The sequence below is a fragment of the Meriones unguiculatus genome, chromosome 10 (genome assembly GCF_030254825.1).
Source record: "Meriones unguiculatus strain TT.TT164.6M chromosome 10, Bangor_MerUng_6.1, whole genome shotgun sequence".
NCBI classification, from domain to species: domain Eukaryota; kingdom Metazoa; phylum Chordata; class Mammalia; order Rodentia; family Muridae; genus Meriones; species Meriones unguiculatus.
Window position 1 is genome coordinate 112,725,933 of NC_083358.1, and position 71,599 is coordinate 112,797,531.

Here is a 71,599-nt window from a genome sequence, read left to right on the forward strand (position 1 = left end):
GGGTCAGAGGTCCTGATTCGGCCGGGGCAGTGTTGATGTCTATGGCCCCTGTACCGAAGCCCATGAGGATGCCTGTGGTCTGGGCTGCCTCCTGAGGCCATGTTGCTGTTCATGGGAGGAGAGCTGGCCCCCATCGCTCTCTGGCTACCTCAGCTGATGCCAGCTCTCCTCAGTTGGTGGCTTCTGGTGGGAGTGCAGGTGGAGAAAGACTCATCCCTCCACTGAGGGGATGGCCACTAGGAATTTGACCATGCTCCAGTTCCAGTGAGTATATGGACAACATAAAATGGACTTTTCTTCTCCCCCCCCCCTTTTTTTGAGGGGGGGAATGTGGGTAGGTCATGAGAGGGGAGAGAGGTAGGAGGACTGGTGAGCACAATCAGGGTGCATGATGTGAGATCTGCAAATAATCAATCGATCAATCAATAAAAGATTGTGTGCTGCTGTTGCAGGGGCCCCAAGTTCTGTCCCCAAGCTCCTATTCGGCAGCTCACTGCTGCCTGTGAGGCTGCCTCCGGGGGACCTGACACCCTGCTTTGGCCTCCAGGGCAGTGAGCACACACATGTGCATTCCCGCACACAAGCACACACAAGCACGTTAATAAACATAACCTAAGTAAATCTTCTTTAAAAATATCTGTCCAGTAGGCAAAAAGGCTCAGCAAATTAAAGAACTGATGACCTGAGTTTGATTCCTAGACCACACAGGGTGGCAGGAGACTCCTAAGAGTTGTCCTCAGGCCTCCTCAGGCACATCATGGCACACCCACACCAACCAAACAAACAAATAACCCGTAGCACCACCGTTGTCCCAGAATCCTGTAATTTATTTTTGCAATTTACAAACACAGAATTATGTATGCCATAGAAAATAAACTCACCCGTTTGTGAAAGTGGTTGTGGGTAAATTTCAAGCGAATAAAAACTAATGTAACTGTTTACTTTCTTGTTGTTTGATTTATTTTGTGTGGCATGCTAAGGGGAGGGTGGTGCATGCGCCGCCCTCCGAAGGCAGAGGGCGGACTTCAGGGGTCCATGTGTGTCCCAAGAACCAAACTCAGGTGGCCAGGCACCTTTACTGGCTGAGCCATCTCATCAGCTCAAAAATGGATGAAAATGTTTAAAGGAAAACATAGCCTCTGGCCCCAGTAGCCAGAGGAAATGATAGTTTAGGATTTCGACACATTCTCCGCTGACTAAGCGTGGCCTCACTGTTTAGCCTGGGCTGAGCTTAACTTGGCCTCACTCCTGCCATGGTGGACAGCAAGTGTGTAGCATACTGCCGGCTCCATTCAAGGGGTTCAACCATGTTTTCCCTTTACTAAGGCCACTTATTTCTTCATATTTCTTTACTTTGGTGAAGCGTTTTTATTTCAAAGATTTCAGGCACTTCAAATATGTTTTTAGAATGATAGCAACTGGTGTCACTGGTAGCCAAAATTTGGTGTGAGGCCTTCTACTCTCCCACTTGGTGTTATACACTTGAAAGTTACTCCTTTTACAAAAATAGCATTTTATACATATTTCTCAGTAGATGCATTTTATGTAATTTCTCCATATCGATTATTTTTAAACTATAAAATATTTCATAGAATTAAGGTGTGTTGAATAATTTTTCTTTTAAAAGTTGTTTTACTAGCCACACAGCTAGGCAAGAAAAAGAAGCAAAGGACACCGATAGCCACGTGTGAAGGCACTCCCTTGTAATCTCAGCATTTGGGAGGCGGAGGCAGGAGGACCAGCCGTTTGAGGTCAGCCTCAGCCATGTAGTACATTTTAGGCCAGTCTAGACCACATGAGACAGTGTCAGAAAATAAAGGTGTTTTTAAATAACTTAAAAAGATAGGAAATCAATCTGGTTGCCTACTGAGGTAAATTAACAAAATAGAGTATTATTTTATTATTATATTATGAACCATTACTTAACCATTTCAGGAGAACGAAGTCCTGTCATTTGCTACAACATGGATGAGCTCAGAGAAAGAATACTATGCCAGGCACAAAAGACAAATATCATATGTTCTCACTCCTGTATAGAAACAAAAAGGTTGATGTTGTAGAAATAGAGAAATGACCAGAAGCTGGGAAGTGAGTGACAAGGACAGGTTGGCCAATGGGTACAAAATTACAGGGGAACAGAATCTAGGGTTATATAATAATGTATTACAAATTTCAATACAGGAACAAGACAGTACTTTGTGTGTTCTCTGTACAGGGAAAAGCTAAATGTTTGAGTGGCTGGGCTTGCTGGTTGCCCCATCTTGCGCTCACACAACAATGGCGGCAGATATCAACATTTCACACGGGGCTGGAAGTATGCCATGTTAAAGGATTCACCTTGCCCATGCAGGGCACTGGGTTCCACTCTCAGTACTAACGGTGGGGCGCCACAGCACCCCATAGACTGTACAGTCGCTACGTGCCAACTAACATTTTTGAGATGTTGGATGTTCTTGCACTGTAAGGATAAATTCTGTAGCGTTTATGGCTCTGTAGTGATGTTTCTCCACTCTCAGAGGCTGGATTTCCTGAACACGAAATTTCCATGCCAAAAGATAGTTTGCTGTTTTTTTGTTTGTGGTGTTGCTCGCTCTCGTTTGCCTTTTGTTGCTGCGTCAAGCTCACAGCTGAAGCTACCTGCAATGCCAACCAAACACTAGGGATCCCTAGATCTTCATCATCCAAGCGGAGAACCTGGGATTCCTTAGTTAAACCCATTCCTTCTTCTGGCCACTCCCTGATAACTGCTCTTTCCTCTGAATTTGTCCATTTAGGTATCTCATCTAAGTGGATTCATGGAATACTTGTCCTTTTTTACACTTTAAAATTTTGTATGTGCGTGTGCATATTGGGGAATGGAGAGGAAAGGGAGAGGGGATTGGGAAACAAAGTAAAAGGTGCTAACAAATAAAATATTAAGCCTGGTGGGTGTTCACCTGTGATTCCAGCACTTGGGGAGGCAGAGGCAGGCAGAGGGCTGTGAGTTTGAGGCCAGCCTGCTCTACAAAATGAGTCCAGGACAGCCAACACTACACAGAGAAACCCTGTCTCAAAAAAACCCACAAATGTATATGTATATGCATATGTCTATGATATATGCATATATATATTAAAAATATTGAAAAGGAGTGACAGAGGGGGCTGGTGAGATAGCTCTGCAAGTAAGAAATAGCTTCCAAGGCATTAATGACTTGAACTCAGGCCCTGGAACCCACATGGTGAAGGGAGAGAACTGGGCTATGGTGGTGGTAACACACACACCTTTAATCCCAGCGCTTGTGCGTTAGAGGCAGGTGAATCTCTCAGTTGGAGCCAGCCTGGTCTACAGAGTGAGTTCCAGGACAGTTCGGGCTACACAGAAATCCCTGTGGGGAGAGAGAGAGAGAGAGAGAGAGAGAGAGAGAGAGAGAGAGAGAGAACTGGTTTCCACAAGTAGTAATCTCCACATGTGCACATGGCACAGATGCGCACACATAGACGCATGAGCAACCACAGTAAATGAATAAATGTACAACTATTAAAAAGACTGACAGTGAGCCAAGACGCTCAGTGAGCCAAGGAGTGAAGACGCTCATGCTTGAAGCTTCCTTTTATGGAGGCCAAGCGAAGGGAGAGTTCGGGTGCCGGGGGGCACAGCACAGGTGGTTAATTTTATTTTACTTTAGATTTATTTATTTTATGGGAATTTTGCCTGGATATATGCATGTGCACGCCTGGTGCCCTTGGGAGTCAGAAAGACCCTCTGGAACTAGAGTTACAGGTGGTCATGAGCCACCATGTAGGTGCTGGGAACTGAACCTGTGAACCTGGGTCCTCTCTCAAGCCCCAGGCATAGGTGTTTTGATTGGCAGGCTTTGCTCACTGTGCATGATAAATCTGAGTTTAGATAATTAGTCATGGGGTAAGATAAATAAAGATTTTCCCCTAAAAGTTCATTCAGTGAACCATTTGCCTTACTGTACACATACTCTGTAGTGTCTGACTGAGGAATGTCTCCCATAGGCTCACATACTTGAACACTTGCTCCCCAGTTTGTGGCACTGTTTGGGGAGGGTCTAGAACCCTTGCAGGTGCAGCCTTGCTGGAGAAGTACATCACTCAGGAAGGGCACTGAGAGTTTTAGCCTCATTCTACGTTCAGGTTTCTCTCTTCCTCTGCTTTCTGCACGTGGTTGGAAATATGACCTCTCAGTTTCTTGATCCAGGGACTACTGCCCTGCCTCTTCTGTCATTATGAACTCTCCCTCTAGAACAATAACCTAAAATAAATGCTTTCTTCCATAAGTTGCATTAAGCATGGTGGGTTATTTGTTTGCTTGCTTTTTTTTGGTGAGTTTTTTTTTCCCCCTGTTTGTTTGCTTACTTTTGAGACAGGGATTTTCTATATAACAACCGTGGCTATTCTGAAACTCTTTCTGTGGACCAGGCTGGCCTCAAACTCACAGAGATCTGCCTGCCTGCCTTGCCTCCTAAATGCTGGGATCAAAGGTGTGCTCGGCCACCACCCAGCTACAGGAGTGGCATTTTAGCAAAGACAAAAAGTATTTAATATATATCCTAAACCAGTCTTGGCCCAATGCCCACCCTTGAACTCAGACATAACTAGAATAAAGTTAAATAGACTCTGGGAAAGAAGAACTTTTCCCTTGTTCAGAGGGGCTGTGTATGCAGCTCAGTGTAGGTGAGGGTTCAGGTTGCTAACAGGTTGCTTGTTGCATTGTTTGGCGAGGGTGTGTGTGCACGGTACCTACAGGTAAAGTTCCTAGACTTCCGGGGTATTGTTAGCCTAAGCCATGTGGAGCTCCAGGCTGCAAAGCTATTCCTATGCTCACCTGCATCACCAGGTGGCACTCATCTGGGATCCCAGCACCAGCAGGTGGAAGCAGGACGATCAGAAATTCAAAGCCAGGTGCAGTTACTAGTGAGCTTGAGGCCAGACTTAGCTACAGGAAACCCTGTCTTAAAATTAAGCAAACAGGAAAAAAGAAAAGAAAAGAGGAAGGAGGAAGGAAGGAAGGAAGGAAGGAAGGAAGGAAGGAAGGAAGGAAGGAAGGAAGCCACAAAGTATAGGGCTGAGTGTGGTGACATTTGCCTTCAGTCCAAGCATTTGGAGAGACAGAAGAAGGTAGATCTCTGGTCAGTGTAAAGAATTCCAGGTCACCCAGAGCTACACAGTGAGGCCCTGTCTAGAGAGAGAGAGAGAGAGAGAGACAGAGAGACAGGAGGGGATTTTTCCTCTCAGGTGTGTATAACTCAGAAGGTAGGCACTAGGGTGCTGCCCAGGCTCGCATGGTCACACAAAAGTTTCGCAGAGTCAGCCCTTCACAGGCTCAGACCTGGAGCCTTGTCTGCCCAACTCAAGAATGAATTTCCCAGACAAGAAGAATGAGTTTAATAAGGAACTGTTCCCTCCAGGTCTTTCTATCTCCCCCTTCTTTCATAAGATTCCCTGTACACTTTGACTATGAATCTCAGCATATGTTTTGATACCCTGCTGGGTAGAGTATTTCAGAGGCCCTCTGTGATAGGCTCCTGTCCCTGTTCCCCTGTTCCCTGTTTTCTTCCTCTTCTGATATCCGTTTCATTTGCCTTTCTGAATGAAGGTTGAGCATCTTACCCAGGGTCCTCCTTGATTAGCTTTCTTAGGTGTACAGATTTTAGTATGATTATCCTATATTATATGTCTAATATCCACTGATCAGTGAGTATATACCATGTGTGTCTTTCTGCTTCTGGGATATGTCACTCAGGATGATCTTTTTTCGATCCCACCATTTGCCTGCAAATTTCATAATTTCTTTGTTTTTAATCACTGAGTAGTATTCCATTGTGTAAAGGTACCACAATTTCTGTATCCATTCCTCAACTGAGGGACAAAACAGAAGCTTCACAAAGAGAGAAAGAGAACCAAAAAATCTGGGCACAGGGGTCTTTTCATGGTCCAAACAAGGACCATGCATGGAGATAACTTAGAACCCCTGCACAGAAGTAGCCCATGGCAGCTCAGTGTCCAAGAGGGTTTCCAAGTAATAGGAACAGGGACTGTCTCTGACATGAACTTATTGGCTGGCTCTTTGATCACCTCCACCTGAGGGGGGAGCCTTACCAGTATACAGAGGAAGACAAAGAAGCCTCATCAGACCTGATAGATGAAGGGGAGGAGGACCTCCCTTATCACTGAACTAGGGAAGGGGCATAGGAGAAGAAGAGGGAGGGTGGGATTGGGAGGAGATGGGGGATGGGGCTACAGCTAGGATATAAAGTGAATAAACTGTAATTAATAAAATAAAATTAAATTAAATTAAATAAGGAACTGTTATCATAGAGAAAGCTTAAAGATTGATAGCAGAGAGCAGGGCTATGAAAAGTAACGCTCTGGAGGGGAGCTTGAGAGGGGGAAACCACAACGCTGCAAGGTTGGTTAATTCTCCAACCATCTTAGAACTTGAGCCAGTGGCTAGCCAACACACTGTGTGCCCAGCATGGGGATAATCAAACACTGTTCACATGCTCTTTGCTCAACTAAGGGACTGGGTTGGGTGGTTGAAGCCTCATTCTGTCCTGACTTCTCTTTTGTTAGCTCTTGATGTGATAGCCGACTGGTGCTGCTGACAGTGCTGGCTACTTCTTGTGTCAACTTGACACAGGTGGAGTCTTTGGGACAAAGGAACCTCAACTGAAAGTGCCCTCCTGAGACTGGCCTGTGGGCAAAGCTACGGTGCATGGACCGATGGTTGATGTGGGATGGCCCATCTCACTACAGTGGGTGCCATCCCTGGGCTGGCCGTCCTGGCTGCTAAGAGAAAGCAGGCCGAGCAAGCTATGGAGAGTAAGCCAGTAAGAGCACTTCTCCATGGCCATCAGTTCCTGCCTCCAGGTTCCTGCCCTGTTAAAGTTCCCGCTCTGCCTTCCCTTTGAAACTGAGTCTGACCTAAGTTGCTTTGGTCTAGGTGTCTTATCACGGCAACAGAAATGAAACTAGGGAAGGATGTCTGGAGTGGTCCCTACCCAGGATTAGGTGGAAACCTGCTGTTAGAAGCTGTTCTGTTCCTGCCTACAGGTCAGACTGTGACAATTAGCCGCATTAGAAGCAAGTCCACGTGAAAGGGCGACAATGCTTCGCGTAAGCACTTTAAGGAGGAGACTCCCGGAAGTCCCCACCCACCTCAGCTGGTCAGCCTGGTTAGCTCACTCTCAGCTGCAGCCCTTTCAGTTTTCATCCCCAGTGTTCATGATTTCACCATCTTAGCCTGCACAGTCTTTATAATGTCTGTCCTCAATACATGAAGCCCCTGGTGTTTGGGGAGGGCTCTGTTTTTTGAGTCAGATCCTCACTAGGTCTCACTGTGTAGCCCAGGTTTGTCTTGAACTCATGGTGATCCTCCTGCCTTAGTGCCAGAATAACAAAAGGGAGACACCACAGCTAGCTTCAAAACCATGGGTTGTTTCTTAATTAGTTTATGTATGTCTGCATGTTTGCACATGTGCATTGAGGTAACCATGGAGGCGGGAGGTGGGTAATGGAGAGCTAGAGTTACAGACGACTGTGACCTGGCCGATCTGAGTGCCGGGGATCAAATTCTGGGCCTCTGGAAGAGCAGCAAAGCAGCAAGCACACTTATCTGTCCCAAAGCCATGTTAGCAGAGTTTTAATAGGTGCAGATAAGTGCAGACTTAAGGGCTTTATATGCCTTCCTCTGCCTGACAGATTTTTTTTTTTTAATTTGGTACATTGTCTCAGAGGAATGTCAAGCCTCATCCTGCAAATGGTCTTTGATCTGATGCTGAGTCTTAATTTTGGCATCCTGTGCCATCTGCAGAGAAGGAAAGATTGGCTTCGTAGGAAACAGGCAGAGGATGTGTGGACTTCTTCAGGGAAGAAGTTTAAGCTTCACTGGAAGAAGGCCCAAAGGGGACATGCTGGTTCTAGCCACTCCTGAGAGGCAGTGTCACAAAAACGGGGTCTCACTGCCAGGGACAGGTGGAGTGGAGTGAAACTAGAATTGATAGGGAAGCAGATGCGGGACGTTGCCCATAGCATCCCAGGAGAAGTCCTTGGGTAGAAAGACTGCTTGCCAAGTGTTCAGGAAAGAACTGCTCAGGGGAATACTGCTGTCTGCCAGGGCCAGGAACACAGAGCAGCCAGGTCTCCAGCCTGAGGGGAAAAGTAAGGATGGTGCTATCAGAACTGACATTCTATATTATGGTTTTTTATGCATTTGCATGGGGCAGGAGAGATGCTCAGTGGTTAAGAGAACCGGCTGCTCTTTCAGAGGATCTGGGTTTGATTCCCAGAATCTACGTAGCAGCTCACAACTGTCTTCTCCAGTTCCTGGGGCTCTGACACCCTTTTCTAGCCTCCAAGGGCAGCAGCACATGCATGGTACACAGGCACACACGCAGGTAAAAACTATATAGGCAAAATAAAAATAAACATTAAAAATTTCTATCCAGGAATATAGTAGCCAGTTCTGTTTTGTTTTGTTATTTTGTTTTTTGTTTGCCTGTTTGATTGATTGATTAGCTTTGGTTTTTGAGATAGGGTCTCACTATGTAGCCTTGGCTGTCATGAAATTCAGTGTGTAAACCAGACTTGTCTTGAACTCATGTAGACCAGCCTGCCTCTGCTTCTCAAGTGCTGAGATTAAAGGCATGTATCACCATACTCAGCTCATTCCTGTTTATTTGCTTATTTAATTATTTATTTTGATGCTGAAGACTGGTGTAGAGCCTGAGCATGCTAGGCAAGCACCTACTATTGAACTATATACTCCAGCCCACATAAATCACTTATTTTTAAAAAAGTTTAATTCACTGCTATTATAAGTATGTGCATGTGTGCCTGTGTGTGCGCACATATTTGTGTAAGTATGTGCACATGTGTGCATGCATGTACACATACCATGGGAGGTCAGAGGACAACGCTGTGGAGTTGATGCTCTCCTTCCACCTGTATGTGCTGTGCTGGCTAGTTTTCTGTCAGCTTGACACAAGGTGGAGTCTTTCAGAGATGACTTTTGCCTCCACAGGACTGGGCTGTAGGCATGTTCTCTTTATTAGTGGTCAGTGCAGGAGGGCCCAGCCCATGATACGTAGTGCCACCCTCAGGCTGATGGTCCTGGATTCTATGAGAAGAAGGCTGAGCAAGCCACGAGGAGCAGGCCCCTCCATGGCCTCTGGATCGGTTCCTGCCTCCAGGTTTCCGCTCTGCCTGCATTCCTGTCCTGGCCGCCTTCAGTGATGGACTACAGTGTGGAAGTGTAAGCCAAATAAACCCTTTCCTCTCCAACTTGCTTTTGGTCATGGTGTTTCCATAGCAACAGTAACTTGACTAAGATGCTGAGTTCTGGGGCTTGAACTCAGTCACCAGGCTTGTAACAGAAGAGCTTTTAACCACTGAATTGTCTCACTCGTCCCCATGTGTAAGTACTTGCTTTTGTAAAAAAAAAAAAAAAAAAAAAAACCAAAAAACTAGAAAAACATACATGAATTCATTTGTAATGCTTTGAAAACAATATTTTTACTAATTTTGAGAATTTCATACAATATATTTTGACCATATTCACATATACCCCAAACTCCTCTTAACCACCCTTTCTCTTCCTGTCCTTTTCTAACCAAGTTTCATATTTCTTTTTTTCCCCATCAAATCCAGTTTGTGTTGCTCACCTAGTCTTCAGAGCAGGGCCTGATCTGGTACATGGTCAATTTACCAAGGGTCACATCATTAAAGAAAGCTGACTCTTCCTCTGCCAACATCGTCAACTGCCAATATCTCCTCAGCTAGAGGTGACCAACTTTCTCCCTCTGTGCTGGGATTTTGTCTGGTGGGGTCTTGTGCAGGTCTTATGAATGCTGTCACAATATCTGTGAGGTCATATGTACAACTGCCTTCTTGTGTCTACAAGACACTGTTTCTATAATGTTATTAACTATGTCTGACTCTTAACAATCTTTCATCCCCTCTTCCTCCAAGATCTCTGAGCCTTGGGGGAAGGGAAAATGTGATATGTATGTCCCATTTAGCACTGGTCACTCCACAATCTATTATTCTCGGCCACTGACTAGTTTGAGGGAGGATCTCTGTGTTTACTAAAGACAGTACATTCTTGAATCACAGAACATGGAGAAATGAAGTTGTTACTGACCGGGAAACTTCACCTGGAAAGCTTTTGTGGTGTTGGAAGGTGCTATGCATGTTGCCAGAGAAGAACATTAATTCTCAATCTCATCCAGACATGAACCTTGCTAATTACAACTGGCCCAACAAGATATGCCCATGAGTACAAATGTGGCACAAATGTTACGGAAGTAACCCATCACTTTCTGATGGGCTCTAAGGCCTGATCCGTAAGATGGAACCCATTCTGGCACTGTTAAAGGAGCCAAGAACTTGTGGCTAGATCAGTTATAGGCTTTAGGGGAGGATTCAATACTATTATTTTGCTAAATGGATATAGCATTAAAATGACTCTTAATAACTTATTGTTGTACTCAAAGATCATAGCACCTCCCAGCCCTCAACAGAGACACTTCTCTTTGCAGTATATGGCAATAAGTCCTTTCTTAATCTTTAAAGTAAGATTAGAGCCAGGCAGTTCGCTCAGTGGGTAAAAGTGCTTGCCACAAAAGCCTGGTACCATGGTTTAATCCCTATAGCCCAATAAAACATTCATGCATCTGTAATACCAGTGACCCTACAGTGATATGGGAGGTGAAGGTGGGAGAATAGGTCGCTATTTACACAACACAGTAGAAAAACAAGAGAGATCCCGATTCAAGTGGAAGGAAGGGCCGAGAGAGATGCTCAGCATTTAAGAGCACTGACTGCTATTGCAGTGACTCAGGTTTGATTGCCAGTCCCCACATGGTGGCTCACAGTCATCTGTAACTCTAGTCCCAAGAGGACCTGAGACCATTTTCTAGCCTCCACAGTGAAACAGGCATGTACATGGTACACAGACACACACAGGCAAAACACCCATACACATTAAAAAATAAGTGAAAGGGGAAAACTAATTCCCCAAAAGTTGTCCTTTTACCCCATATGACATGCATATGCCACCCCACATGATAAATAAATAAATGTTTAAGAAAATAAAGTTGGGCATGGTGGCACACACCTCTAATACCAATGCAGAGGAACCAAATTCAAAAGATCAGCCTGGTCTATGCAGTGAGTTCTAGCCTGGACTACACAGTGAGACCATCTCAAAAAGAAAAAAAAAAGTAAGATGTGTCTTTTTCATGTAGATAAGACTTTAGGTTTGTTGCTTTTTAATGCTCTTATTAGCATAATTCAATAAAATGAGAGAACATTGTATCATTAGATCCTAAAAAACAATTTAAGAAACTCAACAGCCATTCCCATGAAACACTAAGCAAATAACAACATAAACAGAAAACATGAATGATGTGTCTTTGACAAAAACCAACATTATAACTACTGAAGAGTTCAGGAACTTTCCTTTGAAAGCCTCTGGCTTCACTTGCTTTCAACTGACTTTGAAAAATCACTGATTTGGGGACTCATACAATTCAGACATGTTCTCCCACTAAGCTTAGCTGTAGGTGACAACTCTGGTGCATGGGTTATGATGACAGTGACCACCTAGGTTACTTTTTAGGAGCTTGAAGCTGGCTGCTGTGCAAAGCGCCACTCTGTTTACTTGGGCCCAAGAACATGTCCAACACAGGGCTGATACAGGATGAAAATTTTGGCATCTCTACCTCCATACTGTCTCCTTTGCTGCTTTTACCTTTTGGTCAATGTATCAGTTAGGGTTCGCTAGAGGAACAGAACTTACATAAAGAATCATGTATAAGGCTGGAGAGATGGCTCAGAGGTTAAGAACACTTGCTCCCCTTCCAAAGGTCCTGAGTTCAATTCCCAGCAACCACATGGTGGCTCATAACCATCTATAGTAAGATATGGTGTATAAATAATAAATAAATATTAAAAAAAGAATCATGTATATATACACACACGCACACCTTTAAATATGATAACCACTGATATTAGTGTTATATGATAAGCTGAGGAAAAAAGAAAACACAAATATCTTATAAACACATTCTTAACAAAATATGACAGAAACACTCATGTCAATTATAACCCTTGTTTCTGTAACTGGTCACATGGCCTTCGCTGGTATTTATAACTACCTTCCTCTACTACCCATTCTGTATTTCCTTCACTCTTGGCAAGAACCTCCTCAGGTCTTGGCTCTTTTCCTGGAAAAATGACCCATACCTTCATCCCCAATGGGTCTGTGCCCTTTGTCATCCTTTCTGGATTGGGTCATTGTAGTTTCCCATTAACTTTAATCACAGGACATGGTAGTGTCAAGAGATGCCCTAAAGCAATCCAGACATAATCTTTCTTACCTCCATTTTGGAGAAGCAATCCAATTTTCCCTTGGTAATCTAAATTCATCACTACTCCTAACACTGTTATTCTTTTCTTAGCCTGTTGGTTTAAAGGCAGTAGAGGCCCAATGTGGCAAGGGGGAAGTCTGAGCTTCCAGTTCAATGGGATGTTTGTAGTATCTCCTGGCAGGAGTGTTCCCCACTCTGGAACCAGAACTTCTGGGCCATCAGACCATAAGTCATAATAGGAAGAAAACAATTTTCTAGTGGATTGATAGTGACAATAGTGAGAGGAACTATTCCTTATTCCACCTCTTGATTCTTGGACCTGTGGACTTTGGCTATGGAAAAACTATATTATATTATTATATATATATATATATATATATATATACTGTGATTCATATATATACTGTGATTCAAAGCATATTCTGCCTTCTGGAGAACCCTGCACCAACCCTCTAAGCTGTTGCCATCTAATTGGCCCTGTAACTATGTCTTCAAAAGGACATCCCATATTTTTATCAGCTGCTTTAGGATGCTTCAGGATATGTTAACATCAGCGGATTCCATGACCATGGGACCACTATTGTACTTCTCTGGTTATAAAGTGAGTTACTTGGGAAGAAGCAATACTGTGTAGAATACCATGATGGTAGAATACCATGATAGGTAAGGCGTTCTGTAAGTTTGTGGCTGGTGGTTTTGGCAGAAGCAGGAAAGGCAAATGCATAACCAGAATAAGTATGTACTTCACTAATGACAAAATGTTGTCCTTTCCATGGAAGAAGTGGTCCAATGTGGTCAACCTGCCACCAGATCTCTGGCTTGTCACCCCAGGGAATAGTACCATATCGGGAGTTCAGTATTGGTCTCTGTTGTTAGCAGATCTGGCACTCAGCAGCGGCAGCAGCCAAGTTAGCCTTTGTGAGTGAAAGCTCATGTTGTTGAGCTTATGTATAACCTCTATCTCTGCCACCACAACAACTTTGCTCATGGACCCATTGGGCAATGACAGCGACGGCTGGGGAAAGAAGCCGACTGTCCTCAGAATGGGTCATCCTACCTACCTGATTACTGAACTCATCCTCAGCTGAAGACGTCTTTTGGTAAGCATTTACAAGGGACACAAGTATCTTCACATCCTTCAGAAAATTTGCATCTCCCTCAGATGTCTTTCTCACCAATTTTCCAATCATACTTCTTACAAGTCTGTTAAAACCCAGCCAGTCCTGAGTTGGCTACAGTCCATGAGCCAGCAAACAATTGAGCATCTGGCCACGTCTCCTTCCAAAGTGTGTGACCATGTGTACTTCCCAAAGCTCTGGTCACTGTGAAGATCTCCCTTTGCCAAGTGTTTTTCAGGATTGTCCCAGAAAGGGGTTATAATGCTGTAGCTTCCATTTCTGGGTGGTGCCTGTATACCATGTAGAACCATCAGTAAGCCAAGCCCTAGTTTTCTCTTCCTCAATCAGTCAAGCGTAGGAACCATCCCTCCCCCGCAAGGCTATAGGTGCACGCTTGGCGGCAGACAGCCAAGCATTACAGCATCGTAATAGAGGAGAAACCATAGGAACTTGGGTAACTTCTTCATGTAACTTGCTTGTTCGTTCATGACCTGCTTGTGCCTGATAATGTATACACCACTTCCACTTGATAATGGATTGTTGCTGTGTTTCTCCTACTTTATGGCTTCATGGGCCAGATGTGCTAGTTTGAATGAAAATGTCCCCCATAGGCTCATATATTTGAATGTGAGTCATTACAGAATGTTGTTATTTTGAAAGGATTAGAATGATTAGGAGGTGTAGCCTTTTTGGAGGAATTACATCATTGGGGGTAGCTTTGAAGTTTCAAAGGTCCATGCTATGCCCAGAGTTTCTTGGCTTATGGATCAGGATGTAGCTCTTAGATACCTCTCTTGTCTGCCATCATGCTCCCTGCCATGTTGATAATGGACTAAACCTCTGAAAATGTAAGCAAGCCCCCCATTAAATGTTTTCTTTTATAAGAGCTGCCTTGGTAACAGTGTCTCTTCATGGTAACAGATTAGTGACTTAGACACCAGACAATATCCAGCTCATGACGATGGGCAGCTCATGTCACATGGTAACTTGGTAGCCCATTGTCAAACACTGAGTTTCCACTAAGGCTGAATAGTAGAACAGGCACTGTCTCTCAAAGGGAGGATATTTGTCGGCAGACGATGGTAGAGGCTTGCTCCCAAATCACAAAGGGCTCTTCTGTGATTCACTTATAGGGGTCTACCAAATGCTCTAAACAGTATCCCTATCTAACACTGATACCTCAAGTACCATCTGGTCTGCTAGATCATTTGGCCCAACTGGTAGAGCAGCCTGCACAGCAGCCTGGACCTATTGAAGAGCCTTCTCATGTTCTAGACCCCACTCAAAGCTAGCAGCTTTCTGAATCCCTTGATATATGGGCTGGAATAACATATCCAGGGGAGGAATGTGCTGTCTCCAGAATCCAAATAGGTCCACTAAACATTGTGCTTCTTTCTTGGTGGTGAGAGGAGCCAGATACAATAACTTATCCTTCAATTTAAAAGGAATACCTGCACATGCCCCCACACCAGTGGATTGCTAAGAATTTCACCGAGGTAAAAGGCCACCAAATTTTGGATTGATTTACTTCCCATTCTCTGATGTGCATGTGTTACCAACAAACCCATACAGGTTTCCTCACTTGGTTTAGGCAGCATAATATCATCAATATAGTGGACCAATGTGATATTTTGTGGAAGAGACAGGTGATCAAAATACCTCCAAACTAAGTTACAACACAGGGCTGGAGAGTTGATATAGCCTTGAGATAAAACTGTAAAAGATATACTACTGGCCTTGCCAACTGAAAGCAAATTGTTTCTGGTGGTCCTTATGGACAGGTACCAAGAAAAAGGCATTTGCTAAATCAATAGCTGGATATTATGTACCAGGATATGTGTTAATTTGCTCAAGTAAGGACGCCACATCTGGTAAAGCAGCTGCAATCAGAAATACTACTTGACTACTTTTCAGTGGTCAACTGTCCTTCTCCATGATCCATTTGTCTTCTGTACTGGACAGGTAGGAGAGCTAAAAGGAGCTGTGGTGGCAACCACTCCTGCATCTTTCAACTTCACACTGCATCTTTTCACTAATTACTTCCATTCCTCCAGAATGCAACAACTGTTTTGGGTTCACTATTTTCCCTGGCAGAGGCAACTCTAAAAGCTTCAATTTAGCCTTTTCAACCATAATAGTCCTCATTCCATAGGTCAAGAAACCAATGTTAGAATTTTGCCGACTTCAAAGTATATTTATCCTAATTATATATTCTGAACCTAGGAAAATAACCATAGGATGAGTTCAGGGACCCACTTGACCCTACTGTGAGTTGGACTTCACACAAAACTCCATTAATTCACCTGACCTCAATAAACTCCTATGTTGGTATAATATTCTTGTGGAATGTATACAATTTACCCTTGTTCATTTAAATGCAGATTTCTCTACCCAACTATCTGGTTTCAACCAGATATTGCATTGTGATGTTTATTCTAAGCATCACCTCTCTCAAGTTTGTGTAAACATGCTACCATTTGTTCTCTGTATTGTCAATAAAACAACCAGCCAATGCTGAGCAATGGAGAGAACAGGGTGGGGCATTGTGGTCTGTAAGGGAGGAGAAAGAATCGAGTGGGAGGGAGTCAGGAAGAGAGATCAGGGAGAAGAAGACTTGGAACCACCAGGAGAGATGAATCAGACCTGAGATATGACTAAAAATAAGTATAATGTGGGAAATCTGAATGGGAGGAAACTATGTGGGCTTAGAGGTTTAGGATGGAGTAATCATTGCCTGGCATTGTACTCTAGGTTAATTACATACATCATAGTCTCTGTGTGGTGATTTGGGTATACAGCTGGATTCGAAATAACTGCTGTTTAACTAAAAGATAAATCAATAATAAATATTAACAATCAACAACACCCCTAATATTAACTGGAGGGCCACAGTGTTTTTTGAGATCTCTTCATTCAGTGGGTTCGGGTCTGCAAACTGAATCAAGTCTGGAAATTGGTTCACAAGCCAAGATTCCTTTTTACCATGGTCCAGTGTGGCATTTCTTTCATTTGTTTGGAAAGTTTGCATTTATAAAGATCAAACAAAAATACAGTGGACTTCTTCTCTATTTCATGTCTGGAAACACTGTGATTGATTAGCCAGTACCAAAGATCCATACAAGTCATGCCACCATAAAAATCACTTTGCCTAGACAGGTGCAGTGGTATAGGCCTGTAATCCCAACATGCAAAGAGGCAGAGGTCAGCTCGTTCTCCAAACAGACAAGGCTACACAGAAAAACCCTGTCTTGAAAAAGAGATCACTTTGCCTGTGATGACCATTACAGTTATGACATTATGAACATTGCTTTGTCTATGCTGCTTGTAGGCACTGTTTTTTAAAATCTATCTTGGTTTCTTAAGCCTCTACCTCCCTTCCAACCCCCCAACCCTAAGTAGGAGAGTAAGAAGGTTAGATGGGAAAAGAGATATCTGTGCCCCTTGAAGCATTCTCAAAGTGTACTTTTCTCTCTCTCTTGGAGTGTTCTTATTTATACCCTCTCAGAGTCCTCAGAATTAAACTAACTGAAGCTGGCAAAGACCACATCCCTCTCTGTGCCGCAGGAAGCAATTATCAGCTGTGGACAAACTAAGGCAGTCCCATACCCTACACTTGGGATTAAAACAAAAACTGTTTTTTTGTTTTAATCAACCTTTTATGGTGGTCTGAGTGAAAATGGTCCCATAGATTCCTAGGGTGTGGCAATATTGGAGGTTTGGCCTTGTTGGTATAGGCATGGCTGTTGTGGATATAAACATGTTTTTGTTGTTTTTAACATAACTGAGTTTTTAAAGAAACAAACTCCCATTACAGCTGCCGTTATGATAACTACAGTCACCTTGCCTTTGGCCATTTAGTGATGCCACCTGGCCCCTGCTACTTTAAGGCCCAATTAAACCCATTTCATTTAATTCATCCAACTGAGCAGCAGCATCTCCAACCCTAAAGTCTAGGACCAGAAAAAGGGCAAAAACAAAGCCCTTCAAATGTGCCGGTGCCTCTCTTAAAATTTTGTATCTCATAGGATTAGTGAAGGGTATTCTTCTAGGCCTTTCCATTGTAGAGGATTATATTTTACACATTGTACCCACTCTAGCATTGCAACTTACCTGAACATTAAAATTCCTTCATCAAGTCGAGCAGTGGTGGCCTTTAATCCCAGAACTTGGGAGGCAGAGGCAGGTGGATCTCTGAGTTTGAGGCCAGCTTGGTCTACAGTGTAAGTTCCAGGACAGCTAAGGCTACATAACGAAACCTTGTCTCAATAACAAAAACAAAGTTCCTTCATCGACACTAATCCAAGGAATACCAGAAACCTCCAACTCCTTTTCAGTACATCATCTTTTGACAAATGGCTCAAACAAAATGTTGATACCTTTTAGCTGTGTGAGCTTCCATAGTAAACCTAGAATCTCCACTTAGTTGGACCATATTAATAATCTCAGCCTGATCTCATTTTATGTTCCTTCCACTATTATCCCATACTCTTCTTTTAAAGTTTTACCTATGTATGTATGTATGTATTTAAATGTGCTCTAACTGCATGTACACCTGCATGCCAGAAGAGGGCATCAGATCCCAGTATGTGGATGCTGGGAATTGAAGTCAGGACCTCTGGAAAAGCAGACAGTGTTCTTAACCACTGAGCCATCTCTCCAGCCCCTATCCCACACTTTAAAATCTATTCCCACACATATTTCCCAGACTTCTGCTTGAATCAATTATCAAACTCATTAAGCTCTTTAGTAGCATAGTTCACCTCATGGACTACACTTTCAAACTCCCCTCTAGAAGCCCGTTTAGCCCTAAGCGTAATTATAAGTCCAGAGGCAACTGTTGGGAGATCCTGAGAGACATGAGCATTGTCTTGCCTGGCATCTCCTTCAGAGAAAGTCACTGCTGGTTAGCAGACAATGAAGAATTAATTTCCTTGGTGAAAGCTGAAAAGGGCCGTATTTCAGGGGACAGAGTGGGAGTACATTTGTTGAAGGTGGAGAAACTGCCTCAGGTGAGATAAACCTGAGAATCTGAGGGGTCAAAGTCCTCAGTTTTAATAGGGACCCCCACCCCCACATCTTCATGCAAGTTACAGGATCACATTCTTCACCAGTTAGTGCCCTTACTTTAACTGTGAACATCCACTGAGACAGAGACTTGAATTTTTGCTGTAATTCAGCCAACCTTACAATGAGGACTTGAGTTTGATTTTCTGAAACTTGAGCTCTGTGGCTGCTAGCGAGAAAATGTTCTTCCAAGGCACACTTAGAAACCTTTTGTGGTGGTCTGAGTGAAAATGATCCCATAGATTCCTAGGGAGTGGCAATATTGGAGGTTTGGCCTTGTTGGTGTAGGCATGGCTGTTGTGGATATAAACATGTTTTTGTTGTGGGATGTGGGACTGATTCAGACGGTCCACAGCAGCAGACTATTCGCTTTGTTTGGGCCCTGAGAGGAGCTCTTTGCCAGCTGCAGATAGTTTAAATCTGAGGACTCTGGAGAGAGAATAAGTGCAAGAGCTCAGAGAGTGTGGGGCTTGGGGAAAGAACAGCACTGCTCCTCCTTCCCCTGGATGCTCCTGGTGGCTGTTGTGAGACAAGAAGATGAAGATCTACTGAAAGAAGGATTGGACTGGCTCCAAGGAACCCGACAACCCTCACCAGCAGGAAGCAGCTAAGAGAACTGTGTCCCCTCTCCTGCTAACCCTTTCTCCCTCCTACCTGGTGTTGGGGTGTTGGAAGGGTTTGGGGTGGAGTAAGGAGAAAAAGAGAAAAGAAGTATAAATGAAAGTTTTTTTAAAAAGTACACCAACATGTGTCTTGTTGGAGAAAGTGTGTCATGGGTCTGCTTTGAGGTAGCAGATGCTCAAGCCAGGCCCAGTATCTCTCTCTTCTTTCTTCCTATGGATCAAGATGTAAAACTCTCAGCTACTGCTCCAGCATCATGTCTGCCTTCATGCCACCATGCTCTTCACCATGACAATAATGGACTAAACCTCTGAACCTGTGAGCCAACCCCAGTGAAATGTTTTCCTTTATAGGAGTTGCCATGGTCATAGTGTCTCTTCACAGCAATAAAACCCTAAGACACCTTTAGATTTTATGTTTATGCACATCTGGAATCATATAAGCAGTCTAAAGTCAGTTTTATCACAGAGTTGACTGTTGTCCACTGTATTTGGAGATGCTAGAAGTTGGTTACTTTCATCTCAGAACTCATTTTTTTTCCTTTGTCAATTTATTTGGAGGTACTAGAAACGACCAACCACCAGGACCATTTTCCTTATTTTTCCACAAACTGTCAAAAGTTTTATTTACAGAGTCATCAAATTCATTGCCTCTCACAATTTGTGAATAAGGATAATAAGAAGCATTTGTATCCTTAAGTTTATAAACTAGTTCATGCCATGGGCATTCAGTACTCTCTGAGCTTCTAGGACAGTTTCAGTAACCGAGAGGCTTCAGTAACTGCAGGTGTTGGAAACTGGACATCTGATTCCAGATACTTAAAAATTTCATCCTTAAATTTCTGTTGCTTTAGAACCACTTCTGATACCAAAGTTTGTATTAGTCAGGGTTCTCTAGGAACAGAACTTACGGAATAAACACACACACATACTTATATGTATATTATACACACATATATACATAAAGGGGTTTATTAGAATGGCTTACAAGCTATGGTTCAGCTAGTCCAACAATGGCTGTCTACCAATAGAAAGTCCAGGAAGCCAGTGGTTGTTCAGTGCACAAGGCTGGATGTGTCAGCTTGGGTTTCAGTTAATTCCAAACACAGTCAAGTTGACAACCAAGAGCAGCCACCATGTTCAGATTTTGTTCAACTCTGCGCAGAGACACTTTAGGCATTTAATGAGTGGGGTTTTTCTGACTCCAGTACAAAATAGATCTGCCTTGTATGCATATAATCTCCCTGTTTAGTAAAGTGTTCTCTGGAACTACAGTGCATCATGACTCTATGGAACCATCTGTTAGCTTCACAATACACCACACAAACCATCTTTAGCTGTGGAAGAAATCTCTTGCATATTGTATGGATGCAACACCTGTCAATTAAAAAAAAACTATGGCCTCTGGCTGAGGCCAGAAATAGGTGGGATATCCTACCTATAAGTAGGAGGAAGGGATTCTGGGATAGAGCCAGGTGCTCAAGATTCGCCAGTAAGATGTGAGGAAGGTAGACGCGTGGTGCCTGAGCTCAGATAACCAGCCATGTGGCAGAATGTAGATTTGCATAATGGGCTACTTTAAGTTATGAGCCAGTCAGAGAAGAGCCTAGCTATGTGGCCTAGGCATTTGTATAATATCTAATGAGTCTCATGAGTAATATTCAGGGAGTCCTAGGGGTGGGCGGAAAAACCTCCTACAACATCCAGCCATCAGCTTTTCCTCACCTTTCTACCTTACCTGAGATTAAGGAACTTGAAATTTAAACTGAGTTTAGATGGTCTTTATAAACAATTGGATGTCATGTTCTTGGCTTAATGGCTTTCCAAATCCTTTTCTTAAAAAAAAATAAAATAAATGTGTGTGTGTGTGTGTGTGTGTGTGTGTGTGTCTGTCTGTGTTTGTATATGCCATGTGTGAAGATGCCCAGAAAACACTGTGTGATCTCCTGGAGCTGGAGTTACAGGCAACTGTGACTTTCCTGATATGGGTACAGACATCAAGCTATAGTTCTCTGGAAGAGCAGTGAGCGTGCTGGACCACTGGTCCATCTCTGAAGCACACTCCCCAACCCCCTGCTTTCTTTAAACTTTTTAACTTTTAATTAATTTTTTGTGAATTTCACATCATGCACTTCAATCCCACTTATATCCCTGTCCCTTCGTATCTGTCCTCTGCCCTTGCAATTTCACCTGCAACAGCTCATGTGGAAGCTGTAGTGTATCACAATGTGTCCACAGCACGCCCTTTTGTCCACACATCTTCACTTGCAAATGTTCATTGCACTAAGTCATTGGTGTGGTTGGAGGCCTCTGGCTTCTGTTACACCAATCCTGGATCCTCATTGGGACTCCTCTCAGATATCCTGTTGTTGCCCTGAGTCATGGAGATCCCTCAGCTTTGGATCTTCAGGACTGGCCCCTTCATGTGCGTCAGCAGTTCGTAGATGGGGTGCATGTTAGAGTGGGCCAACTCAAAGCTCTGAATGTGGGCCTGGGTGGTAGCTGAGCTGGTCAGCCTGTCAGCTCTCCCACACACCCACACCACCAGCGTGAGCTCTCCAACACTGCTCCATCTAGCTCACTCAATGCTGGGACCAACAAGGGCCAGAGCCAGCTCTCCTGCTCCCATGCCCTCAGAGCTGGCTCACCCCTGCCCACATCACCAGGGCCAGCTCTGCTGTGCTGCCCAGGCAAAGGGTAGGCCCACTCGCCCAAGTGCTGCAGCCAGCCAGGATTGCGGCCAGCTCTCTCCTGTGCCCAGGCGAGGGCATGGTGGAAAACTGCAACCTGTGAAAGACAACCGACTGCACAGCCTTCAGACATCGATGTGGCCCCAGACCAGGGACTCAGGATGGCCTTGGGTGGTAACAGGCCCCCTCTGCTTCGGGGCCAAGGACCCTGGCATGGCCCTTGGCAGCAGCACAGGCCAGGACTTCACTATGACCTCAGGTGGCATCAGCCAGCTACTCACATCAGGCTGTACCTCACTACCCCAAGTCTCTAGTTCCATTGTGCATACATCCTGCTTCTCTTTCTCTTCCACCTCTCCCTCATTTACTTGCTCATCTTAGTGCTACCCAGGGCTTCTGGGTGTCTAGGGTCATCTTAGCAGTGCTGAGTCCCACCCATGTGGCACTGGGCAAGGATTATCTTGGCTTGCCAACTTTTTTTTTTTTTTTTTATTCTGTGTTTTTGAGACAGGATTTCTCTGTAGCTCTGGCTGTCCTGGAACTCACAGAGATTTACCTGGGCTAGTCAGTGGTGGTGCATGTCTTTAATCCCAGAATTTGGGAGGCAGAGGCAGGTGAATCTCTGAGTTTGAGGCCAGCCAGGTTTACAGAGTGAGTGCCAGGACAGCCAGGGATATACAGATAAGTCCTGTTTTGAAACAACAACAACAAAACAAAAACAAACAAACAAAATAACAGATCCACCTGCCTCTGACTCCTAACCACCTGGCTAAACATTTCCAAAATTTTATGTGTATCTTGCTTATAGCATACCTGTCACCATGTGTGTGACTGCAATACAGAAAGGCCAGAGAGTATGTCGGATCCTCTGAAACTGCAGTTACAAACAGCTGTGGTTGCCATGTGTGTGCTGAGAATCAAACCCTTGTCCTCTGGAAGAGCAGCCAGAGCCTTGAGCACTGAGCAGCCTTTCCAACCCTTCCCCAAGCTTTTTCAATAGGAGTAATGAGCTACCTCAAACAGGCATGGTAAAAATCTTCCATCCACCACAGGGGTTTTGCTGCCACTCACAGAGCCACTTCAGTACTCTGAAGGGTGAGTACAAGAGCACACATGGGCTGACCGCAGGGCCCACCCATCCACTTCTGAGTACTTCAGTTGCTGAGAAGCCACGGCCAGAAGCACCCAGAGGGAAACAAACTATTTACACATAGCCTCTGTTCCCTGTATTCTGCCAGCATTATACCTTCAAGTATCCAGTATTCTTTGGCTTTGGAAGGGCTGAGGGGCTCCACACCCAACCATGCCAGCCTTGCCAGCCATGGGAACAGACCTGGTTTTGGTATCAGATTTCCCCCTAACACCTCTTGAATCAAACAAACAAAAGCTGAGGCTGGAGGGAAGAGGGCTTCCTGCCAAGGGTCTGTATACCTGGAGTTGGAGAGAGTAGTTAAGAGCACTTGTTGCTCTTGCAGAGGATCGGGATTCAATTCCCAGGACCCATATGGTAACTCACAACCTTCTGTACCCCAGTACCAGTGAATCCAGCCTGCACACAGGGAAAATGTTCATACACACGAAGTAAAATAAACCTTCAAAAAATACTATGTATGTTCTAAAGTCAAGTTAGATTACAGTCTGGTTTATTTGTGAGAATTGAACTAAATAGTAAACTAAATAATTTGTCATGTAATTAAGCACATTTAAAAGAGAGAATCCCAGAACTCGGGAAGCAGAGACAGGTGGATCTCTGTGAGTTCGAGGAAAGCCTGGTCTACAAAATGAGTCCAGGACAGCCAAGGCTACAGAGACAAACCCTGTCTGGAGGAGAGAGAAAAAGAGAAAGAGAGAGAGGAAAAAAGAGAGAGAGAGAGAGAGAGAGAGAGAGAGAGAGAGAGAGAGAGAGAGAGATTGTCTGGTGGTGGTGTACACCTTTAATTGCAGAACTCAGGAGACAGAGGCAGGTAAACTCTGTGAGTTTAAGGCCAGTCTGGTCTACAGAGTGAGTTCCAGGACAGCCAGGGCTACAAACCTGTCTCAAAAAAACAAAACAAAACAAAACCTAAAGAGAAAGAGAGGAGAAATTATAAAATTATTTTAATGGAAGCAGAAATAGAATGTAATACCACTCAACAGCCATTTATGAGCAGATTATTTTAAAAATTAACACACTGAAGGCAGGCATGGTGGCACATGTCTTTAATCCTGCAGGGGCAGGTGGATTTCTAAGTTTAAGGCCAACCTGGTCTACAAAGCGAGTTCTAAGGCAGCCAGGGCAAAACCGAGAAACCCTAGAAAAAAGAAAACCAAAAGAAAACAAACAAACAAACTAAAACAAACAAGCAAAAACCACACTGGGAGGCAGGAGTTGGCTCGTTGGTTTAGTGTACTTGCTGCTCTTGCAGAGGACCTTGGTTCAGTTCTAGCACTCACACGGTGATCACAACGTCTGTAACTCCAGTTCCAGAGTTGAGATCCAATACCCTCTTCTGGCCTCCTTAAGCACCAGGGACACAAGTGGTACACAAACATTCATGCAGGAAGAACACCGTACACACAAAGTAAAAATAAGTTTAAAAATTGTTTTAATTAGTAGAACACATGCTTAGTATGTGCAAAACCTGGGGTTCAAGCTAAGCCTCCCTCCAACCAAACAAGCATATGTAATATGATTGCCTATAAGAAAATTTCAAAAAGATGTCATACATATGCCATTAAGACTAATAAAATATGCCTGAAATCCCAGCACTCAGGGAGGTAGAGGCAGGCAGATCTCTGTGAGTCAAGGCCACCCTGGTCTACAAAGTGAGTCCAGGACAGCCAGAGAAACCCTGTCTCAAAAACAACAACAAAGCAAATAAACAAACAAAAGGACTAATGAAATAGCCAGGCATATCAGCACTTACCTTTAATCCTTGCAGTAGCAATGCACAGGCCTCCTTGTGAGTTCACAGCCAGCCTGGTCTACAGAGTGAGTTCTAGGACAGCTGGAATAACAAAATAAGGAGACTCTGTCTCAAAAAAAACAAAACAAAACCCAACTAATAAAATATAAAATTATATCCAGAAAGTATAAAATACTAAGGAATAAATTATTGTGAGTAATGTAATTAAGTAAATAACAACACCTGTGTTAAAAAAAAAGAACCACAGATCTAGACCAGAAACAGCTTAAAATTATTATCAGAAATTAAAACATGGCAAAGCTGGGCAATGGTGGCACATACCTTTAATCCCAACACTTGGGGAGGGTTTGCAGAGGCAGGTATATCTCTTGAGTTCCAGGACAGCATGATCTACAAAGTGAATTTAGGACATCCAAAGCTACACAGAGAAACCTTGTCTCAGAAAACAAAACAACTACAACCAAAAAATGTTGGCAAAACCAACCCTAGAAGAAGGGGCCAGAAGGATGGTTCCATAGCTATAAAAGTGCTAGCCACCAAGGGTGACAACCTGAGTGATCCCAGAATTCACCTGGGGAAAGAAGAGACGCCCCCCAAGCTGTCTTCTACCCTACACACATGCACACATGATCAGCGTGAACATAAGTACTCTTGTGCACATACCTACGTAGGTAAGCAGATGTTACCCTAGGGTGGTGCTATAGGGTATTACAGCTTTTGAATTATTTTTACTTATTCTTTGTTAATTTCATATAGATAGATAGACAGATATAGATATGCATAAATACAATATATGCAATGTAACTTAATTACATCCACTCTCAGCTCCTTCCTGCTGTCCCCCTCTCAGCCAAGCTCCCCAACACCTGTCCCTTCCACCCACATGTCTGATTATTTTTTTATTAGCCCACTGAGTTGAATTAGTGCCTGCATGCACAAGGCAACCTACCAGTGGTTGCATTGCAGAAGAAAAATTATTCCCCCTCCCCCAGCAGCCATCAAGGGCCACTAGCTCTCTCTTCCACTAGATGTAGGTCTCGTGAGCCCCTCCCACAGCCATACTGGAACGTTGATTGGCTTGTTCTTGTGCAGGTAATCTTATCTGCTGTAGTCCATCAATACAACAGCCATAAAGGGTCTGCATTCACACAACTCCTCCTGATCTTCTAGCTCATAAATTCTTTCTCCTTTTCTTCTGTGATGTCCCCTGCTTTGTTAAAGGTTGATACAATGTCCCATTTAGAGATGAGTCACTTATTCTAAGAACTTTGATCAGTTAACTTTTTTCCTGACCAAGGTGGAGAGCAGCAATGAGTATAAACATCAAAATTTAGAAGACATCTGACAGATTCATTTACCAAAACAACAGAAGTGTGTTGTCATCCCACACATAAACCTATGACCTCTCCAACCATGAGCTTTTAACCCGATTTACATTACCAGGCATTCGTGCCCTCCTGTAGAGCAGGCCTCAAAACCAATCAATAAAGCAGTTGGTTACCCCCATAATAGTCATACCACTATTGTACCTATGTGCACAATTTGCCCAGCAACTTAGTACTGTGACATACAACATATATCACTGGGTTAGTCCATGGATGACTTTTCTCCCCCAGTGACCTTCATGGTTCCTTTTGGCTACAAAACTTAGCCATTAGGAAAGAAATTTCCAGGTCAGTTTCAATTTGATTCCTCTATGTCCTGCAATCAAACTGTGTTTTGTCTTCATAATACTATGAATCTTCCTGCCTCTACCTCCTAAATTCTGAGATTTCAAGTATAAACGACCATACTGTTTAGGTAATGGTGGGGATCAAAACCAGATCTTGCTAGCCAAGAATTCTACAACTGAGCTATATCCTCAACCTAAACCCCACCCCTATTCTAATCGGGTCAGAGTATTGAGTATTGAAGCCAAGTATTCACACATATTTTCCGGGAGCCAAAGCTATCTACTGAAGTCAATTAGTGAGCCAAAGCTATCTAGTGGAGATAAAGGTAGTTACTGAAGCCAAAGCCAAGTAGAGAGCAAAGGTCATTTAGTGGAGACCTAAAGCTATTTAGTGAAAGAGTTATCTAAGACCCTAAATCATGGGTGATAGATTGTGAGGACATCGTTTGTTAGAGCATCCATAAGATATCTTAAGAAAACATCCTTATGGTGTCTTGCAGGTACAATATTTAACCCATGAAAGCACTCTTCCTATCTCCTGCAGCAGTAAATTAACCTTCCCCCTTTCCTGCCTTCTCCCTATATAAATTGGGTAAAAATTTCTAATAAACGAGGCTTTGATCAGACTAACAGACTTGGCCTTCATTCCTGTGTCTCTCGTCCCTTCCCCTCCATTCCTTCCATTCTCCTACTTTAGGAACCCGTTGAAGCCCCGTGGGTCGGGACACATATTAAAATTAACCACTCAGCTAGACCTCCCTTCCTTCGCTCTCGGAGACATGGTCTTACCATGCACCCTCATCTGGCCTGAAACTCACAATGTAGAGCAGGCCAGCCTCAAACTCCTAGAGATCTGCTTGCCTCTGCCTGCCAGGTGCTGGGAGTATGGGCATGTGCCAAATAAGAAAGACCCATTGTCTCTTTACATGCTTCCCCAGTAACAACACCTGCAGAGTTTTGTTGGGGTTTGGTCTAGTGTTATGTATGCAAATGTTCAATACTGGACCCCAAGATCTGGCTCCTGCCCAGTGAGCACATTCTCACATACACCAAGTGTTGTTATATAAACCTTGCTCCTCAATTTAAAGTTGGCTGGTTAATAGAAATAGCTAGAAGCCTGTAACTGTGCAGAAGAAAAGTAAGTGGAGCTTAGGTTCCTGGGCTTGGAGTCAGATGAGGAGTATGAGGTAGAAGGGAGAAACAGGAAAGGAACTGGAGAGAAGGAAGTCACCATGGGGCAGCACGGACCATGAGCACGTGGCCGCGAGGGCTGGCCAGATGGAACAGAAGCAACCCAGACAGGAACAATTATGGCAAGTAACTTGGTGGGTGTAGCTGGGAAATAACAAAATAGCTTAGAAGGCTGGTATCTGCACAGTTACTGCGCTTTAAAGCTTTTATAAATCTAAAAGGCCTGTCTGTTTGGGAACTAGCTGGGGTTGAGAAGCCCTTCAGAGTCTAATACTCTTCCCACAACAGAGTTTTAGTACAATATCACAACCAGAGCCAAATTAAAGGAGATATTTTTTTTTTCCTTTTTGTCATTCCCTGCTCCATGCTGGCTTCAAACTCACCGTCCTCCTGCCTTAAGCTCCCAAGTGCTAGAATCACAGTAATGTGAATATACAGAGTATTCCATGTAAATACACAGAACATTTCTGTCAGTATGAGGGTCACTTAGGTGCCAGGCTCCCTTTTTTTCTACACATCCTCTTACCTCTTGGCACCAGCAGTGAGTTTATTCCTATAGTTTTGTCATCGCAAGAATGATCTGCACATGGGCTCACACACTGTGTAACCTTTTACCCCTGACTTTGTTACTGGGCGTGGCTTTCTGTAGGCTCACTCAGGTTGTTGTGTGTGCAAATAATTCTTTTTTACTGCTGAGTAATAAGTATATCATGATGTGGAGTGCTGCAGTTTGTTTAATCATTCACAGGTTTTAAGGACATCTGGGTTGTTTTCTTCCTGGTTTTGCCTTGTCCAAATAAAACTGATAAAAGCATTTCTGCACAGATTTTTGTGTGCACTAGCCTCACTTTTACAACTGGTCCTGAGGCTAGGCTGGTGTTTATGGCTTTCCTTTTTGTTTCTCTCATCCCTTTACTTTGTTAGTAGCTTACATTTATAGCGTGTTTGTTACATGTCAGACCCTGTCCTAAGAACTTTACAGGTATCACTTAATTCTCACAATTACTATTCAGGCATGAGTTACTGTCTTTCCCACTGAACAGATGTGGGAACTGATGAGGAGAGAGGCACATAGCCAGAATGCACTAGCACTCAGCTTTGAGCCTGAGTAGTCTGGGTTCCCAGCTCACCAGAATGTGACACTGCCAGACTCCAGTTGGCCCAGGGTCTTTCCTTATGGAATAACCCAAGCCCTTCATTCCTGGAGGACCTGAACTTACAGTTGTTTGTTTCTGCTACTTTGGGCTTCTGTTTACTTTAACTATTGGACACAGGGGTACACGGTACCCCTGAGTATCGCACTACATTGCATCCACCTTTCTCCCTGACCCCATTATGACAACACTGTTTCCTCTAAGTCGTCAATCTCCCTATTTAACTTCTGTTCCTCTTTCTGCCAATAGCTTAAAGTGCTTGAAAGAGCAAGGTAGCTTGTCCAGTTGAGTTCCTGCCCGTTGCAGCAGCTCTCTTGGGAGTACTAATCTGGTTTGCTTTCCTTTGCTGCAATAAACACCCTGACCGAAAGCAGCTTGTAAAGGATGAGGTCCCAGTCACTGTCCATCACTGAGGGAAGTCAAGGCAGGAACTGAAACAGAGACCATGGAGGAGTGATGCCCACCGCTTGCTCCCCAGGCTTACAGCTGGCTAACTTATCCCTCCCAGGATCACCTGCCTGAGGGTAGAACTGCCCCCAGTGCTGTGGGCCTTCCCACATCAATCATAATCCAGAAAATGCCCACAGGCCTACATGATAGGGGCATTTTTTCAACTGAGGTTCCCTCTTTCAGATGATCCTGGTTTATGTTGACATGACAAAAAACAAAAAACAAAGCAACAAAAACAATCCTAGCCATCACAGGCACTAAGCCTATAAGCCAGTAGACTCCTAAACTCTCACAAATGGGTCATTATGTGTAATAAGAGGCTCCAAGTAGGCCTGCCTGTGATCCTACTCCTGAGATCCACCTTGGCCCCCTCTCGTCCCAGGCCAGCTCCCTTCTCCCCACACTGTCCCATGGCTCCCTCGTCCCACAATCAGCATTCTTTTTTTTTTTTTTTAATGTATATGGATGTCTTGTCTGTGTGTACATCAGTGCACCAAGTGTATGCAGTGGCACTTGGATCGCTGGAACTAGAGTTACAGATGGTTGTGAGCTACCATGTGGGTTGTGCTGGGAATTGAACCTGGGCCCTCTGGAAAAGCAGCCAGTGCTTTTATCTGCTGCGCCATCTCATTGCCCGCCCCCCTTTTTTGAGACAGGGTTCCTCTGTGTAGCCTTGGCTGGCATGGACTCATTTTGTAGACCAGGCTGGCCTCAAACTCCCAGAGATCTGCCTGCTCTGCCTTCTGAGTGCTGGGATTACAGGTGTGCACCGCCTGGCTCCATCATTGGCATTATCTTAAGTGTACAGCTCACTGGCACCGACGCAGCACTATGCCACAGGTCTCCAGAAATGAGTCTCGGGTGAAACCCCCGCACTCAGGTGGATGTGGACCTCTGGGTTCCAGGCTAGCCAGAGCTGTGTAATGAGACTGTCACAAAAGAAGGCCTTCCCTACTACCACAACTACAGCGACATTTAGCATGACATAGGCTCTGGGTGCTGTCTGCATATCTTCTCACTCAGTTTTCCAAACAAGCTATTCTCTCTTGCAGAGATAAACTGTTCAAACGAGAATTCAAATATAGGGACTGTAGTTCTAAAAGCTTTGCAGTTTATCTTTTAATAATGGGCCTCTGAGTTGGTGGTGTGCGGAGGAAACACCAACACACACACACACACACACACACACACACACACCCTCATCTGGGAAAGCCAGGCTGGGATGTTCTCTTCAATATCTGAATCCTCCCTCTGCCCTCACTGTATTCTCAGGCTCCACCACCTCACCTGAGCAGGAGGATCCTTTGCGTTGGCTCTTTGGGTAAACCAGATAATCCCTGGTTTGGGAGGAGAAATGAGTCATAAGGTCACTTGGTGTCCCATGATCCTGTGTTTGGTTTTTGTTGAGACCCAAAAGCTTCTCAAGGGAAGCACTAGTACTTGCTGAAGTGGGCTAGGACTCTGTACCCCCACCCCAGGTCGCCATACCCACTGCCCTGAGCGTGCCTGCCTTGGCCTCATATCTCACCCAGTTTGCTGAGCACCGCTGGACTTGCTGAGTCACAGGCCCACGTGGCAGCTGTGACCAAACTTCCTGTGGAAGCAGCCAGAGAGCCTATCCTACCCAGAGGACCCTGCCTCTGCCCCTCAGGTTCCCGGTGATGTCCTGGTGGCTCCGGGCCTTGGGGGCATCTGCAGCTCTGCCCCACATCCCACACCTGCCTTCCCTGCTCAGCCAAAGCCCTCTGTGCAATTGGCTTCTCCACCCAGAGCAGTCACATGCTTGTTCTTGGCTACCAGGACTCCTGAGAGAAGTTAACCTTTACCCTCTCACCAAAGAGTATCTTAAAAAATGAGCTGAATGCATGGCCAATAATAACCCCAAGCAATAATCCCAAATGATAAGACTCAACAAGCTCAAATGTCACGGGCTGCTATGAGACTGGGTGACTTGGTGCCCAGTGAGGTAGAGGCTGCAGGGTACAAGAATCTGCAGCCAGACCATGAACCAAAGCCTGGGTTCTGCTGTGTGTCACTTTTAGTGACTTACTTCCCCTTTCTCAGTGGCCACTTCCTCATTTGTAAATTGGACTTAATGGTCCACTTTATAGAGTTATTGGAGATTAAGGTGGACCACATAAAGATTTTAGGGAAGTTAGTGTCAGCCTTTATGGGAGTGGGTGTGGTTCATCCTTCTATCCCTAAGGGCTTAGAACAGTGCTGAGGAGACAGTGAACATCCAGCAATGGTAACCGTTATTACCGCCTATGGTTTTGCCTGCTTGTCCAAGTAGCTCCAGGGGGCTGTAGTTCCCATGTTGCTCAGCATGGCACTTTCAATGGGTGTTGGCAAAGATGTCTCCATAGGGCTAGCATTGACCCATTCACTTGTGCCCTTTCCTCACCAATGCTTCGTTTTTAAGATTTATTTTCTTTTTAATTGTGTGTACTTGTGTACGTCCGTTTGTGGGTATGTATAAGTGCCCACAGAGCCCAGAGGTATCTGATGCGCTGGAGCTAGAATTACAGGTAGTCGTGAGCTGCCTGGGAACCCAACTCCAAGCCTCTAGAAGAGCAATTATGCACTCTTAACTGCAGCACCATCTCTGCAGCCCTTCTGGGTTTTAATCTTTTAAACTTCTGCTCATTTAAAAGGCAACATCATTATTCTTTTCTTTCACTGTTTCAGTTTTTAAATTATGCATACATTTTAAGCTCAATATAAAACTTGGAAGCATATAATTATCAATCTTTAACATCAAAAAGAAAAAACCAAAAAAAAAAAAAAGTGACAAAATGGGCGGTGGTGATGCACGCCTTTAATCCCAGCACTCAGGAGGCAGAGGCAGGCCGATCTCTGAGTTCAGTCTACATTGTGAGTCTCAGGACAGCCAGGGCTGTCCTGTCTTGTAAAACAAAAACAACAAACAAACAAGCAAATGAAAAACAGTATGAAAAGTAAAAATCTCTACAATCCAAGTTTTCAAAAATAACCACTCATACCCCTACATGGTGGCATGGGGCTGTAATACCAGCACTGGAGAGGTGGAGGCAGGGGAATTGCCTCAAGTTCCAGGTCATCCAGAGTTACCTAGGAGAGATCTATCTCAAAAACAAGGAGGATGGGGAGGGAAGTGTGGCTCAGTGGGTAGAGTGCTGGCTGGGCAGGTATGAGGTCCTGGGTTTACTCCCCAGCACCACATACCCCAGACTGTTCCTGCCCTCAGCAGGGGAAAGCAGCAGGACTACAGGATTAAGGCCAGCCTGGGCTACATGAAATGCCACCTCAACACACACACACACACACACACACACACACACACGAGCATACAAAAAAGGTGACTATTGTTAGTTATACTTGTATGATAAAGGAAGGTTTAGCTCTGCAAATTATTTCCTATTTGCCTGTAAAGTACATAAATTTATTCTACTTAATTAGTCTATCTCATTTAAATTATTTTATATGCAGTTTTAATTGAAATAAAGTCATAGTTTCTTTCCTTCCTTATTCTCATTTCATTTCTGTTTTTTTGTTTGTTAGTTTGTTTTGTTTAACACAGAACACTTCACAAATTTGCATGCCATCCTTGCATGGGGACCATAGTAATCTTTGTATCATTCCAGTTTTAGTATCCATTCTGCTGAAGCGAGCACCCGAGCCACATTTTGTGGCTGTCCTTCCCTGTCAGCATCCACACACACACTGCTTTGTGGGGGACTGATACTGTACATTTACCAAGATACCACGATAACGGGGCAGCGGCAGCGCCGCTGCTCTGCCCTGGCTGCTCGCTTTTCTCGCTGTCGTGCAGTGCTGCCGGCATCACCCTGCCAACTTTGCCTGTTTCCATAGAGATCAGCAGAAACAGACTTCCGTTTGAAACTTGCTAGATATGCATTCTAAAATCACCCCACCATTTTATATTCTTGCCAATAAAATAGAAATGCAATTCCCATCCACTCCTAACCTTGAAAATACATACATACTACTTATGTATTTGTTTGTTTGTTTATCCGAGGGTGACACCTACGTGGAGATTAGGGGACAACAAGGGTGTTCTCTCCTCCCACCCTATGGATTCCAGAGATGGAACTCAGCTCACCAGACTTGGCAGTAAGTGCCTTTACCCACTGGCCTCTCACTTTTTATTATTATTGTTACTATTTTAATAAATCGGCAAGGCAGAGTCTGTGTATCTCAGACTGGCCTCAAACTCTGCATTCTGCTGCTTCAGCCTCCTAAATGCTGGGGTCACAGGGGTACATGACCAACCCAGGTGCTCTGTATTTTTGAAGGCTGGTGCTTTAACAACTGTTTCTTTAATCTCTAATGAGATCTGGTTCATGTTCTGTTTGTCTGCCACTTAGCTTTCATTGGCTTGTCCTAGGACTACCCCACCTTTCCCCTCTTCTCATTTCCATCTTTTTTTTTTTCCTTTTTAATGTGCATTTGTATTAAGCCTGCATGTATGTCTGTGTGAGGGTGTCAGACCTTGGACTTACAGACAGTTATGAGCTGGCATGTGGGTACTGGGAATTGAACCCGGGTCCTCTGGAAGAGCAGTCAGTGTTCTTAGCTGCTGAGCCATCTCCCCAGCCCCTTACTTCCTTCTGTATTCACTCTTCTCTTAGACAAGATGGGACTGCCATCAAGATGACTGCAGGCCATGCTCCCTCTGAGGTTTCCTGCTGCTTCTTAGCCTTGGCAGCTTTTGCTGATCTCTGGTCTTCCTTGGCTCAGTGCTGAGTCACTCCAGCCTCCACCCCAGCAGCCACACAGCATCTTCTACGTCTGTTGTTTTTTCCAGGAGGCTGTATTCAGATCAGTCATTTTAAGTCTTTTAAAACTGGATCAACTTGTTCTTTGAGGATGTGGCCACTGGGAGGACCCCCATGCTCTGATGGAAAGCCCACACCCATGCACATATGCAGTGACTGGACTTAGTGGGTTATCTAGAAAAAGAAGAACAGAGAGAAAGAGGAGGAAGAAGAGAAAGTGATGACACTACTAGAAGGGTAGGCATAGTGGATGATGCATGGGTGGAGTGGGGGAGATGTGGGTGTGGGGATAATCGTATTGCACTGTATTCGTGTGTGGAGTTCTCAGATGATACAATAAATAAATTTAAAAGCCCGAACAAGTTTGGTTTCTGGGCAGCCACTGGTCAGGTGGGCAAGAAGTCTGGGCTCCCGTGTCTCACACTTTCAACCTCAGAGAGTGCCTTCCGAATTGCTACAGCATGCAGAAGAGGCCCGGGTAGATCTGAGTGAGAATGAGCAGCTCAGCCACGGTGTAGCAGACAGATGGCACAGAGCCAGGTGGCAAAGTATGTGTCCCATGCTCCCTTTGATGCCAACACAGAACTGAGGTCAAATCGCCAAGTCTTCCTGGGACACTGGGAGAGGGATCCCCACCCTCTTCCCAGGCAGAACCTGGGTGCTGAGGTGAGAAGGGCACCCTGGACTTGTTAGAGAGTAGGGGATTTGTTCCTGCCTGTCCTGAGGCTCAACAGGGAAACAGTGAGTCAGGGGAAGTATGACTCCAGGGACTGGGGCACTTTCCCAGCCCCAGAGAGAGCTTTCATTTTCCTTTGGATATTTTAAGTTTTGAAATGTGTTTAAGATGGAAGCTTTATTAGGGAGTTTGGTAGCTTAATTTAAACCATTAACTAAGACACATGTCTTCACTCCCAAGCTCTTGACTGTGAAAGTGCTAGCCAAGTGCGCCTCTGTGAAGCCAGAGACTGTTGCATAAAAGCTATTTTATAGCTTTTGTCTCAACTCCTCTGGAGCCAGGCTTGGCACAGGAGGAGAGTCGGAGGGAGGGTGCTCTGGGTATTGCGTCCTGCGTCCCTGTGGTCTGAGGCACCCTTCCTTCCCAGACTGCACAGCTGCATGCCCTCACTCCTACACTGGCTATTAGCAATAGACCTTATTTCTGCCTCCGTGGCTCCTCTAAGTCAGAGCCTTAGGAGATTTGTCAAGTGATAGGACTAAGAAGGGTAAATATCTCTCAGTAGTGAAAATTTACTAGTATAGATATGATTATGGTATTGTAATTTTATTTATTTACTTGTTTTTAAAAGTTGAAGAAAGGCATTTATTGGCTGTGAGAAAACAAACACATAAAATAGGCACAAAGAGAAAAAGATCCTCTGCAAAGCAGGGGGGGGGGGACGACTCAGAAAGCTGAAAATCCCAGTACTGTAACTTTAAAAGAATGAGGTTTGTTGTTGTCTTTTTGAAACAGTTCTCGCTATGTAGCCAAGGCTGGCCTTGAACTCATGGTAATCCTCCTGCCTCAGCCTCTTGAGTAATGGGATTACAGGTATGGGACAATGCCTAACTAAAAATTCCTCTTTCTTCTTCTTCTTCTTCTTCTCCTTCTTCTTCTTCTTCTTCTTCTTCTTCTTCTTCTTCTTCTTCTTCTTCTTCTTCTTCTTCTTCTTCTTCTTCTTCTTCTCAGGGTCTCATGTAATTAGACTGGCCTCAAACTCACTAGGAATGCAAAGGATGAACTTGAATTCTTGATCCTTTGGCCTTGAACTCCTAAGTGCTGGGATCACAGGTGTTGCTGGGGGTTGAACCCAGACACTCTACCAACTGAGCTACACCCCCAGGCAAGAATTCTTATCTTGAGGAGATGTAATCTAAAGTATTTACACAAGAAATGTTTAGTGTTTGTTTTTAACTTTTTTAGCTGGGCACAGTGGTACATGTTTTTTAACACCAGAACTCAAGAGGCTGAGGCAGGAGGACCTCCATCAGTTAGAGCCTAGAGTGGTCTACACAGCAAGTTCCAGGGTTACACAGTGAGACCCTGTCTCAAATAAGTGAATAAATAAATAAAGCTCTAGGTGGAAGTTTGGGAGAGGTAGAGGCAGGAAGATGAGAAGTTGAAGTCTAGCCTAAACTACATAAGGAGTTTGAGAACAGCCAGGGCTTCACAATCCATGTCTCAAAAAGAAATAAATTCAGGATAGGAAAGACAAGCAGTGGTTAAGAGCACTTGCTGCAGCATTATGAGGGCTGGAATTCAGAGTCCAGCATCTACACAGGGTGAGGGCAGCTCACAACCATAACTCCAGCTCCAGGGAGCTGATGCTCTTCTGGCCTGCTCAGGCACCTGCACCACAGGTGCATAAAAGAAATAATAAATCTAAATAATAAAATAAATAGCCAGGTGTGGTGGCATACACCTGTAATCCCAGCATTTGGGAGGCGGAGGCAGTTGGCTCTCTGTGAATTTGAGGCTAGCCTCGTCTACAGAGTGAGTTCCAGGATGGCCATGGCTACATACACAGAGAAACCTGTCTGAAAAAAATGAAAAAAAAAATAAAGAGAGAAAGGAAGGGGAGGGGAGAAACAGAAGGAAGTAAAGAAGAAAGACAGATGGGAAAGACTTTGCATTTAAGAACATGTACAATAATCTTATTTTTTTTAACCACATGGTATGGGTTTACAAGAAGAAGAAGCTGATGAGAATGGCTCGGCTTTTTCTTCCTGGAACTGTTTGACCTCTAAGACTGAGAATATATGATTAGCATTAGAATTCCTTTTTTGTAAAAGATGTATTATATATATACATATATATATATGATGTATTTAATATTTGAGTGCTGTCTTTATGCACACAGTAAGGGGGACTCAGATCCCATTACAGATGGTTGTGAGCCACCATGTGGTTGTTGGGAATTGAACTGAGGACCTCTGGAAGAACAACTAGCGCTTTTTTTTTTTTAAACCACTGAGCCAACTGTTCAGCCTCAGCACTAGAATTCTTAACCGTTATCTATTTATTCTTGTGTGCGAACATCATATGTGTGGGCACATATGTGAAGACCAGAGGGTGACTGTGGCCCCAGTCTCCTTCCACCTTTGAGCGGGTTTCTAGGACTGAACTCAGATCTAGGTTGGCAAGCACATTTAGGAGATATCTTGTCAGCTTTTCCTCCTTCTCCTTCTCTTCCTCTTCCTTCTTCTCTTCCTTCACCTTCTTTTTGGGGTGGGGATGGTTTCTGTTGAAGCTAGAGCTATATACCATTAAGTTATATCCCTGGTCTTATTTTATTTAAGGACATGGTTTCACCAAGTAGCCCAGGCTTGTCTTGAACTTGAAATCCTTTGCCTCAGCATGTGCCACCAGGCTCGACTCTTTATGTTTTTTAGATGGAGTCTTCTATAGCTCAACTGTCCTCAAACTTACAGTATTCCCAAGAGCAACCTTGAACTAACCCTTCTGCTTCTGTGTGTGGGTTTCAATCATTCACCTCCACCACCAGATAATTAATTGTTAACCTTCTTATAAAAAGTTCTGAAGTAAAAAAGTCTACGGCTTGCTAAGATTATATGGATAACCAATTGCCCAATATCAAAAGTGGAATTGCATGGAACTAAACCCATTTCATGTGGTTTCTATTTGTTCTTTGGCAGTTCTAAGACAGTTAAGATACTTATCCCCATTGTCAGTTCACTTTTAGTCATTTCTCTGATATTTCTTCAATAGTTTACTGACACTGAAATGAGATCTGCCGCACTGGGGATGTAGCTCATCTGGTAGAATGCTTGCCTACCTTGCAGGAAATGCTGGGCTTCATCCCAGCAATGAATAAATCTTGCATGGTGGTGCATAACCATAATCCCAGCACTCAGTCATCGTCAGCTACACAGGAAGTCTGAGGTTAGCCTGGCTAGAGATTCCGTCAACAAAAAAGGAAGGAAGGAAGGAAGGAGGGAAGGAGGAAGGGAGGGAGGGAGGGAGGGAAGGAAGGAAGGAGAGAAGGAAGGAAGGAGGGAAGGAAGGAAGGAAGGAAGGGAAGAAGTTCTATAATTACTTGAAGTGACAGTAAGCATTTTCTTCTTACTATATCAAAATACAACCTTTGCTTGATCTTGGTTGTTTTGTTTAAGGAAATTTGTGTTTATTTGTTTTAAGGCTGGGGTCTCATGTAGCTGGGCTGGCCTTGAAATCACTATGTAGCCAAGGATAACCCAGACTCTTGATCTCCAATTCCTGGGATCAGATGGCCTAAGCCACCACATCTGGCTCTTGATTAATCTTCATATCATTATCTGAATATAAGCACAGTTGCAGCTTTATGACATTCTTTTTTGTTTGTTTTTCAAGACAAGGTTTCTCTGTGTAGCCTTGGCTGTCCTGGACTCACTTTATAGATCAGGCTGGCCTTGAACTCACAGAGATCCTCCTGCCTCTGCCTGGGAACACAGGGCATATGCCACTGTGCCCTGCTTTTTATAACAATTTTTATCATGTTTAACTTACAATGAATGGAAAATAAACTTATTTTTGAAAGTTTTTCTTCTTAAAAACAGAGGTAAAATAGTCAGGAAGAAAGCAGTTGGCTTTTTCTCCCCTTTTTGTGTTGTGCTGGGGACTGAGCCTCAGGCATGATATGCCCCACTGAGCTACACTTCCTGCTAATAATGGTTTTACATCCTTTTTTGTGTATGGTGTGTGTGTGTGTGTGTGTGTGTGTGTGAAAGAGAGAGAGAGAGAGAGAGCACATACATGTGTGTGAATTTTTTTTTTTATTGGAAGTCAGAGGACAATCTTCAGCATCAGTGTTTGGCTCCCACCTTGTTTGACAATGTCACTTACTTTTTGGTGCCTAGGATTGTTCTGTTTCTGCCTCCCATCTCTTCTCAGAAGTGCACTTGTAGGGCTGGAGAGATGGCTCAGAGGTTAAGAGTGCTGGCTGTTCCAAAGGTCCTGAGTTCAATTCCCAGCAACCACATGGTGGCTCACAACCATCTATAGTGGGATCTGGTGCCCTTTTCTGGTGCTGCAGGCACACATGCAGACAGAACACTGTACAAATAATAAATTAAAAATCTAAAGCAGCAGCAGAAGAAAGAAACAGAAGCAGCAGAAGTTGGTGACAAGATTTTACCAACTGACCCATCTCCCCAGCCCAACACCATCCCTAATCGGTATGCCACAGCCACTGCTCCGCATTGCCCACTGATAAAGACCAAGCAATGGCTCACTATTAGGAATTTGAAGAGATGCTACCCCAGAGATAAGCCTGAAGTGAAAGGAAGCTACCCTAAATTCGAAGAAAGAAACTGGAAATGGCGAGTTTTAAGCATAATAGCTAGATGGGATATTATTTCTAAGTGAAGATGGAAAAAAAGGTCCTCTGGTGGCTCTCCACAGGAGCCTGGCAGAGGGCATCATTTCAATTTCTTCTTCTTCTCTGAGTGTGTGTATTATCTTGGGCACTAGGGTGTGAACTCATTGCTAAAAGGTGAATATGAGCAGCCAAGTGAATTGGTTAAACAGGTTCAATGTAAGACAAAGAAAAATGCTGTCTTCCCCTGAGTTTGCCCAAGGCTGTGCCTGAGCTAACTGTTGAAAGCCTGGTCTGACGCTGGGGAGCAGGCTTAGTCCCCAGTGCTCCCTCTCTCTGAGGGTGTGTGCTTGGCTTCTTAATATGAGGAAAAACCGAACAAGACAGAGCTCAGAACTCTGCACAGCTGGGAGAGATCTCAACCTGTCCCACCTGACCTGCCTCAGCCTCTACCAGCTGCACCGTTGTGTTCCAGACACCTACACACACACACCTGCTCACACTTACATATCAGACAACCCTACAGAACACGCTACTCTGGTACTGTCCGAGTTACAGTTGTTATTGTTGTGGCAAAACACTGTGACCAAAAAAAGCAAGCTGGGGAAGAAAGGGTTTATTTGGTTTACTATCCTGAGTTACAGTCCATTGAAGAAAGCACAAGTAGGAGCTCAAACAGCACAGAAGCCTGGAGGCAGGAGCTGATGCAGAGGCCATGGAGGACCTGCTCCCCTGCTCCCCATGGATGGCTTAGCCTGCTTTCTTACAGCATCCAGAGCCACCAGGCCAGGGGGTGACCCCACCCACAATGAGCTGGGACCTTCCCCATAAATCACTAATTAAGAAAATGCCCAGGGAGGTGGGGACTGGGAGGAAAGGAGGGAGGGGGCATCCGTGGGATGTAAAGTAAATAAACTGACAATTTTTTAAAAAACACAAATAAATGTAAATAAAATAAAGTTCATAGACAGTGACACTAGCCTTTGTGCTCCAGAACAGGTGATGTGTGTTAAATCAAATCATTGTGGTTAATGATCTTTTCAAAAATAATAAATTCAGTAACTGATAAAAAAATAAAATGAAAGAAAGAAAATGCCCTACAGGCTTGTCTATAGGCCAATATTATGGAGGCAATTCTGTAATGGAAGTTTTGATTTCTTTAAAAATTCATTTATGAGGCTGGAAAGATGGCTCAGAGGTTAAGAGCACTAGTTGTTCTTCCTAAAGGTCCTGAGTTCAATTCCCAGCAACTCACAACCATGTGACAGCTCACAACCATCTATAATGAAATCTGGTGCCCTCTTCTAGTGTGTAGGCACACATGCAGGCAGAATACTGTATACATAATAAAGAAATCTTTTTAAAAAAATGGGAGGAGATGAGGTAAAGTGAATAAATTATTTTAAAAAGTTTAAAAAAAAAGAAAGAAAAAGAATCTATCTAATGTGGGAAGCTCAGTTATGTTGTGTAATATGCAAATGTGGGATTTTAGTTTGGGCTTTAGTTTGTCTACAGCTGATAATTGCCTCCTGAGGACCTGGTCTTTGCCAGCTTGGTAACAGCCTACCTCAAGCAACATGGAGAGGGGTGTGTGGTCTAGGACTCTGAGGAAGATAAATAGGAGAGCCTGGAGACAGACAGCATGGTGGCTTGGAGACAGAGAGGAATGTGGTGGAGACTGCTTGTTGTGTTTGCTGTTGATGGAGATTGGTATAGCCCCAAAAGAACCTAAACAGCAGAGAGAAGTAAAGGGGTCTGCGCCCCCTCTCCCAACTAACTTCTCTCCTACCTAGGGTTGGGGGTTGGAAGGAAGAGGCTTTAAGGAACTCCAAATAAAAAAGTTTAAAAAAAGGAGTGCTACACAATTCCCTCCTCTCTACTGATTCTGGCTTAGGTCAAGTTGACAGAAAGCTAGCCAGCACAGACACTCATATCCCGACTTTCTTGGTGTTTTTCCTTAATGTTTTTATTTAGGCTTTTTCTTAAAAAAGGCCCATGTGCACCTTTTAATTTAATTAATTAATTTATTTATTTATTTATTTTTGGTTTTTCGAGGCAGGATTTCTTTGTGTAGCCTTACCTGTACTGGACTCCCTTTGTAGATGAGGCTGGTCTTGAACTCACAGAGCTTCAGCTGCCTCTGCCTCCTGGGTGCTAGGATTACAGGCATGTACTCCTGCACCCAGCTTGCTTACTATTTTTTTTTTCAGTTTTTATTATTTATTATAATTTATTCACTTTGTATCCTGGCTGTGGCCCCTTCCGCATCAACTCCCAATCCCACCTTCCCTTCCTCATCTCCTCCCATGCCTCTCCCCTACTCCACTGATAGGGGAAGTCCTCTTCCCCTTCCATCTGACCCTAGCCTATCAGGTCTCATCAGGACTGTCTGCATTGTCTACCTCTGTAGCCTGGCAAGGCTGCTACCCTCTCAGGGGGAAGTGATCAGAGAGCTGGCTAGTGAGTTCATGTCAGAGACAGCCCCTTCTCAGCTTGCTTATATTTAAAAAAAAAACAGAAAGTATATAAAGTAACACTGGGAAATCATCCACTCCTTCATCAGCTCCAGGTAGGTGACAACAGGGACTACATGGGCTATAAATCTCCTAGTTTCTCTCCTGCAAGGACAGGGTCTCTCCAGGCCTCCCTGTTCCACCCATGAAGACCTCCTTTCTCAGTCTTCTACACAACTGCTTCTTCACTTCCATTCCCTCAGGAGAATCAGGCTGCCTGTCCTGGGACTTCCAAGAAACCGACCACATCGTCTTAGTCTTCCTTCCCCTAAACACCAAATAAAGCAAGGAAAGCAGGGAGGACATGGCAGGGCTGCAAGGACTGTATGTCCTGGAAGAGAGGCTGCTGGGCACCCTGCTCTATCTCCCAGTGGGCCTTGACCCTGTCTGGGGCATTTCATCTCAGACAACAGGAAGATGGTCAGACCCATGGGCTACAGACTAGATAGACTGATGCAAGCCAATTACTCTTTTTTCCTCCCTATATCCTCTCTTTTGTGTAGGTGTCTATGTGTATGTGTGGCCTTGTGAGCACCTCTGTGTGCAAATGCAGCGCACATGTGGCCAGAAGTTGACAGTGGCTTTTTATGACAGTGCTGGGGACCAAACTCAGATCCTTACTCTTACAAGATGGCTTAATTATTTTTCTGTTGTGACAAAATCCTCTGGCAAAAGCAACTTAAGAATGGAAGGATTGAGGGGGGGGATAGGGAATTGAGGGGGGTGGCTCATGCCTTTAATTTCAGTACTCCGGAGTCAGAGGAAGGGGAATCTGTGAGGTGAGTTTGAGGCCAACCTGGCCTACAAAGTGAGACCAGGACAGCCAGCACTCTGTTACACAGAAAACCCCTATCTCGAAAAAAAAAAAAAAAAAAAAAAAAAAAGGAAGGATTGGGCTGGAGAGATGGCTCAGCAGTTAAGAGCACTAGCTGCTCTTCCAAAGGGCCAGGTTTAATTCCCAGCACCCACATGGCAGCTCACAACTGTTTGTAATTCCAGTTCCAGGGGGTTGACACCCTCACATAGACATATATGCAGGCAAAACAACAATGCACATGAAATAAAAATAAATAAATCAAGCTTGGTGGTGGTGGTCCATGTCTTTAACCCCAGTACTTGGGAGGCTGAGGCAGGCAGAGCTCTAAGTTTGAAGCCAGCCTGGTTTATGTAGTGAGTTCCAGGACAGCCAGGACTTCACAGAAAACCCCTAGCTCAGAAATTAATTAATAACTTAAAAAAGAGAAGGAAAGGGCCAGGTGGTGAAGGTGCACACTTTCAATTCCAGCTCTTGAGAGGCTGAGGCAAGTGGATTGCTGAATTCAAGGCCAGCCTGGTCTACAAGAGTTCCCAGCCAGGTCTGTACAGAGGAACCCTGTTTCAAACAACAGCAAAATAAATAAATGGATTAAATAAATAAAACAAGAAAAGATTTTCTGCTTCAAGTTACGATAACATTCCTCACAGGTGTGCTCCTCCACTTACTGGTTTTAGTTAATTCCAAATGTAATCAAGTTGACAACCAAGAACAGCCATCACACTCTTTGAGACCTGGAACTCATGATCCTCTTATGGCATCCTCCTGTGTCACAGAATTGCAGGCCTGGACCACAGTTTCTTTTGTCTTCTCATTTTAAATTATTTTGGGGGGATCGGCTTCAACATCTCCCTCCCTTTTCTTCACTGGGTTTAGTTTGTTTTTCTTTTTCACATTTTATCATCTCACCCATCAGAGGTTGTGAAACCTATTTAATGTGCCCAAAAAATCTAACTGAAGAAGGCTGAAAAAGAGCACACTGACTCCCATGGAGTAACCGGGGCTTCCACTCCTAGTCTCAGTGCTCAGGGCCGACCCTCTGCCTCCTCCATAGCTGCCATGGCCTGGGTTAGAGACAAGAACAAATGTAGCTCTCTCCCCCCCCCTGTCCTTCGTGTCCATTGCTGTGAGGTGGAGTCCCAGCGAGCTGGCAGCCCACGGAGTCAGCCACCATCACTCACTGTGAATAGCACATGTTTAACCAGTCTGGTTGGCTTCCGGATAGAGAATGGTAAGCCAGATTGGGGACAGAGCCCTTCGTCTCCTGAGAAACAGCATTAGTAGGACCTGCAGCAGCTGCCGCTGGAAGTGGAGACTTCCGCCCCTTGGAAGCCCAAGGCCCTGGGGTGGTTCTGTTAGCAGCTGGCTTCCCTCCCTGACTGCCTCTTCCTTGTCTGGACTGGGACAACTTCTCCCTAAAACAGCTTCCCTTGCTCTCAAGCAAGAGGTCAGCGAGAAGACAGCAGGCAGAAGTTAGGGGTGCTATAGAGACACTGCCAAGACCAGCCAGGTCAGAACACAGGGCCATGAACGAACTGGTTGTCAAAACAGACTCAAGGACAAACAAAGTTCCCCAGTGCCTTTTTTGGATTTGTTGATTTAAGAGGGCAATGGCAGGTTTCTCTTTCTTGCAGATTTGAGCACTCCCCTAGACACCACCACTCACAGTGACTACCACTTGCTCAATCTGGTCGGCTTCTGAGTAGAGAAGGGCAAACCAGCTGAAGGGGAGGGAGCCCTTCAGCTCCAGAGAAGCAGCTAGTAAGACCTGTGTCTGGGGCTGGCAGTGGGGATAGCTGTCTACCTTTCAGCCATAGTGTGAGAGTCAAGAGGAAGTGAAAGAAGATGGGGGCCTCAGGAGGAAGAAGAGGAGGCAGGCTTCGTAGAAGCGGAGAGTGGGCCAGGGAGGTGGCAGAAGTGAGGACTCCTCCCAGGGCAGCTGCCTAGGCCAAATTTGCTGTCTGTCTCTCTGTCTGATGAAGATGACAGAATAGAGAGCCAGGAGAAACTGAGTATCATATTTTTGTTGAAAGCCCCCATGCCCTTAAATCATTTCATGTGCATGTGTGTGCGCTAAAATTATGGATGGGCACCATGTACCTGTGGAAGCCAGAGGGAGCGCTAGACTCCCTGGGCTTTGGGGTGCAGGTGGGCCATCCTTTGTTGGGTGCTGGGAACTGAACCTATGTCCTCTGCAAGAGCAGCAAACACTCTTAAATACCGAGTCCAGCCCCTACTTGAATCTTTTTAAATTAACTTTTGGAAAAATCCAAGTTTGAAAGTGTATGCCTTGAAGCCATGGACGGTCCAGCTTGGCACTTCTGTAGACCAGTCTAGCCTCTGACTGCATGCTGGGGTTTTAGCTGTGCACTACCACACTTAGCCAGGGGAACTTTCTTGATGGGGCTATGACCTTCCTGATAGGAACTTGAAGGACAGGTGACCAGAATACTAAGTGCTAAGTTGTGCGATCTGGCCCATCCCCTTCTTTTTTCCCTTCCGTGTAATGGATTTCTATCTGATCCCTAGTCACAGTGAGCCAGTCCAGAGAAATCCTCTCAGGCCATTCAGGTGGCTCCAGCTTCTTCCTTCAGAAGTGAAAGGCAGCCTACAATGCTCACGTGAGCTCCAGCCTTCCCAGCAGAGACCTGTCTTCTTTTGCTTGTAACTGTCCCTATAGCTAGTTCTACTGGTGATCCTGAGCCCAAGTGTTAACCTCTTCCCTCTCCCACGAGAGCCTCAGAGCTTTCATCTAAGGAGATGAAAGCGGCCTCTGCAGACAGTTGGATTTCCTGAAGTGTGTGGACAGAAGGTTTTCCATGGGCAAGCAGCAGCTCATACCGAGGAGAGCGGAGTCCCTGGCTCCCTGGTGGAGATCACTTTGAGGAGGTTTCATAGTCCTCTCTACTACAGCCCTTCAAATTCTGACTTTCCAAAATGGAGGGCAGCGCTAAAAGGGGTTAACAGGATCAGGCCTCCCTCTTGCTTTGAGGAGCCTTCAGCAAGCAGTGGTGATTTACCTGTCCCTTGAGTGTTACAGCTGCAGGCTTAACAACCTGAGCAGACACTTACTCTTCAAGCTAGAGGATCCACCCGGAGACAGGCAAGTGCCCCTGAGCATTTTCTGCCACAGTCCAGCTGGGGACAGCAGCAACTGTTGGCCTCCTCTCTGACCCTGCATCCAGACCCTCAGGGCACCAGACTGTGAGCTGAGGGGGAGGTAGTTCACTTTTGCCTCCTGAGGTTTATGAGGGTAATTGGCATAATAGCAAGCTCTAGGCTTTCTCCCACTTCAAAGCTCAAGGCTCATGAGTGGTTCTGGGAAAACTGAAACCAGGCTCACCCCTCCACCTTGGCTCTCTGTTGTGGAGTCTGGGTAACCAGGACTGTGCTTTCTGGAACATGGATGTCTAGAAAAAGAGGACAATCTCAAAAGAAAGCTGGCCTTGGATTTAGAAGTAGAAACAAACAGGTCCACAGGCCTGGGTACCCCAGGGACAAGGCCAAACACATAAAGGAGCATTTGAAGGCGCAGGAACACATGAATGTATACATGCATACACTCCTCTCACGTGGCACCTGCTCACACGGATACACACAACATGTACACATGCAGACACAGGTACACACAAATTCATACCCATGCACACACAAACATAAAGGTACATGAATAGGAACCCACAGGAGAATGTTGCACAGGGGTACCCACTAATGGCACAAATGTATTTGTATGTATACATGTATACACACACACATCCTGTAATTTGAATGGCCAGGCCACTCAATGGTATCCTGGCCAGCTGCCCTGTATAGTTTACCCTGGATGGCAGCCGGGTCCCTCCCCTTGCCCCACCTCTTCCCCAATTGGTTGGATAAATTGCCTCCCTTTGCCCCTTCCCGTGAAGTCTGCCTGCAGCAGACTAGCGCGGTCTCTGCTGAGCCTCTGCCCATTTCTGGAAAATCCTGCAGGACCAGAGTGTCAGCTAGCAGCATGGGTAAGGAAAGGGGTCCCAGAACCGTGAATAGACCACCCCTAGTTTGGAGGGTCCTCCTCCCTCCAGGAAATGACTCAGCACAGTGGGGAGGGCAGCGGAGAGAGAGCTGGACTTTTGTCCGGACCGACCGATGCAGGCATGCGCATAAGCAGCTCAAGCGAAGGCTTCGTGCAAAATATTTCTCAGCCTAGCTTAAGTACTAAGGAACAGAAAGGGACTGTCAGAAATGGATCCCACTGCATCCCACCCGGCCTCAGCAGGGGCAGGATGTCAATCTAGTAAATAGACGAGTCTGGTTTTAGCAGTGGGTAATTTATTGCTTGCATGGGGGTTACAAAAGAACAGCTCTCACAGACTGGATCTCTCAAGCTGCTTCATGTCCAGTCAGCTGGGAAAGTCAAGCCACTAGCCCACTGAGGCTGAGAGTTTGGGAAGGAATGTTGAGGTCCTGCTTCCCTTGGAGCTGGTTCTTCCCTGGACTAGTAGGAAGACCAGTGAACAGCCTGGCACAGGAAACCTACTTGAACTTGGCCTGGGTTCCTCAAACTGGAGAAGTCACAGACTTTGTTTAAGATGCTTAAAACTGCAGGGTGCTCCACAAAGATGCTGCTCCAGGCAACCCAGTGTCCTGGACGAAGCCCTGGGATACTGGGACAAAACTCCTCCACCCTTTTCCTCTTTTAAAAGATGCTTTTGTTTTATGAATGCTTGCCTGTATGTATAAATGTGTAGCACATTCGTGTCTAGTGTTCATGTAGGCCAGAAGAAGGTGAGTTCCACGAGTGCTGAGAACTGAACCGATCCTCTGCAAGAACAGGAAGTGCTCTTAACCCCTGAGCCGTCTCTTCAGCCCCAGAACAGCCTTTCTGCTGCTGTTTGTTTTTTGAGACAGGTTCTCACTATGTAGCCCTGGCTGCTCTGGAACTCATTGTGTATATCAGGCTGATCTTGAACTCGCAGAGATCCTCTTGCCTCTGCCTCATGAGTGCTGGGCTGCAAACATACTTTTGTTGATGCTCTTCACCCCCTTACATCGGTGTGTGGTGGCTCATGCCTGTCGTCCTAGAGCTAAGGAGTCTGAGGAGAAGGATCTTGGTGAGTTAGAGGCCAACCTAAGCTAGGCGGCGATTTGCATGTGAAGCCAGGTTTCTGGACTGCACGACGCTACTGCTGCCGCCCCACCTCCGACACCTTCTGGATGTTTCCCAGGCAGCAGACAAGGCTTTGCTCTGGACTTTACTCCTTTATTATTTTCTGAAATCTTTGTCAGTCTAGGTGTTTTGCTTGCACTTATGTTCACTACCTGTGCGCCTTATGTCTAAGGAGGTTACAAGAGGGTGTCAGATTCCCTGGAACTCCATTTATATGAAGTTCGTAGCCACCATGTGGGTGCTGGCAATCCAATCTGGTTTCACTGTAAGAGCAGCCCTAAGCTATCTCTCTAAGCCCTCTCCTGCCTGCTTGTGGCCCTGGGTCAGGGCAGGAGGCAGAGCCCAGTCCTGTGAAATCCACCCCAGGATTTCTTTCAACCTGCACCAGCCACTTTCCCCGTTCAACTTCTCCACTATCTGGAATCCTGGTGGCTGCCTTGTCAGGAAGGGCCTCCGCCTACAGCTGTGGTGGGTAAGAACGTAGAAAGTGGCCTAAGGACACACAGCTGGTATCAGTCTTGAGCAAACAACCCGCCTCCCACCCCAATCTGGATTAGTTGTATAACCCTGGATTTGGCCAGCAGCCTGGCTCAGGCCCTGCCTGGGAGAAGTCCCCAGGCCCTGCCCTGGATGGATTTGGTGGAAGATGCAGCCTGCCTGATTTCCTCAGCACTGCTGATCCACACAGATATCAGAAGACTGCTCACCTAGCTTAGGACTCACAAAGGCCCCTCAGATTCTGTTTTTGATTTGTCATGTTGAGGATTGAACCCAGGGTCTTTCAATGCTAGGCAAGTACTCTACCACTGAGCTGCCTTTTTAAGATTTATGGTAGGTTTTTTTTTTAAGTTTTTTTTTTTTTTAAGATTTATTTATTTTATGTATATGAGTGTTCTATCTGCATTTACACCTGCCAGAAGAGGGACTCAGTTCACATTATGGTTGTGAGCTACCATGTGGTCGCCAGGAATTGAACTCATGACCTTTGGAAGGTCATGACAGTGTTCTTAACTGCTGAGCCATCTCTCCAGCCTGATTTATGGCAGTTTTAATTATTGTGTGTGTGTGTCTGTACCCACAGAGTCAGAGGCATCTTATCTCACCTAGAACTGAACTTTCAGGTAGTTCTGAGAGGCCTGATAGCGATGCTAGAAACTGAACTGCTGAGTCATCTCTCCAGCCTCCCTAGCTTAGTTTAATTTTGTTTTGTTTTTAGACAAGGACATTTTTGGGTTTTGTTTGTTTTTATTAAACAACTCATTTATTTATTTATCTTTTCATTTATTTCTTAATTTATTATACAATTTATTTATTTCTTCTGCCTGTGCATTGGAAGAGGGAGAGCACCAGATCTCACTATAGATGGTTATTAGCCACCATGTGGTTGTTGGGAATTGAACTCAATACCTTTGGAAGAACAGCCAGTGTTCTTAACCTCTGAGCCATCTCTCCGTTTTTTTTTTTTTTTGTTGTTGTTGTTTTGTTTTTTGTTTTTCGAGACAGGGTTTCTCTGTGTAGCCTTGGCTATCCTGGAACTCACTCTGTAGAGCAGGCTGACCTTGAACGCAGGGATCCACTTGCCTCTGCCTCCTAAATGCTGGATTAAAAGGTGTGTGCCACCACTACTGGGCAAGACAGGGTCTTTCTGTGTAACCTTGGCTGTCCCAAAACTATGTAGACCAGGTTGGCCTTGAACTTGTAAAGATCTACCTGCTGAGTTCTGGGATTAAAAGCATTAAAGGATGCCCCCAACTCAATCTGTAGTAAGGCTAGTCTTGAACTCATACCCTTCCTGTTCCTGCCTCCCTATGACCACAGTGCCCAGCCCGATGTGGTACTATTATCTCCTTTTCACAGATGAACTGGACACTGAGTTAGATCATTTGCCCAAATTACTATGACCACTCAGGTAGGCTAAGACTTAAATAGAAGTCAATGTCATGACTACTGAGCACAAAGCCTTTGCCCCACTTCCTCCAAGACCAAGACAGTCCACTTCTGGCTCATGTGGCTCTACTTTCCCACCATACCCTCCCCATCATCAGAGCTGGGGGACAGGAGTTGGGAGGGGGAAGGATAGAACAAAGTTATGGGCTGAAATAGGGACCTGGGGTAGCAGTGAGTCTGCCCTTGGCTGCCAGGTGTGTGTTACAGGCTGTAGAGAGGGAGATTTCACCTCCAAAGCAGGCTCCAGTCAACATGTTCCCATTGTTGCTGCAGCTACAAAATGTGGAAAGTGTGGCCCTGGTTACCCAACCCCTCTGGAGGCCATGAAAGGTAAGTGTGCATCTAAGAGCGAGCATTCCTGGGCAAAACCCCTAGTAGGGTGAGGGGACTGCAGACCTGGCCTTAGCCCTCTGCTTCAGCCCAGCCCATTACCATAACCTGTTTTCTTCCCAGGCCCCCGAGAGAAGATTGTCTACCTGCCCTGCATTTACAGGAACACAGGCACCGAGGCCCCAGATTATCTGGCTACTGTGGATGTTGACCCCAATTCTCCCCAGTATAGCCAGGTGAGGTGAGGCATGGTCACTGGTACCCCTGAGGCTCCCACACAGCCCTAAATCCACCCTTTGTTTTCCTCCTTGGTATGGCAACGGAAGCTAGTCATTGCACAGGGGACTAAACAGAAACCCTGCCTGTCCTTGGATGCCAAGCCAAAAATGAGTCTATAGAGGCATGGCCTGGGCAAGCAGCACTTCCTGCTCCTCTTCATCCTAGGTCATCCACAGGCTACCCATGCCCTACCTGAAGGACGAGCTGCACCACTCTGGATGGAACACTTGCAGCAGCTGCTTTGGGGACAGCACAAAGTCACGCAACAAGCTGATGCTGCCCAGTCTTATCTCCTCCCGGATCTATGTGGTGGATGTGGGCACTGAGCCTCGTGCCCCAAAGCTGCATAAGGCATGTCCTCTGTCCTTGGGGCTGGAGACCCTACTGCTGGCCCAACAGCCCCTAGACCAGCTGCCTTCAGCTCTTACACAGGGTCTGGCTCAGCAGCAGAGAGGGAGGGTAGATTTTAGAATTACCTAGGCAGGCTGAGCTGGCCCCATTAGGCAGCATGGGTTGGGGATGGCAGAAAAGGAGGCTTCTTCTTTGAGCAGAGAAGAGAGAGCCATCTTTCTCCATCCAGCTAGGAGCTCAGGGCTTCCCTCATGCAGGAGCTCTAGGCCTTCCTCTCAGCACTCCATTGGACACCATCCCTCTGTATCAGATGCACACAGCTGGCTGCTGAGGGTACAGAGATGACATTGGCATGGGAGGGGCCCCAGGAGATGGGCGTGCCTTCAAGAGACTTGGGGAAGTTTGATGCTCTTTGGCTGCTTCTCTGCCTCTCTCTTGCTGTTCTCTGAGTTACCAGACTGAATCTGTGTTGTCTTCCCTCAGGGAGAGGAAGAGAAGACAGGGTCCACAGATAAAACAGGGAGAATGGGAGCAGGAAGTTGATTCTGGCTCTGTAAAGCCCTGACCCCATTCCTCACTTTCTCCAGGTCATTGAAGCCAGTGAAATTCATGCCAAGTGCAACCTGGGCAATCTGCACACCAGCCACTGCCTGGCCAGTGGGGAGGTGATGATCAGCTCCTTGGGGGATCCCCAGGGTAATGCCAAAGGTATCTGCTGGCACTGTGGCCTCACAAAACTTCAGCAGCTAAAAGTGTGGGAGGCATCCAAAGCCTGGGGAGCAATGGAGTAAGGAACCAGGGAAAACTGGCTGTCTGAGTCCTAGCCAGCATCTGAAATGTCAGCAAGTGATGTCAGTTGTTTCCATTATTCCTATAGTGACGAGGCTCAGCTGGGCCTGGTGGTAAAAGATATAATTCCAGCTATTCTCCAGGCCAAGGCAGAAAGATCACAAATTCAAGGCCTGCCTGGAAAACTTAGCAAGACTTTTTCTCAAAATACAGACAAGGCCTGGAGAGATGGCTTGGTGATTAAGAGCATGGCTGCTCTTCCAGAGGACCTAGGTTCAATTTCCAGCAACCACCTGGCAGCTTATAACTGTCTGTTCCAAGGGATCAAACATCCTCACATAGATATGCAGTCAAAAACCAATGTACATAAAATAAAAATAAATTTAAAAAATACAAACCAAAGGCAAGATAAACAGCCCGGTGATAGACCATTTGCCTACCGTTAGTGAAGTCCCAGTTTCAACCCCCAATACAGTAACACACACACACACACACACGATGAGCTGTGACTGCTGAGTTTGCTGTGCTCAGTAGTCTGCTATAAGGATGTGAACATACGCATGCATCTAGGACCTACATACTATAATACCAGCCTTTGAATTCATGAGCAAACTTCATGGCCCTGGCTTTGCTTGTTTTTTTTTTTTTTTAGTTGGGAGGAACTCTTGTGAGTTTGAGGCCAGGTTGATCTACATAGTGAGTTCTAGGACACCTACATGGAGGGACTATGTCTCAAGAAAAAGAAAGAGGGAGGAAGGAAGGGAGGGAGGGAAGGAGGCTGCTTGGGATAACCCGCCCAAGCTGAGCTGAGACTCCATAGAAACCACTATGGTTGTAGGTTGGCAAGTGATCTTTATGGGGCTGAATCCCAGAACTCTCCATTCAAGGGGAGAACATTTTCCCCAGAGCTCCAGGAAAAGGATGAAGTTGCGAAGTTGCTATGAGGGGGAGCACAGAGTAAAGGCCCTGCCTCTCACCTCTCTCTGAAATGGATGTTTGGGCACCTGACCTTAAGGATCTGGTCAATCTGCTGGGAAAGAACAATGGTTCACCACCTCTACCTAAGCCCCTTTCTTCCCTGCTCAGGGGGGTTTGTACTGCTGGATGGGGAGACTTTCGAGGTGAAAGGGACATGGGAGAAGCCTGGGGGTGCCGCTCCAATGGGCTATGACTTCTGGTACCAGCCTCGACACAATGTCATGGTCAGCACGGAATGGGCAGCTCCCAATGTACTCAAAGATGGTTTCAACCCCCGTCATGTGGAGGCCGGTAAGAATCACCCTGAGGACAGGCAGAAGCCTTGGTCCACATCCCCTGCTTTCAGCCCTCTACCCTACACCAGAGACCCCACTCTGGGTAACAGGCTAAGACATGCCCGGTCCTCAGACCTGCTCAGAAGTCCTCTGTGCCCAGTCCCAGCTCTCTGTCCTAGCCAGCGCCCTGCCTCTGACCAGGTCTCCCATCCTGCCCTGAGCTCAGCCTCTGGAACATATTCCCTCCCCCATCAGGGCTGTATGGGAGCCACATACATGTGTGGGACTGGCAGCGTCATGAGATTATCCAGACCCTGCAAATGAAGGACGGGCTCATTCCCCTGGAGGTCCGCTTCCTGCATGACCCAGCTGCCACCCAGGGCTTTGTAGGCTGCGCCCTCAGCTCCAGCATCCAGCGGTTCTACAAGAATGAGGTATCTTCGACACCAAACATACATATCAGGATCTCCTCTAGGCTTCAGTGTCCACACTTCTTGGTCCCACCAGCCTCGGGCTTCCCCAGGAAGGAACACTGCTTGCTACATGGCTAGGCTAATTTTCACCTTGCTTAAGTCTGTTTTCTGTTGCTATAACTGAGCAGCTGAGCATCACAAGCAGGATCATTATAAGGAAGAGAGGTTTATTTAGCTCACAGGTCTGAGGCTAGGCCATCCAAGGTCGAGGAATGGCATCTGGTGAAGGCTTTCTTGGGGTTGGGAACACCTGCCTCCAGGGACATCACAGAGTAAGGCAGCACATGCAAGGGACAAACTGGCTTTATTAGCAGACTCATTTTAAAATACCCACAAACACTCCCATGGGTGAATCCATCCTCTGTGAGCTCTGACTTAATTATTTAAAGGTCCCACTTAGTCTCCATGTGATGGTGCACACCTTTAATCCCAGCACTGAGGAGGTAGAGGCAGATGAATCTTTGGGAAGTGAAAGCCATCCTTAAAAGTTCAATAAAAAGTTCCAGGCCAGCAAAGACCACATAGTGAAATCCTGCCTCGAGCAGCCAACAGGGGCTGGAGAGATGGCTCCGCGGTTAAGAGCACTGGCCATTCTTCAGAGGACCTTCAATTCCTGTATCCACATAGTGGCTCTCAAGTGCTGTAACTCCAGTTCCAGGGGATCTGAGTTCTCTGGCTGCTGAGGGCACCAGGAACACATGTGGTGCACAGGACATACATGAATGCAAAACACTCATGCATATGAAACAAAAATTAAATTAAAAACAAACAGTAAACTAAACAAAAAGGTCTCACCTAGCCAGTTAGAATAGCTCACACCTGTAACCTCAGCATTTGGGAGGTGGAGGCGGGAGGATTGCAAGTTCAAGGCCAGCTTCTTCTACAGCATAAGCCCTCTATCTCACAAAAACAATTAAGATCCCACCTCTTAATTCCTCGAAAAGGCAATTAAATTTCAGCATGACTTTTGGTAGGGACACTTGAAACCTAATTGGCTATATTGGTAAATTTATTCAAAACCTAAAGCTAAGGTGGTATATACCTGTGATTCTAGCACTTGGAAAGTGAAGGCCAGAGGAACTGCAGTTCAAGGACAGCTTCAGCTACAGTTTGAGGCCAGCTTGGGAAACATGAGACTATCTCAAAAAGCAAAGCAAAACAAAACAAAAATCTACTTAGTGAGTGAAAGGAAGGATTGACTCAGAACACACCAAGACCAAGTTCTCAACACAAAAGAGATTTCTTTTCCCCAGACAAACAAAGGGCAGGAAATATGACAAGAAGACAAGAGGAGAGAGAGAGGACAAAGGGGAAGGAATGACAAAGGAAAGGGATATTTGCTCCAGAGGGAAAAAGGCTGGCTTGGAATAGAGAGGATGACAGTTTATAAAGAGAAAAGGGAACCCCTGTGTTAAGATGAATTGTTTAATTTTAATTGGGCATGTTAATTAGGTTAGCTAAAGGGGGATTTTGATTGCTGGACCTCAGTCCTTTTTTTTTGGTTTTCAAGACAGGGTTTCTCTGTATAGCCCTGGCTGTCCTGAAACTAGGTCTGTAGACCAGGCTGGCCGAGAACTAACAGAGTTCTGAGATTAAAGGCATGCAGCACCACCACCCAGCTTGGACTTCAATACTTTTTGATAGCTGGACATTGGAGATCAGCCTCAGGAGGACAAAGTGGCCAAATAAGGAACTGGACCTTGGTGGCTAGCTTTAGGAATGTAATCTAATAGTTTTCAGCAAGGGGGAGAAGGTAAAAGACAAAACCTGCCTGAGTTTTGGCCTGCTCTGGCCTGCTAGAGCCCTTCAGCAAACATCGATGTCAGCTGCTCTGACAAGTAGTGGCAATGCCACGGTGAGGCAGTCACCGCCCCTGCCTTAGGAGCTTCAGGGAAGGAGACCCTACCCAGAAGGCCCCATATCTGTTCCCTTCCTGTTCCCAGTTCTGATAAGTACACTCTGCCTCCCTCCCCCAATGTAGGGAGGCACCTGGTCAGTGGAGAAGGTGATCCAGGTGCCCCCCAAGAAAGTGAATGGCTGGATGCTTCCTGAAATGCCAGGTGAGTGCCAGCAGAGGGCGGGAGTCAGCAAGTTGATCCTGCCTGGGAAAAAAAGACAGACTCCTTAAAGCCCATCAACCCACTCCTTAGGCTTGATCACCGACATCCTGCTGTCCCTGGATGACCGCTTCCTCTACTTCAGCAACTGGCTGCACGGAGACATTCGGCAGTATGACATCTCTTCCCCACAGAAGCCCCGTCTCACTGGACAGGTAGAGGCATTAGTGAAGGAGTCTGAGCATAGCATAGAGGCTGGGAAGCTGCTGAGGGATGATAAGGGAGGAGCAGGAAGAGTAAAAATGTGGGCAAAGGTACAGGCTTAGAACTGGAGAGCCAAGGCTGAACACAGGGAAAAGAAAGGGATGCTAGCAAAGTATAGGGGAGCACACTTTCAAGGCCAGTGCTGCAGAAACATAGGCAAGTGGTTCCCTGTTGATTTGAGCCCAGCCTGGTCTACATAGTGAGCTTCAGGCCAGCCAGAGTTACATGGTGAGATGCTATCTTAAACAACACACACACTTACAAGGGCAGGAAATCAGTTCTTCTGTAGTGTCCACACTACATCTTTTTGCAGTGATAAAATGCCTGACAAAAACAGAGGAAGGAAAGGTTTATTGTATCATGGCTTGAGAAGAGGTAGAGGCCATCATAGACAGGTGTGGTGATACAAGCATGAGGCAGCTGGTCATGTTCTGTGTGCAGTCACAGGAGGCAGAGTTGAATGCTGGGACTCAGCTCCTCTTCTTTGATTCATTTTGGAGCCTCAGCCCATGGGATGGCACTCATGTTCAGGGTGGATCTTCCCTCCTAATCAAACCTCTCTGGAATGCCCCACAAACACCCAGGGATGGGGGGTGTCCTCGCTGATTCTAAAACCTAGTGAGGTCGATGATTATTAACCATCACCGTGTCTCTTACTGTTGGTCCCCTTGTCCTCTGCATGCCTTCACCCAGATCTTCCTTGGTGGCAGCATTGTTAAAGGAGGGGCTGTGCAAGTGCTGGAGGACCAAGAGTTGAACTGTCAGCCAGAGCCCCTAGTGGTCAAGGTGAGAACTTCTCTCTGGTCTCACAGGCCCCTCAGATTCACCCTCAAGGAGAATTGGTTGGGATACAGTTGGTGTGCAAATTGGGCACCAGTTGCTTAGGCAGTCTGAGTGTTACTTAGAGTCTGACCTCTTGTTTCCCCCAAGGGAAAACGAGTTCCTGGAGGTCCTCAGATGATCCAGCTCAGCTTAGATGGGAAGCGTCTTTACGTCACCACGTCACTGTACAGTGCCTGGGACAAGCAGTTCTACCCTGATCTCATCAGGTGAGAAGCAGTGTGGGGACTCACCTCTCCAACTGTCCTCTCCTAGAAGCATTCTTTGGTGTTTTGACTGTGCCTCAGGAACTTCGCCTGTACCCCACCATACAGATGGCCCATTTAGACCTTGTGCCATCCTCAGGAACCCATTTATCTCACAAAATCTTGGGGTGGGGGTTGGCCACAAACAACCTCTCACTTACCCTCTTTTTCTCTTCCAGGGAAGGCTCCGTGATGCTGCAAATTGATGTAGACACAGTCAATGGAGGGCTGAAGCTGAACCCCAACTTTCTGGTGGACTTTGGGAAGGAGCCCCTTGGGCCAGCACTGGCTCATGAGCTTCGGTACCCAGGGGGTGACTGCAGTTCTGACATTTGGATTTGAAGACTAGCCCTAAAGCCCATCCTCCACATTCTGAGCCCTCACTCTAAGGAGCCTGGCCTCACTCTGTTCTCTCAGCCCCACCTCTCCATGGGTATGCTGAGATGACTGAGATCTGTTAGGCATCATCTCACTACTGTTGCTTGTTGTTCACTGTGCTATTCTTAAATGAGCTTTTGGAAGCACCAACAAATAAAATGTTGACCCTATCCTCAGATCACCTTGTCATGGAGGGGAGGGCATTGAGTCCTTTGCCACTGCCACTTTCTTGCATAGAGAAGACCTGAAGAGGACCCCAGAAGGTGTGGTGACTAGTCTGTGTCGGTGATTCCAGCATGATGCCAATGATGTCAAACATCTCCCTTTTATCACCATACAGAACCAAAAGATTTAGGGGGATGATTGCCACGGGAACCTGAGGTGTGAGCATGTCAATCAATGTTTTAGGCTTTGTGCGTGGGGATCGTGCCCCAGGTTGACACTGGGTTTCTTCCTTGATCTCTCTCCACCTTAGATATGGCGACAGGCTCTCTTTTGGGACCTAGAGCTTGCTATTGCGGCTGGGATGGCTTACTCCAGGGATCCATCTCAGTTTTCCATGTGTTGGGATTACAGGTCAGCCACTGTGCCCATGTAATGTTCACAATGGCTCTGGAGATCAGAGGACCGGACCTCACACACATCAAGCTCTTTGTCTTTCGACCATCTCCCCAGTCGTGTTGTTTTGTATTTTTCCTAAGTCTGTTTTCTGTTGATATAACTGAGAAGCTGAGCATCACAAGCAGGATAATTATAAGGAAGAGAGGTTTATTGAGCTCACAGGTCTGAGACTAGGTCATCCAAGGTTGAGGAATGAGCCATTTGTGAAGGCTTTATTGGGGTTGGAAATTCTGCCTCTAGGGACAGTACAGAGTGAGAGAACCATGTGCAAGAAAGAGATAAACATGGAACCAAAATCTCACACATCGCGCTTTTGTTCTCTTTAAAGTCTAAACATTTCCTTTGAACAATCCATCCCAGGTAGAACTGATTCTCTCCCTTTGCCTCTTCTACCTACCACATCCTCCTCCAGTGAGAGACTCTTCATATCCATAAGCTGCCTGAACTCAAGCTCACCATGAACATGCCATTGTGCCTTTGTTTTGTTTGAACAGCTCAAACAGATTACAGAAAAGAGAGAAAGAACTTCTGAGGGTAGGAGGGGTCCTAAGGGAGGAATACCCACATGTGAATTGAAAAACCTTAATTCCCAGCACATGGCTGAATATCAGCATAAAGTATGCTTTAATAAACAATAGAGTGTTTGCTATGAACAAATTATCTCAATTATTATTCTATCACTGTCAAGAGACACTATGACCAAGGCACTCCTGTACCATGTTTTCCTACCATAATAGTGGTAGACACTTCTCCCTGTGGAACCGTAATTCCCAAACAAATTCTTCCTTTCTTAAGATGCCTTGGTCATGTTTTTTTATTACAGCAATAGAAAAGTAACTAATCCACACTGTCAAGTTCACTGAGAATCTGGTCCTAAGGGGTCACCTGGGCTTGAGAAGAACTTCTGCTCCTCTACTCTGCCTTTTACCAGTTTTTTTCATGTGCATGAGAAGTCCAAGGCCTGGCCAAGTGTGGCTTCACTTGGAAACACTGAGGAAAGTTTTTCTCTGTGCTGTCTTCTCTATAGATTCAACAGTTATAGTGCACTGGGTGAAGTCTCCATGGCCTCCCTGAACAAGAAACAGGCGCCTCCTTACAGCTACAGGATAACTCAAGAGATGTCCCACAGTTCCCTGGGACTTATCTGATCTTATGGGGGAAGAGTAAGTTAATAAGAAAAAATATCTCTGGTCATATCTGTATAGGTCTCCAACTATGGTTATTGAACACACAGAAGGTCATTTATACCCTCTGTGTACTTCTAACTACTGTGTAATATTTGCATAAAGTTTGAGTAAAAGCCAAACACTTTTAGATAAAACTTGATTAGACATACAGTTTTGTTCCTTAAGCTAGTCCTGTATCAAGCTCAGATAAGTAATCCATTGATTTTTCTTTTTCTTTCAAAAAGCAGCAGACTGTGTACAGAATGGAACACAATCACACACAGGGATACAGGAAGAAGCATCTGAGCTCTCAGCCACAGAAAGCCAACTCCTGGGCCGGGGGTACTGGCACAGGCCTGTCATCTTAGGAGGCAAAGCCAGGTGGATTTCTGAGTTTGAGGCCAGCCAGGGCTACACTGAGAAATCCTATCTCAAAAAAAAAGTACAAAACAAAAAAAATCAAAACAACAAAAAAAGAAACTCTACTGATTTAAGGTTTGACATCAGTGTTTTTAACTTTGACCTTAGAGATATTAATATCATCTACATAAAGTCTTATTTTTTTATATACCTTATGTATCATTCTGTTAAAACATCTGGCCATCCCAATCTTTATATAAAAATTCCCTCTTACTAAAAATATTTTCGTTTTTATATCCTTTTAACATGGTTCCCCCCCTTTTTTTTCTGTGTAAACCCTGGCTCCCCTGGGACTCACTATGTAGATGAGGGTAGCCTTGAACTCCGAGATGTGCCTGACTCTGCCTTCAGAGTACTGGGATTAAAGATGTGTACCACCAGGGGTTTTCTTTCCTTTTTAATAGCATAAAACACAGGAACATTATTGAATTAATTTCACTGTTGTGAGAATTTTTGCCTTCGGGTGGGAAAAAAAATATTATCTCTCCCCTCCTCCTAAGGTCCTAACAACAAACCAATGTTTGATTTCACCAAAGTTCACGCTTAGGGAAACAGTGAGTTTACTGGGCTTCTAGAGAGCACAGGTGAGGGTTTACTGACAGGAGTGTGAGTGACCCAAAAGCAGTGTACCGGCAAGTCTTCACCCACTGTGTATGGCGGTTTCCCGCAGCTGTGTAGGTGAAGCCTTTTTTCCTTAGTCTTTTCAGCACATATTTTAGCTTCTCCCTAAGACCTTGAGACCATATGCAACTAGGGAAGAACTGCATCCAACTGGTTGCATACTCAGGTGAGGGTCCAATGACCCTCCTATTCCCTTGTTTTACGAAGGAACATTGAAACTCAAGACCAGTTGTGGTGATATTTAAATTTTTAAATTATTTTTAAAAATTATTTTTAACTATATGAGTGAGAGCCCACTAGTGAAGATGCCAGTAGAGGCCGGAGGTGTGAGGTTTCCTGGAGCTGGAGTGATACGTTCTTGTGAGCTGCCTGATGTGCATGCTGGGAATTGAACTTGGGTCACATCTGGAAGAGCAGTGAGTGCTCTTAACCACTGAGCCAACTCTTCAGCCCCAGTGTGCCAGTCCTTTATAAGCAGATATAGCTGGTCTTATGAAAATAGCAGTTGTTTGGCTTAGAGCGGAATCCAACACACATAGGATAATGAAATACGTTATTATTTTCTGTGTACGTGCTGTTACACTATGGGGCTTTATAAGCTCCCATGCAAATCTTATAGAAAATACAAGACCATCAAAAATGTGTGTGTGTGTGTGTGTGTGTGTGTGTGTATGAATACAAGCAAAACATGTCTGAAACTCAAATACTAAATCTTTAAAACCACAGTGCTAGAGTTATTGAGGTTGTTGTAACCTGCTCAAACTCTCTAGCCCATCTGTGGAGACCTACGTTAGTTCTCAGCACACCTGTGGCTCCTCTGTTAACACCTGCTGTCCCCTTTAGCATATCACAAGCCATTTTGCCTCCAAGTCTCCATTTTGATCATAAGATGAAATTAAGTTCGAGTTCTTAGGACTACATGCCCGAGACCAGAATACAATTCAATAGTTCAATATTTGCTGCTTAGAATAAGACAATAGACGATAAATGCATGTTCTGTTGGAGTTAAGACTGCAATATCCTATGTTTTTTTTTTTTTTATTTCCAGAAAGCTGAAAAGCCCCCAAGAATTCCCCTACCTTGAATTTCAGCCATCAGCTTAAAGTGTTTTGTCTAGCTACCTCAATACAACACAGTACACTTGGAACAAAACAGATTATGCTTAGCTAGTCAAATGATGTAAGGCTACTGGGCCCCTCTTCCTACACCTGGCTACCTGGTTACATTTTTTTTTCATATAAAAAAATCTGTCTTAGAAACAGTCACAGTCTGGCCCCAAGTCCAGATTATCGCCCCGACTGGTTAGTTTTTGTCCAGAGTTCAGTAAACTTCCATCAGTCTGAGTCTGGTGTATGAGTGATCACCAATAACAAGGTTGGCTTTTTTTTGAGGGGCAGAGGGGCCTCTGCATTCTCTCCATGTCCTGACAATAAACATTCTTCTACTTTATTATGGTTGCTACTATTATTGATTTGGTACCCACAATCTGAAGAACACAGAACACAAACAACAATAATCTTAAAGAACCCAGAGTAGGGTGGCATTAGGCTGTTCATTTGCTTAGCCTTTCTATGTCACTGTAACTGCAAAGGAAAAGCAAGCAAACCCAGAGAGAAAGCTGTTAACAAGCTTGGAACAAATGAGTCTCAGGAAGGGAAGAAATAGTCTATAGGCTTGGAGACACGGCGCAGAAAGAGCAGGCATTGGGACCCAGCAGAGCCTGCATCTCTAGCCTCCTCCAACAGGCTGATCTCTGCCTCCAGCTGTTGTGGCTGCCCGGTTGCAGCAGCTTGGCCAGCACCTGGCAAGCTCCCCTTGAGTCCCAGTTGGGGTCTGTGCTTTCTCAAGGCCCTGCGCTGCTACACATCCACATGAGCTTTTGAGGTCTAGCCATCTCAAAGCGTTAGCTCCCATCGGAAGCTGGCTAGGGCTAGAAGCACTTGGCTGGGAAAACGCTAAGTCCCCTATAGAAACCAGTAAATATATCATGTACAACCATATACCAAACTGGGTGTAGTTATGTGTGCCTTTAATCAATCACAGCATTCCAAGGCACAGGCAGGTGTATCTTTTTGGGTTCAAAGTCAGCTTCTACACAGTGAGTTCCAGGCTAGCCAGAATTACACAGTGAGAACCTGTCTCAAAACTAAAAAATGTCAAAAGAAAGGGGGTAGAATGGCATCAAGTTGTATTGGCAATACTGGCAGCTCAAGATGTGGCCTGGCTATATTTACCATAGCTTCCCTGGCCTCTGAGTGCCTAGGTGGGAGAACATTGTGTTTCACGATGAAGTTGGTTTAGAATAGGGAACCTTTGCTGTGCAGTCAGTTAAAGCACTGTCCTTTGAAGTGAATCTGCAAGTTCATAATCTGGACCCTTCATGTATGGGACCTTACCTTTAAGGCTCCAGATCTATTATCCCAGTGCAGAGTACAAGGTTTCTTTTTAATTACACTAACCTCTCTAGTGACTGCCTGTTTTGTCCAGAACCGTTGTTTTCAGCTTTACATTGGCCCACACTTCTTTCCTCATCAAGCTGCCTGTGAATATTTTTCCCATCCTTCTGCTCTACTCTTGTCACCCCATGCATAAATATGGCTAAGAACACTGAGTAGTAACTATAGTAAGAACTGTAGTAAGCTACAGACCAAATAGCATGCTGTTTTGAAATTTCCTTCATCAAGCATTTCAGTTCATTATTTTTAAACCCAGTCTCAAATGTTTAGGACCTGGACTGAACACAGCCAGATCCCGTGCTGGAGAACAATATGAATGGCCTCTTAACTACTCCCACACTCTTTGTTCCCCTCCAATATCTCATGAGCACAGTCTTCACTGCTTGCATTTCTATTGGCATCCCAGTCTTCTGAACTCCCACCAGAATGCCCATTAGCTCCTGCCTTCAGCATTCCAGGACTTCCCTAGCTCACAGCCCCAAATTCTTGTACATTTCTCCACAAAACAGTTCTAAATATACCATACACAGCTGCATACCACAAGGTCAGGAAGCCACAGTAGAGACTCCTCTGCCTGCACTAGTTTTCCATATTGGTTATTTGTGTGGCCACTATAATGAAAGAGCCAACAAGAAGCAACTTGAGGCTGCTTTTCTTTTGACCTTGTGGTTCAGCGGACGCAGCCTTTACTGGTGGAGAAGACATGGAAACAGGGGGTGTTTCCCTCCTACCTCAGCAGACAAGGAAGCAGAGAAAGGGCAATGGTGTCACTCCGTCGGTTCTTTCTTTTTATGCAACCCAGTGGACGAGACGATTCTATCCACCATCATGCTGTGTTCTCCCTGGAAGCTCTCACACAGACACACCCGAAGTGCGCATCACTGATGCCCCAGGGATTTCTTAATCTAGTTAGCTGACAATCAAAGCTATTTATCATACGGTGCATGTCCTATTCAATAGGACAAACCTTGAGCACTTGTTACAGCAGAAAGGAAGGAAGCTCCCTGAGACAGCTAGGCTATATCTCAAGTACCTATGACATTTCTGAAAGAAGACATGCATCTAAAATGCACAGAAAACTGGAAAACTCACAAATCAGACGTAGAGGATCTGGCACTCCAAGCCAGGGCTCATAGCACTGTATTCCTGTGAGCTCCGGGCCAGCCTGGACTGCATGCCAATAACAATAACAATAATCACACCTCACAATATGCTAGAGGTATATTGTGATGTCTAAGGGAAATTCCATTTTGTGCTAGGCACCCATGTTAAATCCTAAAAGGTAAGTTCCCTGACTCCTTGCCCCCTCCCCAGAATGGCATAACTGTCCTAAAATGATTAACTGCTTGCTTTGGTGTCTGTAAACTCACTTATCACTGTGTGCAGTGGGAGTAAGGCAGTTCCTTGCATAGCTGTAAATTCTGCAGAAGTGAAGTAAGTGTGGTTTTCTCTTTTAAAAGCCCTTCCTGTACCTCCTCTCGGAATCACATCACTGAACTGGATTAGAGGCTACAGCCCTGCCAGCAGTTTTAACAAACCTGGCTAATTATAATCTGAATTGTGTCTGGTGGTCTTTTCCCAGTGGTCTCAAACTTCAGAACAATATCTTAGTGATAGAGTGCGTGTAGGACCCTGGCTTCAGTGATGATGATGATGATGACAATGAGGAAGAGGAGGAGGAAAAATCGGCAAGAATATAGAGAAGGTAGACCATTCATTGCTGGTTAGAATGTAACTCCCATTTTGAGCTGCTCATGTAGCTCTGTGGTGTCTGCCCAGCATTCAGGAAGGCCCTAGATTCAAATCCTACTATATATTTTTCTCACCCAAGTACAGTGGCGCAAGCCTTTACTACATTAACCCCAGCCCTTGGAAATCAGAGGCCAGCAGATGCAGTGAGTTTGAGATCCAATTCCAGGATGGCCAGGGCTACATAGAGGGACCCTGCCTCAAAAAAAAACCACTAAAATATATTTCCCCCCGACAGGCAAGTGTGAATGTGAGTGTGTGTGTGTGTGTGGGGGGACAGGGGATCTGTGTTTACATATTTGGGGGGTGTGTTTGTGCACTTGTGTGCACATGGATATGGAGGTCCAAGGCTGATGTCACAATCCTCCATCAGTCTTCCACTTTTTCTTTTTATTGTTTTGGTTTTTTTGAGACAGGGTTTCTCTGTGTAGCTGTGGCTATCCTGGACTCGCTTTTGTAGACAAGGCTGGCCTTGAATTCACAGAGATCTCTCTGGCTCGGCTTCCCTGAGTGCTGGACGTGATGTACCACCACTGCTTGGCTACTCTTCCAATTTCTCATCTCCCAAGCAAACCCGGAGCTTACTGACACAGCTAACCTTGCTAGTGAACTTACTCTGGGAATCCCATCTCTACCTTCCAAGGCAGATCACGGGTGGCTCCCATGCCCACCTGGCAGTGCATGGGTGCTGGAAACTGAATGCAGGTCCTTACACTGGAACCACTGAGGCGGCTCCCCAGCCCCAGGAACAACCATTCTTTCTGTTTTGTTTTGTTTTTCAAGACAGGGTTTCTCTGTGTGCAGCTGTGGCTGACCTGGAACTCGACATGTAGAGCAGGCTAGTCCCAAATGCACAGAGATCCAACTGAGTCTGCTACCTGATTTCTGGGATTAAAGTTGGGTGCCACTACATCCTGCTAGGAACACGTTTGGGGGGCTGGAGAGATGGCTTAGAGGTTAAGAGCACTGGCTGTTCTTCCAGAGGTCCTGAGTTCAATTCCCAGAAACCACATGGTGGCTCACAACCATCTATACTGGAATCTGATACCCTATTTTGGCATGCAGGTGTATATGCAGATAGCTCACTCACATGCATAAAATAAATAAATTTTTTTAAAAAATTAAATTTATAAAATCTTCACAAGATAAAACATAAAATTAAGTTATAAAATAAACTTTCTATATGAGCAACTGCATTTATTTGGGGAGTGCAATTGAAAATGTCTCTTCATATAAAAACTGGTACAGAATTGTTCATGGCTTTTCTGGCAATCATCCCAAACTAGAAACAACCCACATGTCCTTCATCAGAGTCATTACAAACAAGAGAATGGCTAAACAGACTGTGTTATATCTATACCATGGAACGCTACTCACAGCAAAGACGAATGAGCTTTTGATAAACACAACAGCTTGAATGGATCTCAGGGGATTTACTTCTAAAACAACTTAATAGCCTTGTTACCTCCCACCACCCATGTGTTTGTGTGTGTGTAACATGAACATATGCCATTGTATATGTATCTCCTTCATTTACCATATGGGTCCTGGGACTGGAACTCAGGCCATCAGTCTTAGCAGCAGTTTTTTTTTTTTTTTTTTTTTTTTTTTTCCCATTGAGCAATCTCACCAGTCCAAGGGAATTACTTTGAATGAAAACACACACACACAGGCACCCCCACACACAAATCTTACTTTTTATATATGTCTGTATAAAATGATTCTGATTATAAAACATTCTCCAAGTGACAAAACTGTGTAACTGGAGAACAGATTAATGGTTGCTAGGGGTTAAGCATAACATCAGGTTGTCTTCTGTGTCAGAACTTAAGTGGGTAATATAAATCTACAGTGTGATATGATTATAGAGATCTACACAAGTGAGCGAGTGTAAACTGGTGGACTCTGGATTAGCTTGGCTGATTATATCAATGCCACTTTCCCGGTTGTTATGCTGTACTATGGTTATATAAGACGTTCCATTGAGGAAAATGGGGCAAAGGGCACATGACATCTTTCTGCATCATTTTTTACAACTATATGTGAATCTACAATTATCTCAAAATAATAATGCAGGTGACGTCTTGAGAAAGTATCCACTGAGACACTGAAGTCAGAAAGGGCAGTTATTGAGATGATTCAGCCGGTAAAGGACACCAAGCGTAATTCCAAATTGGATTCCAGAACCTACATGGGGAAAAGAGAGAACTGATTCCAGCACTCATGCACACACACACGCTCTCCCTCTCTCTCTCTCTCTCTCTCTCTCACACACACACACACATTGTTTAAAAGAGAAAGAGGAAGACCAATAATTATGCCAGCACTCGGGTGAAGTAGGCAGCTCAGGAGAAGGCGAGTTCTAGGTTAACTTGGGGCTGCATAAGACTATCTCAAAGCTGGGTGCAGTGGCCCATGCCTGTGATCCCAGAACGCTAGGAGGCAGAGGCAGGCAGATTGCTATGCGTTTGAGGCCAGCCTGGTCTACAAAGCAAATCCAGGATAGCCAAGGCTACACATAGAAAGCCTGTCTCAAAAAAGATCGGAAAAAAAAAAAAGGACTATTGCAAAATGAAAGCATTACATTTTTAAATTACAAAATAAGGATAACCAGAGCTTATATGCATCCCAACAAGATGCAATAGAAAGTATGCAATACTATCTAAAATATCCTTGCTAGAAATTAAGATTAGCTTGATAAAACCTTTAGATTTTGGTCAGCTCAGGGATGTGAGAACAAGTTTAAAAATACTATGAATTTGTATTTGTCTTTTTGTCTTTGCTACTTTGTAGGTTCTTTTCCACCCCTTTACCCCTCCTCCCTTTTCAATCCCTATCACTAGATAGGAGAGAAACAAGGATGGGGGGTGTCCCTGAATCTGATTTCTTTCTTCCTGTTTCTTCTTTTAGCAGAACTTGTAACCAACACCCATGAGCGACCACCAACCCCACCTATGGGGCCCGAGCATTTATATACCCTCTGAAAAGTTCCCAGAATTCCAAATCACACAATCACAGAAACTAGCTATGGCTGGCAAAACTATGATTTGCATGAGGCAAGTCATAGCCAGCTGCTTCAAAGTAGGCTCATATTCCCACTCCTGGGATTAAAATTAAAACATACTCTTATTAATCTGTGTTTTTAAAAGAAGCCAAAACTCCAGAATCGTCGCTACTCTGAAGTTTCTGTTTTGCAGGGTTTTCACCTGGTTTTGGTAACAAGACTACACTGGCTTCATAGAATAAATTTAGTAGAGTTCCTTTACTTTGTATTTACATTTTGCTTTTTGAGACATGGTCTCTTTATGAAGCCCTGGCTGTCCTGGAGCTCACTTATGTAGACCAGGCTGGACCACAAACTCACAGAGTTCTGCTTGCTTTTGCCTCCCCACTCAAACTCAGAGATCCACCTACCTTTGCCTCCTGAGTTCTGGGATTGAAGTTTTGTACCACCACTATCTTTAAAAAGCAGAGACTTTTATAAACAGCTTCAATCTCATTGCTTTTAGAATCTGTTTAAGTTATTTGTATCTTCAGGGCTTAATCTTGATAGTTGAGAAAAATCTTTTATTTATTCTGAGCTATCCAGCTTTTCAGATTTTAATCTTTCACAGCAATTTCTAATGATGTTTTGAATTTCTTTGGAGTTTATTGCAGGATATTTGATCCCACTGTAAAAACCTATCTTTTGTTTGTTGTAGCTCAGCCGTAGCACACACCATTAATCCAAGAGCTTCTTTAAACAAAATTTAATAAAGTTAAGCCTACATCAAGAGATGGAACAAGTAACCAGAAACAAGAAAATAAAACTGCCAATCAACAAATGAGCAAATAGACAGTTTTCAAAAAGGAAATGCAAATATAAATGGCCAGTATTTTTTTTTTTAGACAAGGTCTCACTATCTAACTGGCCTAAAAATTACTATGTAGACCAGGGTGGTCTTGAACTCAGAGAGACACACGCCTCAGCCTCCCCAGTGATAGGATTAAAGGTGTGTGTCACCATGCCTGGAATCCAATAAGTATTTTAAAAAGTGTTCAGCATCCCTTTCCATTCCAAGGAAATACAAATGAAAACTACTCTGAGATAGGTCACCCCAGTTAAAACGGCTATCATCAACCTATCTGACAACAAATGCTGGAGATGCTGTGGACAGAAAGGAACCCTTAATAACTGCTGCTGGGGGTGCAAATTAACACAGCCATTGTGGAAGTCAGTCTGTAGACTCCTCAAAAAATTAAAAATAGGACTAACATATGAGCCAGCTATTTCACTCCTGGGCGTATACACAGAGAACTCTGTTCCCTAACATAGAGAAATAAGCACATTCATGTTTTTGTTGTTTTAGTCAGTATAGCAAGGAACTGGAATCAACCTGTCAACAGGTGAATGGATAATGAAAACTTTTGTGCTGTGAAGCCGGGCACAGTGTGCACGCCTTTAATCCCAGTAGTCAGGGAGGCAGAGGCAGGAGGATCTCTGTGAGTTCAAGGACAGCCTTGTCTACAAAGGGAGTCCATGACAGCCAAGGCTACACAGAGAAAGCCTGTTTCAAAAAACCAAATAAACATACATTTAGTATAACATGAAAAAGAGAGAAAAAAAAAAAAAAGGCCAACCATCAAGGTATGAAAAGAACTGAAGGCAGGTGATGGCTGTAAGTTACAAAGCTAACTGTTTTTCTAGTTCTAATTCTGACATGGATTTGTGTTTTGGGTGGTGGATGAGCGCATAAAATATATATGATATTGAAAGTGTAAAAATTAATGTGATTGGACAGTGTTGGCAAGCCTTTAATCCCAGCAGAGGCAGGCTGTGAGTTCAAGGCCAGCTTGGTCTACAGATCAGGTTCCAGGACAGCCAGGGCTATTACACAGAGAGACCCTGCTTCAAAAAACAAAAATAAAACAAAACAAAAAACCAAAATTCCTGTGATGAAGGCCTATTCTAACAGGAGAGAAGAGCTCACTGAGACGTACAGACTTGGGGTCTGGTTAATTTTGGTACATGGTGTTTTTATTTCCAAGCTTTTTAAATAAGAAAGTTCATAAGATTAGAAAATATAATGAAATAAAAACAGTAGGAGGCTGGAGAGATGGCTCAGCAGTTAAGAGCACTGTCCGCTCTTCCAGAGACCTGAGTTCAATTCCCAGTACCCACATGGTGGCTCACAACCATCTATAATGTGATCTAATGCCCTCTTCTGGAATATTAGTGTTCGCATAGATAGAGCACTCATATACATAAAAAATAAATATTTAGTGGGGTGGAGAGATGGCTCAGCAGTTAAGAGCACTGGCTACTCTTTCTGAGGTACGGAGTTCAATTCCCAGCAACCACGTGGTGGCTCAGAATCATTTGCAATGAATCTGATTCCCTCTTCTGGTGTACATGAAAAGAGCATTCATATGCATAAAAATAATCTTTCTTTTTCAAAACACTATAAAGATGTGTGAGATCCAGTCTCTGAAGAAGCTACATTCATCCTGTGGACTGCTCGACTATGGCTGCCTAGAACATCTAGAAGACTAAGGCAGGAAGATTGCAATGAGTTCAAGATGAGCATGGGATACATGGTGAGTTCAAGTCAGACTTGGCTAGATTCATGTATTTTTAAAATTAAAAGACAAACAAAAATCACATTTGTAAAAATGTGTCACTAAAAGCTTGAGCTATGTTAGGCCCTTAGGCCAATTACACTTTCTATCTGATCTCCTGACTAATATTTCTCAAAACATATCTAGCTTCCACCCCCCCCCCAAAAAAAAACTATGAATGCTGTAAGTCATAGAGTGAAAACTAAATAAATACATTTTGTGTGTTGCTAGAAAGCCTTCTGCCATCATATCCTCATTTCCCCAAATTCCACAATGCTTGTTTTCCCCAGAACCAACAGATGCTAGTAGTAGTGTTTAAAATGGGTCTGGGGCCTCAAGAAAATGACAGCATATTCTAGCTTGCTTCCTGCTGCTGGGACAGAACACTCTGACCGACGGCACCCTGGAGAGGAAAAGGGTTTATTTCATCTTCCACTTACTTCTAGGCAGCAGGCCATCACTGTGGGGTGTCAGGGCAGGAGCTCCAGCATGGAGCAGAGGCAGGAACCACACAGGAAACAAAGGTGGTCACTGGCTTACTCTCTTACCCAACTTCAGCTGCCTTTCTTATACAGCCCAGGCCAGCCAAACCTACAGATGGCACTGCCCACAGAGGTCCTGGGCCTTATTCTGATTGGTCACCAGGCTGCCTCAAAGGTCTTAGAGGCCTAAAGAAGCACAGTTGATTAGCAAAGTGCAACTTTTAAGCACAGGCTATGACTCGACCTTGAACACAGTTTTAGGAAAATGCTGACCAGGAGGGGGTCTGTCCAATGTCATCCTTACCAATTATGACAGAACGTATTAAGAACTCATTAACTCTACCATAGAAAAGATATTATTTCATCTCCACTTCCCACAGTAGGGAAATGAGGTCCCCAGAAGGGCTGTGGGATGAGATCACAGGTAACACCACCTTTTGCGCTCTCCTTCACGAAAGCACTCCAGTCAGAACTGGAAATATGGCTCAGGGTGCCACATCTCTGCTGTGCAGAACAAAATGCATCCACTGAAGAGATTGCTGACCTGGAGACCACGAACACTTAAGATACGTGCAAAATTTGGCATGTGCACTTCCACCATGACCTACCAAACACAATATTCCCTGGAAGGGAAAAGTTGCCACAATACTAAATCTCTTTTTGCCAGATTCAATCAAAGTTGCAGTGTATACCAAGCAGTGAACTACAGGAGTACACTCCCAGGAAAGAGATGAAGCACACACACGAAAGCAAAGCACTCGAGTTAGTTCCAGAGTGTAATGGTTAGCACTCTGGACTCTGAAAGCAAAGCATTAACAGGTAGAAGGTGGGCAAGGAGATAAGACAGAGAACAGGACCAGCCGCTCACAGACAGGCTTTATTCTGGAAAAGACCTGCAAAGGGGGTAGGGTGAGGTGCCTTTAGTGGAAGGACCAGAACCAGTTATAGGGCAGAACAGGGAAAGGAAGGAAGGGACTATACAGTTTCCTTTTGTGACCAATGTCAGCAGTTGCTATGGGTAGCTAGGGGGGGTCAGCCAAACCATAAACGTCTCTTGTGGGTTACTAGGGAAGATGGGTTGAGGAGGCAAGAATCTGGAAAATGAGTTTGGTATTAACTTGCTTTGGTTCTGGGAGTTGTCATTGCTTAACTAAAACGGAAGCACTGAAATAAAGTGGTGAGACAATGGCCAACAATAGAGAAAAAAAACATTTTCACTTAATGTGCTTCAGCTGTTAAGGATTTCAAGATTCTTTGTGGAAGGAAGGGGAGCCTGCAGTTGTAGAGAGAGGTTGTTGGCCACATGGAATGGCTAAGGAAAGACAGAAGGGTAAGGAAAGAAGGACGGAATGGTTCAACTTGTTTTATACCAAAAGGAGTTACAGAAATTTATAATGAATTGCCATACTAGCCACCATTTTCTAACAAGTTTTAAAAAGCATCAGCTGGGCATGGTGGCTCATGCCTTTAATCCC

General features: G+C 44.9%; 1 protein-coding gene and 1 long non-coding RNA gene across 3 annotated transcripts; one reads left to right on the forward strand and one right to left on the reverse strand.

Annotated features, from left to right (window-relative positions):
- Positions 1-24,053: 24,053 nt before the first annotated feature.
- LOC132656987 (uncharacterized) lies at positions 24,054-30,980 on the reverse strand. The gene is made up of 4 exons (XR_009594832.1): positions 30,771-30,980; positions 30,530-30,579; positions 24,776-24,856; positions 24,054-24,366 (listed from the first exon to the last, which is right to left on the reverse strand). It is a non-coding gene; the product is annotated as an uncharacterized LOC132656987 (long non-coding RNA).
- A 15,539-nt stretch (positions 30,981-46,519) lies between these two features.
- Selenbp1 (selenium binding protein 1) lies at positions 46,520-57,181 on the forward strand. Of its 2 annotated transcripts, XM_021648097.2 has the most exons (12): positions 46,520-46,654; positions 50,026-50,082; positions 50,206-50,318; positions 50,527-50,712; positions 51,300-51,420; positions 52,588-52,770; positions 53,010-53,188; positions 55,209-55,287; positions 55,378-55,499; positions 56,242-56,334; positions 56,479-56,597; positions 56,813-57,181. In XM_021648097.2, the coding sequence occupies exons 1-12, from the start codon at positions 46,651-46,653 to the stop codon at positions 56,973-56,975; spliced, it is 1,419 nt and encodes a 472-aa protein (XP_021503772.1). In that variant the 5' UTR covers positions 46,520-46,650; the 3' UTR covers positions 56,976-57,181. The 2 variants fall into 2 exon arrangements, with proteins under 2 accessions (XP_021503772.1, XP_060249138.1); XM_060393155.1 differs by lacking the exon at positions 50,026-50,082 and having other exon boundaries at positions 46,566-46,654.
- The last annotated feature ends 14,418 nt before the right edge of the window (positions 57,182-71,599 follow it).

What these genes read in the sequence shown, in the direction of transcription:
- Selenbp1 (XM_021648097.2), top strand. An exon ending in GTGCCCCAAAGCTGCATAAG is followed by an intron (nt 50,713 to 51,299) that starts GCATGTCCTCTG and finishes CACTTTCTCCAG; the next exon opens with GTCATTGAAGCCAGTGAAAT. An exon ending in CAGAGCCCCTAGTGGTCAAG is followed by an intron (nt 56,335 to 56,478) that starts GTGAGAACTTCT and finishes GTTTCCCCCAAG; the next exon opens with GGAAAACGAGTTCCTGGAGG.